Source organism: Rhipicephalus microplus, chromosome 7 (genome assembly GCF_043290135.1).
Source record: "Rhipicephalus microplus isolate Deutch F79 chromosome 7, USDA_Rmic, whole genome shotgun sequence".
Taxonomy (NCBI): domain Eukaryota; kingdom Metazoa; phylum Arthropoda; class Arachnida; order Ixodida; family Ixodidae; genus Rhipicephalus; species Rhipicephalus microplus.
In genome coordinates, this window is record NC_134706.1 from 109,667,972 (window position 1) to 109,740,060 (window position 72,089).

Genomic DNA, 72,089 nt, shown 5'->3' on the forward strand with positions numbered 1-72,089 from the left:
CCGCAATTTTTAGCGCTGGGAGCACCAGCAGTGGCGCTACCTCGCGGTCACCTCCAGATCACGCCACAGCTGACCACTTCTCCACAGAAAAGAGTGACGTCAGGCTGAGTTGCACCGAAAACATTTCGTCTGCTAGGCGGACACATTCAGTCATGCCTTGTCACCTGCATTGCTGTCATCGCCGTACAAAGTGCCGACTCAGATTCAATAAGATAGTCTGGAGCTTGGAATCACCGCGATTCGCGACGTCGCGAAATATTTTTGCTTCAGTCGACCTTTTGCAGAACAGTGATTCCGAAACGGACGCCGTTCCAAGCAGGACTGCAGAGGTGCCCGAGGATGCACGTTTCAGCCATGTTTGCTTGGGTGTCTCAGCTAGCTATATTGGTGTGTTTTGGCGTGCAAAGCATTCAGGTATACGCAGAGGGGTCAATGCAATATAGCTATCACGAATGAGCATCAGCGAAGAAGTAGAACACGTTTCCTGCTTGTCAGGTTCTGTTTTGTGCCTCCAGATGGCCCCACCTATCCAGCCTCTCGCGGTTGACATGCTATTATCACTTTTACGTAGACGCAAAGACAACAGATGAACTAAAATTCAACGATACCTGCATGTTACTTGTTAGCGATGATGTCTGACTACACGCTCTTCCGCTTTTCATAGCTTGTGGTCGTGTTGATGTGCAACACATACATGGTATTAAAAGACACCCTTGATCATTGCGCTCTTTCCGTGCTTCGAACTAGACGACTGCAACTCGCCTGCAACTCACAACAATTCCCCGACATGCTGTTCGACAAAATCAGATGCGATGAGCCATGGTCGGGCTAGACTGCACCTGCGCACGCCAGCCCGGCCCTAGCCCGGCCGTGGACGAGCGAGTTCGTTTCTGCACTTTGGCGCCAGTCGGCACCACGGTAAGAAGATTTGGATCGTACACGTCGTCGCTACTACGGCATTGTCACTCAGGATGATATTTGTGAAACGTATCACACGGAACACGTAGCACTAGTGTCGATGTCGCAGGGCAGTATATTTTTCGTTTTTTCTCCTTAGCTTTTCAACGCAGTTTGACATCGAATTAAAATAACTTCCAGGCGACGCATGCCGTTGAAATTTGGCCAAGAAGACATATGCATGCCAAGCGATCGAATGATGAGCACATCTCAATCTTGAAATTTGATGTCAGTGCTCCTTTAAGCCGGCCTAAAGTAACTTTGCCATCCAGTTTCATGAAACGGCGTGGCTCAGTTGTCGAACACTGGGCTGGCACGCAGTAGACCCTGGGCCCTGGGTCCTATTTATTGGAGTCTTATTTTATTATTTTGCGTGGTATGGTTACGGACACCAGCGGCGGTGTCGGACAACTGCGGTGCTGTGCGAGATAACAGTTTTCATTTAATAACAGCTTTCGATGTAAAAACTAGGGCGTTCTTTATGATATTGCATTTTACGAAGATCTTTAGAAGCTTTTTAAGCAGAACAAATGAACAACGTACGAAAAAATTACTTTTTTGAAACGTACTCATGCAAGTCAACATATCTGGAACCCAACGGTAGATTATTTATTTTTTATTATTTATGATGGTTACATGCCGAGATGAAGTGTATATTTATTTTTTGATAATTTAAATTCGAGTTGTGCAAACCTTTATGACGGTAGGAACTATGCGGACACCCTTGGCTGATTTTCGGAGTTGGCGCGGTCCTCTCAATCATACCACGAGCATGTATATGTGTGTGTATATATAGGAAATTTCCAAAGAAAAACTAACCGCAAGTGATCATCAACATCGTCAGCCTGACCACGCCCGCTGGAAGGTAAATGTTTCTCCCATTCTACGCCAAACAACTCGGTCTTGTGGTTTCAGTTGCAACGTTATACCTGCAAACTTTTTAATCTCATCGGCCCACCTAACTTCCTGTCTTCCTTTCGTGCGTTTGCCTTTTCTGGGAATCCGGTCAGTTACCCTTAATGACCAGCAATTATCCTGCATACGTGCTACGCTTCCAGCCCGTGTCCATATCTTCTTGATTTTAACTATCCTTAATCCCGCTTTGTTCAATGACCCACTCTGCTCTCTTTTTGTCTATTGGGGTACTGCTATCTTTTTTTTTTCATCGCCACGGCCGGGCCTGAAGAGCGGCCCGCACGCACTCAGAGGAGAAACGCGCGCGAGAGCCGCTCCTTCAGCACGGCCGTGCCATTACTCGCTACGTCGTCCTCGATTTAAGCTGAACACTCTTTGTAAGCCTCCAGGGTTCTGCTCTAAATTGATGAGTACTGGCAAGATGCAGCTTTTATATACCTTTCTCAAGCGTTAGTGGCAGATTTGGCAAGCATACAGCAAGCAATTGAGTATGCTCTCCGAATATGACCAACCCCATCCTTATTCTTCTAGTTATTTTACTCTCATGGTTTGGCTCAGTGGCTACTACCTCTCCTAAGTAGACATATACTTTTGCAACTTCCAGAGTATTTCCACCTATCACAAAGTGCTGTTTTCTGCCGAGACGGTTGCACATTTTTTTCACTTTTGAACATATTATTTCAAGATCTACTTTTCTGCTTTCCAGTCCAGTTCTGTAAACATGAGCTGTAATTGGGCCCCTGAGTTACTCATCAAGAGAATGTCATCAAGGGAATGTATTCAACGAATTGCATGTTGCTAAGATACTCTTCATTAACATTTATTCCTAACTCTTTGCAATACAAAGCCCTGAAAACTTCCTGAAGGGCATTGTGGAAATCGTGTCTCCCTGCCCCACACCCTGCTTGAATGGGATTCTGTCACTTTTTTGAGAAGTATAGTGGCTGTGGATCCACGGTCGATTTTTTGGATGAGCAATACACTGTATAATTTTATGCGTTTGCTTAGAAAAAAGTGTGTAACGACTTAGGCCACTTAGTACAGTATTATGGGAGAGTGGGAAGGCTCATCAATGCAAAGACATTGTGATAATATAAGATGCGCGGAAGGGAAACTGGAACTGAAAATGTCGTGCGGCGACACAATGGGTTTATTACTGGGCGTATGTGACGATTGGTGTGAACGAGGACGACACCGACCGCTCGTGAAGCGCAGCCTCGAGAATCAGAGAGACCCGTGGCTTCTGCGGTGCTCGGCGATCGGGCTTCGAGGTCAACCAGCGTTCGTGGCCGAGCAGGAGTTCGGCTGGGTGATTGACCCAGGGACCAGGCATCGCGTGGTTGTTCTCACTGCTGTTCCTGAGGCTGGGAGCTGACAAATGAGGTCAACCAACTTTTCAGCTTTGCCCCTTCATAGCGAAACGTGCAGAAAAGCACAAGCCTTGGGAACCGAGGGAGCTTTCTTCAAAGAAGGACGCGTGTTTTTGCACTCCCGTCTTTGCCCTATTCTCACTCGGCGCTTTTTGCGCCGCGAAGCCCTTGTAAAGGCTAGAATTGGCGCCTCACAGAAGCAATCGAAAAAAAAGGCAGATACCACGTACAGTGGGAATCGATGATATGTGAAGCTTGAATGAGGAGGGCTGATCTGTCACTCAAAAATTGGCACAATGTTACGACGCAGAGGTAAATGATGACATGACTTCCGTGCCATGATTATCATGTTTGGATGTGTCGTCTACCTTCGTCATCTATTTACGTCGCGTGATACCAAATTTAGTATATGTGGAGTTAGCGAAATGGCCGCGAGCACTCTATGATCGTGGCATGTTGTCATTTTCTTCAATGACACGCTTGTCAGCATTATCATGTTTTCACCAGTCATGTACTTTCGTCATCCATTGACGTCACGTAACACAAAATATGGTATGTTTGGAACTAGGAAAACGGCCGCGATCGCACCATAAAAGGCCCATTATAATCCTATGTAGCGTTGACACACGTGCACGCTGGGCACCGCGACGCTTCGTTAGTAAATGCGAGCACTCTATATTCTGAATCCAGGCGCAACCAGCATCCGTCGGCGCGGCCTGAGGGCAACCGGAGCGCAATGCGACATGCTGCATTTCGCACCGATGCATTACCCAGACAACATTGCGTCTCCCTCTTTTCGTGACGTAGGGACACCGGACGCACTCAAACGTGCATGCCTCAAAGCAACGCAGCGCGGCGTGCGCCTGCGAGTATATGGCAGGAACAGTTCCTGGCGTAGAAACGCCAGCGTGACGCGACTAAATGCGCGCACCGCGTAGCGTTGAAATGTATTGGTGCCTTGACTGCGGTATGTAGTCATGTTCTCACATGACACTCATCTCTTGATTATCATGTTTGCACCAGTCACATAACTTCGTCATCCATTGACCCCTCGTAATACAAAATTTGGCATACGTGTACCTAGCGAAACGGCCGCGAGTGCATCATGAGTGTGGCATGTAGTAATGTTGTTACATGGTACGAATGTCATGATTATCATGTTTGGATGTGTCATTTACGTATGTCGTCCGTTCGCGTCGCGTAATGCCGAGTTTGGTACATATGAAGCCAGCGAAACGGCCTCGAGCGCATTATGATCATAGCGTGTAGTCATGTTGTTACATGACACGCATATCATGTTTATCATGTTCGCACCAGTATCATACCTTCGTCATCCATTTACGTCCAGTAACAGTAAATTTGTATAAGTGAAGCCGCGAAACGGCCGCCAGCGCATCATGAGCGTGGGATGTAGTCATTTTGCTAAATGACACGCATCTCATGATTATCATGTTTGCCCCGGTAACATACTTTCGTCATGCATTCCCGTAGCATATTACCAAATTCGGTATACGTGACGCTAGCGAAACAGCCGCGAGCGCATCATGGGTGTGGCATGTAGTCGTGTTACATGACAAGAATGTCACGATTTTCATGTTAGGGTCGGTTGCTTGTGTTCGGCATGCAATCATGTCATACCATACCAGTTTTGCAACGTGCGATGCGAACGAAACCACCACAAAAGGTGCAGCACTATGAAATGTAAATCATGACATTCATGACATGTATGTCATGATTTTCATGTTATGACTAGTGAAATGTGTTCTCAACAGAGTCATGTTATGCCATACCAAGTTTGGTATTGACACCATTATCGAAATGGCCAGGAGAGTTAAAAGTCGTAGGCGGCTAGATAGATAGATATATCGATAGATAGATAGATAGATAGACAGATATATAGATACGCTCAAGGTTGCCGAAGTTCGCTAAGAAATGCTTCGCTATAAAAAAACAAAACTGACGATGCCGGTGCCGTCATGGTATCCTCGGCATCAACATCGGTAGCAACCAGCAGGAGCAGGAATAATACAAGCCTGCACGCTCTGAAAAGAAAACTCAGCCCGAAGAGCTTAGCAGACACAATACTGCCACCCCCACGCTGAATTCTAGCGATGCAAAGGTGCCAACCTTAGCTTACTCTTGTCCTGCCACGGCCGTGGCTATCCTCCTAGCAGCACCAGTACCTCCTCTCCGCTCCTTACCATTGCGACCTGCCGACCCACCCCACCGCCGATACGACCGCCCTACTCCCGGTCGGGACGATCTGCGAGACGAAGGTTCGGGCCAAACAACTGGACATGGACTCCTTCGTTGGCGAGGTTTTAGGGGCGAAGCTCCCTAAAGCGGCACCCAATCGTTTCTCATCGTCGTCGTAGTGCGTGACCAGTCTTACGCTTTGACCTGCAAGGTAGTGCCGGTGGGAAATTTCTTCTGTGCCTTGTTGAACAATAAAAAGATTCGCAGCGTGCGCGTTAACTAAAAGCCGCATTCTCATGTCTCTCATCCACAATTAGCTGCCGTTGGCATGTACATTGAGCACTATCTGACAAATAAGGGTTGCTAGGTTATACTCGCTGGTTGTAACCTCCTTGGTTTTAGAAAGGTTTAGCGAGCGTTGGGCCACAGTGCCATGAATGTATTGAACTAGTATATAACATGAACTCGAGGTGGTGAAAGATGAGAAGTAGATATGAAGCTCAAGCCCTAAAAAATTGTGCGTGTGCCACCTCTCGTTTAGTCTTTGGAATCTCCACTGGATGGTGGTGACATATGAATATATGATGAAATATATGATGTGAATATATGATGAAAAGATGCGACATGGTGGTAGTAGGAGTGTTGACTAGATGGACAAACGGACACACACACACAGATGCTAGGACGGACCCATGGATGGCTGCACGCACGAATGGATGCATTGACGGACGCAGGGGCGGTTGCATGGATGAACGCAAGAACGGACGCACGGATGGACGTGTGGACGAATGAACAGACGCACGCACAAACGGTCACACAGACGGACGCATGGACGGACGGAAGCATGAACGAATGGACGGACGGTTCGCCCCTCTCTACACCATTCAACCCGTAGATATGCTGCCATTTTTGTTGTGGACTCATAGATCGCCATCGAGTACATCGCCGACAACATTGCGTCATCTGTGCCACTTGTGTCCGGTTTCCGCAGAGGCACCTGGCCCAACATCACTTTCGCGGGGACCACCGTCCCCACGATATACTCCTTTATAAGCAAAGGCGCCCTTTTCGCACTCGCCATCCCGGCTGCGACATTACATTCCAGCACCGTTCCAGACAGGTGACTGCCGCGCCATGGCGAGCCATGGCGCGAACTAATAAGAGTAGCCTCCCCGCTAGGTGCTTTTCTCACGATCACGCGTAGCCTAGGTGCCCAATTGCGCGAACAACCCTAGGCATTTTAGTCCCTAGCGGTGCGCCCGCGCTGGCTGGAGCGGTGCGGGTATGTGATGGCGCCGCTGGCTGTGTTATGTGTGTGTCAGCGCTTTCTCTATTTCGGTGTTGTGCGGCGGTTTGTATTATTGAGATATTATTCTTTGCGAATATGGTGAAGCTTGAGTGCTGACTGTTCTGTGTAGAGGTTAGTTCTAAATGCGCGGTGCGCTCTGACGCGCTTTAGTGAACGCTGTCACACGGCTACTTGCTGCATGTGGTCGCGCTGCACTGTATTTGATCGGGACCGTGTAGCGGTGACAAATACCGGTTTTCCTCGAGAAATTTTGATCGCGCACAACAACTTTGCCGCGGCTGCACTGTACAGCATCGAGTTTGGCGCAGATGCCCCTACCAAGATCACAAGTGTCTGTGTGACCCCGGCGGTATGAATATCGCATTATTCCACTACTCGCACGTGTAGTCCAAGTAGCATAGAGAGAAAAAAAAAAGCTGTGACTGCGATATCAAATGTCTTTGATCACACGTGAATGCTTATACCAAGTTAAACCGTTCAGTTCTGTACACTTTTGTGGTCTCTACTTCTTTGGCTGCTGCTTACATGACAATGCAAGAAAAAAGCAGTGTACGAATTACATGAAAATTACGCAGAAACAGTGCATCATACTCAGGCAAGTCTCTAGAAAATGTAAAACGTCTGCAAAGAAGCCCATGTACATGTTCAGTCTTGCAAACAAGCTTATTGGTCATGCTTTAGGGAAATTTTGTTGTTAGGGTTCTGCTGACATGAGCCGCAGTGGGCGACCGCATTATACATATATTGTATAATTGGAGTGTCAAGTTGTCACCTGTAAATTGCGATCTGCATAAAAAGCGAGTGATTTGCCTTCAGCGCAACTTTGACAAGATCACTTTTTGCTTAACACCTAAATCTAAACCTCGTCGTACATTGAAGGTGTCATCATCATCAGCCTGACTACGCCCACTGCAGAGAAAAGGCATCTCCCATGATCTGCCAATCCACCCGGTCTTGTGCTTTTCGTTGCCATGGTATATGTGCAAACTTTTTAATCTCATGGACCCACCTAACTTTCTGTCTCCCCTTCGTGTGTTTGCCTTCGCTGGGAATCCAGTCAATTAATCTTATTGACCAGCGGTTATCCTGCCTACGTGCAATGTGCCCGGCCCCTGTTCATTTCTTATTCTTGATTACAATTTTGATATCCTGAACCCTGGTTTGTTCGCTGACCCACTCTGCGCTCTTCTTGTCTTTTAAAGTTACACCTATCATTTTCCTTTCCTTCGCTCACTGGGTCATCCTCAATTATAAGCTCAGCCTGTGTTGTTCTGGGTTTTCGGTTTCGGAATGACATGTGAGGATGCCAGGGGGCGCCGCTCTGGCATTCGGGATTTCAAGGCGACTGTAAAATAAAACGAGTGTGTTGGAATGCAAAACTTTTATACAAATAGCTTTTTTCCGGTGAAGGTGGAGCCCTCAGTCCCGGGCCCCTGTGGCCTTTGCCATCTTGCAAGCTCTGTCGATCAGCTGAAGCTGTTCTTCAGGCTTAGAGCAGGACAGCGCAGCCTCCCACTTCTCCGGTGTTGGTGTACAGTTTCTTGGCACTACCTTTGTGTGTTGGCAGGCCCATGTCAAGTGGTAAAGTGTGGGGTGTTCTCTGCATAGCGGGCATTTGTTGGTGTATATTCCCGGATAGATTTTACTCAGAAGACTGAGATTGGGGTACGTATTAGTCTGCAGCTGTCTCCAGGCAACCGACTGCTCTATGTTGAGCTCTTTGTGGGGAGGGGGGTATATCCTCCTCAGGGCTCTCTGGTGCTCTAAAATTGCTCCATAGCGTCTAGTAACTGTGGCTGGTTCCTCGTCGTTGTGCGCCCCCCTCTCGGCGTATTCTCGGGCAATGGCGTCAAGTGTGTTGGGTAACCGTGGAGTGCGGCTGTTGTTCTTCTCTTCGTCGTTTCGCGCTTACCCGCATGTTCGGGCTGGTCGGCGTCCCTACCGGCCGCGTACGTCTCTGTCGGCCGTCTTCTTCTTCTGTTTCGTCGGGACCAGCCAGCCCCCAACACAGCAATGGCGACGAGGACCTGTAAGAAGGCATTTCGTTCTCCGTGTTCGTCTTTTTCTTGCTTCTAATAGACCTACCCGGCTAACCCTAGACGCTCTTTCTTCCCAGCAAGGTGGCTACTGCGTGCTGCGTCGCTTCATTCCTTCTTCGTTCAGCTACGCCGCCTTTGTCGTCTTCTTCAAACAGTGTACTGGCGTCATTTTCTTCTCGTCTGCACATCTACATTCTTCTTGCTTGAAATGGCGTCTCCTATTCCACCTCCCCTATTTCTTCATTCGCCCGGAGACCCGCCACTTCCGTGGGCGGACTGGAAATTGGTGTTTCAGGCCTACGCAGACGCGGCCGTGGAAGACGCCAGCAAGCCCGAGCGTCGTAAGGCTCTGCTGCTCAACGCGTGGGGCCCTGGCGGGTTAAAGCTCTTCTATACTTCGGAAGCCACCAACGCGTCGCTGACACCAGCGTCGGGCGATGCCTTCAAGGATGCTGTTGCTCTTTTGGAGGAGCATTTTAAAGATGTCTCGTGCGATTATCTCGCACGCGTAAAATTCTAAGAAAGGCGACAATTGCCTGGTGAGCCAGTCGCCGAGTTCATTACTTCTGTTCGACCGCTCGCCGCGTCGTGCGGCTTTGGCGAGCTCGAGGACGATATGATCCGTTATCAGCTTTTCACCGGGGTAGCATCGCGAAACGTCCGCTGCCGCATGCTTCAAAAAGGCTCCTCGATTTCATTATCCGAAGCCCTCTCGATTGCGCGAGAGGACGAGCTTATTCGCTCCCAGTTGTAGCAATTCGCTCCGCATTCAGTGCAGCAACTTTCTGCTGCGGGGGGCCAAGGCGGCGGCTCTTTGTTTCACGGGACGCGTCCACATGGCGGCCCTTCACCTTCGTCTTGGCGCGGCGGCCAACATGGACGCCCGCCTGCACAGTCCTTCCGTGGCGGCCAACATGGCGGCCTCTCTGCGACGCGGGGGTGCAGAAGCCGGCAATATGGCGACCCCATTCCGCCAAATTCTGGTTTTCAGGAACAGCACCGAGCTCCTAACTCGCGTTCGCAGTATTCTTCATCAAGCGCAACCGCGCATTGCTTTCGTTGCGGATCGGCTCTGCATTTAGCCAATTTCGTGCACTGTCCCGCGAGAAACCGCACTTGTCTTGCTTGCGGAAAAATCAGACATTTTCAGTCCGTATGCAATTCCCGTCCAGCAAATATTCCTAAACCAGTTTCTTCGTCCGCTCCTTCGAGCACTGCACAGACCAATACGGTCACTGTTTTAAATGTGGATGGCCTCCACACTACGTCCGAGCCCAGCATCGTAGCTTCAGTGGGCCATGTGCCCTTGTCATTTCTCGTGGACACTGGTGCCTCAGTCTATTTAATCAGTGCCGCTGACTTTTATAGTCATTTTTCCAACATTCGGCTTTTGCCTTCACACGTCGTTCTACAAACATATTCCAAGGAAACGATTGATAATTTAGGTCAATTTACAGCTCAGGTCTCTTATCGCAGTCGCACTGCTTCAATTACTTTTTATGTAACTGCCAATGGCAGCTCGCTTTTGGGACGTGATGCCATCAGGGCTTTGTCCATCAACATCGTCGGTGCGTCTATGACGTGTGCTCAAGTCGACGTCTAGGCTGATCTCCCGGCCAACGCGCCTTCTGAATTCCACCACCTGTTCACCCGTTAACTGGGTTGTGTGCGCGGTTTTGTGCATAAAGTGATGCGTCGACCAGGTGTGTGCCCTGTGCGTGACAAGCTGCGCCGCATTCCTTTTCTTCTCCGTGAGCAAGTCTCTGCGAAACTGTCTCGCCTTCAAGCCAGCGGAATCATCGAGCCTGTCTCTGCTTCCGACTGGGTTTCTCCACTGGTCGTTGTCAAGAAAAAAGATGGATCCCTTCGACTATGCGTCGACTTACGAGAACCGAACAAGGCGATCGTCGTAGACGGGTTTCCACTTCCTCACATTGAAGAACTGCTTCATCAGCTCTCTGCAGCGGTATGTTTCTCCAAGCTGGACCTCGCGTCCACTTATCACCAAGTTGAACTTTCTGAGTGCAGTAGAGACATAACCACATTTGTATCGCACGAAGGCTTGTTTCGGTTTCGCCGCCTGTGTTTCGGGCTTGAAACTGCCCCTGCAGTGTTTCAGAAAATGATGTCAATTATTCTTAAGGGTTGTAATGACGCCCTTTGTTACTTGGATGGCATTTTGGTGTGGGGACGTACTCGCGAAGAGCACGATGCTAACTTGCATACTGTTCTCAACCGCATCAGTGAATGTGGCGTGAAACTTAATAACAAGTGCATTTTTTCTGTGAATGAGTTACAATTTCTAGAACATAATGTCAGTTCCCGCGGCTTGACACCTGTTGAATTTAAAGTTCAGGCCATTGTCAATGCCCCACGGCCTACTGATGCCAAATCCTTGCAATCTTTTTTAGGTCTTGTTGGTTATTATGCTAAGTTTGTTCCTCACTATGCTGATGTTGTTGAACCACTGCGTACTCTACTTTGTCAAGCACAGCCTTTTAACTGGTCAGCTGAAGCTGAGCAGAGCTTTATTCGAGTTAAGTCAATACTGGCCCCAAAGCCAGCTGTTAGTATTTTCAATGAGAAGCTTGCCCCGCCACGGTGGTCTAGTGGCTAAGGTACTCGGCTGCTGACTCGCAGGTCGCGGGATCGAATCCCGGCTGTGGCGGCTGCATTTCCGATGGAGGCGGAAATGTTGTAGGCCCGTGTACTCAGATTTGGGTGCACGTTAAAGAACCCCAGGTGGAAATTTCCGGAGCCCTCCACTACGGCCGGTCCTCTCGCCCCTCCTATTCAATGTGGCAATGATGAGACTCCCCGCTCAGCTGGCGAAAGTCGAAGGCATACAGCATGCGCTGTACGCCGACGACATCACCATATGGGCGTCACACGGCTCGGCAGGAGACATGGAGGCAAGCCTGCAGCAAGCGGCGGACATCGTGGATGACTATGCCCGTCGCTGCGGCCTTCAGTGGTCCCCGTCCAAATCATAATTCGTGCACATACGCCCCTCACCAAAGTGCACCGCAAAGATCGACCTCTCCCTTCACAGTGGACCAATACCCGAACGCGATGAGATTAGAGTACTGGGGCTTTTTATACACAAAAATCGCAGAGCAGACACAACATTGGCCAAATTGCGTAAGGTGGGGGACCAGGTGGGCCGGATGGTCCGCCGGGTTTCCAACAAGCGCGGGGGGTTACGATGCAAAGATGCCTTGCGGCTGACGCATGCATTCGTAACCAGCCGAGTCCTGTACTCGGCTCCATACCTCCACCTACGGAAATCCGACGAGAATGCACTCGAAGTCATTCTCCGCAAAATATACAAGCGCGCCCTCGACCTTCCTGTCAGCACCTCTAACCAGCGCCTTTTGGGCTTGGGAATGGTGAACACCTTCAAGGAGCTGAGAAAGGCGCACTTGACAAACCATTATACTAGACTCTCTAAAACACCGTCGGGTCGCCTCCTCCTTGCCCGGCTACACATCAATCACTCAATACACACGGAAGAGCGCGTACGTATTCCAGAAGTTTGGCGATACTCCTTGCACGTGCGCCCTCTTCCGGCTAACATGACCCAAGACGACTACACTGGCCGACGCCTCGCGCGGGCGGAAGCCTTGGCTCGACACTACGGCCACAAATTCGGGGTATTCTACGTGGACGCCTCCGGCCCGCACCACGGTGGTTGGTATACGGCTGCGGTCGTCCACCAAAACACCGTTGTAAACGGACTCACATTCAGTGCACATAACATTTCGCACGCGGAGGAGATCGCCATCGCACTAGCCGCCGCAGATCAGGACTCGAGGGTCATCATCACCGACTCAAGGGGTGCCTGTCGCAATATTGAACAGAGATACATTCCGTACCGTGCCCATAAAATATTGCAGAACAGCAGCTACCTAGGTGCCCCCGCGCACCGAACGATCATATGGGCTCCGGCTCACACGGGCCTCGATGGTAATGAGACGGCCGATGCCGCTGCCCGCGCGCTCACTCTCCGGGCACCATCCTCGTCCCCTACCGATCCGGAACTCGAACCCAATCCTGCCTACACCTTTAAGGAGATCACACAATTTTATCAATCCGGCCATAACGTTTATCCAAAACCCTGTAAGGGCCTCACGAAGGCGGAGGAGCGAATCCTCCTTCGCCTTTACACTAAAACTCTATTGTGCCCGGCGATCATAAAACACTTTGACCCCGCATGGACGGGGAAGTGCCCGCATTGTGAGGAAAATTCCTCTGACATTTTCCACATGGTATGGGCATGCCAAAAAACCCCAAACGTTACCCCACTACCCAACCCTTCGCGGGAGGACTGGGAGGCAGCCCTGCTCGGCTGCTCTGACCTGACGGCCCAACGGGCCCTGGTCGAGCGTGCCCGGGCCGCGGCCAACGCCAATGGGCTCCCGTAAAAGAGAGCCCACCTAGTGTTTGCACGGGGCGGCCCCTTAAGGACCGTTCTCACCCTCCCTGTAAATAACATCTGTAAATAAATGTTTTTCAGTCAGTCAGTCGCTCTCAAATTCATATGGTGGTTTTGGGACGTTAAACCTCACAAATCAATCAATCAATGAGAAGCTTCCCATCGTCATCACGACGGATGCGTCCGAGTTTGGACTGAGAGCAGTGTTTCAACAACTCAGAGGTGATCAGCTGATCACTATCGCTTTTGCATCTCGTACATTGACCCCTGCTGAACGAAGATATTCAGTAGGAGAGCGTGAAGCTCTCGCGTGTCTTTTTGCATGTGAGAAATGGCATGTTTACTTGTGGGGCCGGCACTTCACATTACGTACAGATCATCAAGCACTAGTTGCTCTTCTTTCTGCAGGATCCGAAGGCCACCGCCCCATTCGCATTTCCCGTTGGTGTGCCAAACTCTTGTATTATAATTTCAGTGTTCAATATTGTAAGGGTTCTAATAACGTGGTTGCTGATGCATTGTCGCGCCTTCCTCTTCAGATACCGGTTACTGAAGAGGGGGATGAGGAAGTTGTTTCATTAGTTACTTCCTGCATTACTGAAGCTGAGCTTCAGGCAGCTACAGCTGCAGATTCCACTTTGTCTCAAGTTCTCAAATATTTACGTGAATAATGGCCTTTCAAATGTGCTCTTGCTTCTGAATTCTTGCGTTACTTCGCAGTTTGACAGGAACTGTCTTGTGTCGAGGACTTGCTTTTCCGCGATGAACGCGTGATTCCCCCTGTTTCTTTCCGTAACAAGCTAATACAGCTTGCCTATGAGGCCCATCCAGGCATTGTACGCACCAAACAATCTCCGAGACAGATACTTTTGGCCAGCCTTAGGCAAGCAGGTCGAGTATGCAGTCTACAACTGCCATATATGTCAGGCAGCTGACAAGTCTGCTAAACCTACATTTTCTCCGTTGCAGCCAGTCCAGTGGCCTGATCGGCCTTGGCAGAAACTCGGCATGAACATCATCGGTCCTTTGCATAATGTTCCGCAAAATGCCCGGTTCATTGTTTCTCTCATCGACTACCATTCCAAATGGCCAGAGCTTTGTTTCACGCATATGATTACTTCTGGGGTCATCATTGAGTTTCTGTCTTGAATCTTCAGCCGGAAAGGTTTTCCTGATATTATAGTTACGAACAATGGTCCACAGTTTTAGTCCCCACATTTCGAGGCTTTTCTTTCACAACGAGGAATTCAGCACTTGAGGTCATCAGTTTTCTACCCCCAATCAAATGGGCAAATCGAGTGCTTTAATCGCGTTCTGAAGGAACATATCCAGATCGCCCAATTAGAGCACCGTCCCCTCAAGCAAGTCTTGACTGAATGTTTGGCTTCGTACAGGTTCACACCCCAAGGCCCCACTGGAGTGCCTCCTGCTCAACTTCTCCATGGTAGGCAACCGCGAGTTGCTCTCGACATAGTCTCTTTGCCTCGTAACATAGCAGTGTCTTCTCCTGATCAAATCCGTGCCAGGGTTTTTTCTCATCAACAAGCAATGAAAAAGTATGTCGACACCCGTCGAGGTGCAAAGCAGTCCAAAGTTCGCACTGGCGATCTAGTCAAGGTTCGTGTGCCAGGCAAGCGCCCCAATATCGGGGTCCGTACAAAGTCTTGGGCCAGTTTAGCCCCACTCCTTTTCGCTTAAGTGATGGTAACATCTGGAATGCTTCGCGCCTTGTTATTTTTCATACGGATTCGCCTTCAACACATAAAAGTCTTCCCCATCACGTTCCGTCCGCAGCTTTCAACTATACATCAGAATATTGCATGTGGCCTCCATGTACAGGCATTTCTTCAAGGGGGAGGAGTTACCAGTCGGTGTCGCTGGTTCAAGTACACCAAGTCATACGGTTCACTTCGAACCTTCAAATACGGCTGAGTCTGTTGAACCAAACTCCGGTCCGCAAAATTTTTCCGAAGCTCATGCTGCGAGCTCTGATGAGATTAGTGGCAGATTACCATTCATGTAAGGTTAGTGGCAGATTATCATTCATGATTAGGGAATGCTTGCTGAATGTGATCAACCCCATCTTTATTCTTCTAGTTACTTCACTTTCGTGGTTCGGCTTCGCGGCTCCTACCTGTCCTAAGTAGACATATTCCTTTACAACTGCCAGCGTCTCTCCACCTATCGTAAAAGTGAAAGTGCTGTTTTCTGCCGAGACTGTAGCACATTACTTCAGTTTTGTGGACATTCATTTTCAGACCTACTTTCCTGCTTTCCATGTTCAGTTCTGTAATCGTGAGCTGTAATTCATCTCCTAAGTTACTCATCGAGGCAATGTCATCAGCGAATCGCAGGTTACTGAGATACTTTCCATTAACTCTTATTCCTAACTCTTCCCAAGCAAGGGTCCTGAAAACTTCCTGTAAGCACGAGATAAATAGCACTGGAAAGATTTTATCTATCTGCGTTACACTCTTCTTTATTGGAATTCTGCTGCTTTATTCATGATGGCTGTGCATCCACTGTAGATTTCTTCCGGTATGTTTATGTAGCGTTCTTCGATGCCCTAATTCAGTAGTGCCTGCATTACTGCTGATGTCTTAACTGAGTCAAACACCTTCCCGTACTCTATGAAGGCCATGTATAGGTGTTGATTGTATGTGAAGGTGTTGTTTGATATGTTTATGGCAGACGATAACGTTAACATTATGGTACATTCCACAGTGCGGTTAAGTGCGGCGTATTTCAATCGGTGCATCTTCTTTTTATGATCTAGCAGTAATTTATTTTGGGCAAAAAGTATCAGTTATGGTCTTGTTGCTTTTTCCCACTTCATAATGAAAGTTATTTAATAAAAGACCACATCTCATACATTAATAAAAGGACCAGGGCAGTGGAGGCCCTTGACACTTTGATGATGCACTACTATATTGCAATTTTCGACTGCAACTCAAAGACCACTGCTTGGCAGATTTAATGCATAATAAAATCTATTGTTGTAACATTTGTCTGTGTCAACTTTGAGTTGCGAAAACATGCTCAGATGGTCGACAACAGCTGGTTCATTAGTATTTAAAAAGCATACAAATAGTACTCCATGCCTAGCACAGCGTAAAAGTATTTGTCTAAAATATGTGGTCAATAGGTACGAAACAACAGCTGCGGCACTCTAAGCAAGTTATTTTCAGTTAAATAAAACCTGAAAGCACACTATCACAGCCCTATTGGGAGTCTGTCACCATGTACAGATCTTTTGTAAAAAAAGCCTTTGCTAGTCTTTGGCAATGGAGTTTTAACGCCCTTCGCTAACACCAAGGAAAGTCAACTGCTTTTCTAGGTCTTAAGCTCTTTTGCTGGTCTCCCAACAACGTTATACTAAGCTCACTTTTTCCTCTTTATATAGCTTCTTTCCTATCCTTTTATAACAAACTGCTAATACCTGAACTATAAATGTCTAGAAATTCAAATACTTCTGAAGTCAAGATTGTCACAAATTATTCAGATTTTCTTTAGCGTGTCAGGATGATGTCATAACACATTGAACTTCACTGTAATGAATGGAGTATTTTTGCTCTGATTTAACAGGGGCTGTTTTAATTGCTATGCATTTGCACAGATTGTCAAACACATCACAAATGATCTAATAACAAATGCCTCAACTTAGTAAACTGAAAACTTGTATATTTCAAATGTGGTGTTTTATTGTATCTCATGAAGAGGGTAACATCATTCAGTAAAAGCATTTCTGGGGATCTCCATAGTCATAGATATAATTGAATTTATGTAATTAATTTTGAGGTTCCACATTGTTGCATGTACATGTAGTATTACCATATTTATCTTCTTCTTTATGCCTCTGCATTTCATTATAGAAATTTGAACAAAGTGTCGGAAGTGTCGTATTATTATTGCCTGTCTTTGTCATATTTCACTCTGACTTAGCATAGTATTTGATGCTAGATGCCAAAAAAGAGAATAACATGTCGCTTCTCTCATTCACCACGAAGAGGTTTCTTTTTAAGCTATTGTTCAAGGCAGTGATGTTATTCAGCATTCTGCTGTAAAGCCCATGAGCAATACTGTTTGTTTGTACAGGACGCTATACCATCGGTCGTATTTACATGCTTTTTCGGTCTATGCATGTAGGTTTAAAAATCGTCAGTGTAAATGCGGCTGTCTTTATTTAAATATGAAATAGTGCATTAAAAGAAAGAAAGTCTGTATCTCTAATCTGACCCTAAGGTGAAGAAAAATGGTACCGTACAGTAAGGGGGGGATCCTGCGAATCATTTTAGGGGGAGGGGGTTGCTTAACGTAACACAGGAGAGAGGGCCATGGTCATTACTTTTTGTTTTTTACTAGCCTAAAAACCCTATCATAGCATAAATACTATTAATGTGTGCTTAAAGGAATCCCAGTCATTTGTTCTAATTGGTGATAACAGGTGGATGGCAAGCACTGAAGACAAGGGGAGGAGATACTGACAGGCTTTGGGGTGGGGGGCGACCGCCTCTAGCGCCCCCCTTCTGGATCCGCCACTGCGTGCAGTTCTGCACAAGATCACAAGATTGATTCCGAACCTCAGGAGTCTCATTATAATAGTTGTGATATGTACTCCTGCCGTAGTTCTATGCACTCGGCGAGATTATGCGGTCAAAATAATTAAGCTTTAACTTGAAACAGTGCATCTCATAACCAGATTTTAGTTTTGCGACATGAAACCGTCGAACTTGGTTTTAATAATGCTTCTCTAAACTAGCACAGATATACAGTGCTTGCGAAATTCCGCTCCCAGTTTTTTTCGTGTGAATGTGTGGTTCATCACAGAGTTTATGGCACTATTTAGCTGCGCGATTTTTCAAGGCCTTCCTTATTTCGATTACCTTTTTTTTCACATTTGTTGAAACCAGAAGACAAGTTCACCAGGGAACAATTATTGCATGGGAGGATGTTTGAAACAGCTGGTTATGTGTTCAAGTTGGCCCATACACACACCTTGTGCAAATCAACAAAATTTTTCATCTTCATTAGGCAAACTAATTCTATAGAATTGTGCAGCAGTCATGCAGCTATACTGTCACAGAAATACTTTTTCAGGAAAAATAGAAATGTTTAATAAAAGTTACTGACAAGAAAATGTAAAGTTAGGCATCTCATAATCATAAGGTGGTTTGCAGATGTTAAACCCCACATATCACCGAAAATGATAAGGTAACCTTGCCTGAAAAAGTTGCTTGTTATTTACAACACACCTCAAGGATCAATATGAATTCTCTTCAATTAGAGAAAAGTGCAAATCTAGAAGAAAGTGCATCTAAAATCAAATGAGGGAGCAGATAAACATTAAAGCCACTGAGCACTTTTACTAAATATCCTATCCAAGATTGCAACAAAATAAGCTCCTGCAAACATATGTGCTAGTAATAACAACAGAATGCTCAACTTGAGGTTTTGGACGCAGGAAAAATAAAGAAGTTATGAAAACGACCACATGTTGGATGATGAAGCCAGGACAATGCTTTATTTGCAAATTTGAAAATGCCTACCTTATGTTTTGTTTCAATAATGTTAGTGACTTAGCTCGTTGTGCACTTGGATGGAGTGCAGATTCATTTCCACCACTGTAACTTATCCCCATTGAGGTCCTTGGCAGGAAGTACACCTGCCTGTAACAGACATGGCATATTAGCCAACTTCCTCTTTTATTTTCCTCTACAATTCAAGCAGCAGCCTATCTTTCCACTTCTAAATATAGGTGGCGGTAAGTAAGCTGTGCATGCATGAACTTCACTGCATAACTCAGGCTGAAATTCAAAGCATAAACTCTCATAAGAAACTGTATTAAGTATCCACTTTGTTCAGACTGCAGATATTCAGGCAAAATTGGTTGAAACACAAAAATATGAAAACAGCTGTGCATTTTTACTGTAAAGTATTGCACAGTTAAAATAGTGTGAAGAGAACACTTGCAGCTATATAGAGCAGCCGAATTGGTGGCAAGCGTTCCTTCGTTGTACGGGTAGTCTCATATTCAATGGGCCTCTTGTGCAGCCCTGGCAATGGTATGAAAAAAGCACATGCTAGTGTCTCCATTCCAACTTCAATCGCGTGTGGGCACTGTAAAATACAGAGAAAACGCCCCCTCCCCTCCCGCAATTATATTTAAACCTGTTCTCCACTACGGAAGGCCGCAGCAGCAGTTCTTTGGAACCAAAGTTCGGAGAGTCCTTATATATGCGCAAGATTTTTTAAACACTTTTACAATGTGATGCCTCGAGGATGCATTCTGAGTTGTCACAAATTGTCTGAACATTTGTAGAACATCTTTCCCGCCTTGTCATAACACCTGAAATTTCACACAAGGATTCTCCTCGGGTCTGTGAAACATTAAATGCGTGTGCATTCAATACAACATTTCATTAGAAACACAGGCGTGCATTTTTCTTGAAAGCCCTTTTATATTGAATAAGTGTCCGAGACCAAGAAAGGGCTCCCTTCCAGATCAGTTTTCAGCGCCGAGGGAGTGATTTCTCAGGATTTTACTGTAGAATGAAGTTGTAGGTAGTGCTTGGACCAGTGTGAATCTCTCATTTTAAAGTACTAAGAACTTGGAAACTTGTACCCCTACGCAAACAGGAGATACACAGCATACGAAATACGTTTGCACTGTTTCAAGGTTTAGTTCACCATGGTGAAACTCGCATGTCCATCAAACAAGTTGTGTGAATGAGGGCAATCTTCAGCCATGTGTAGCCTTTGAGCTTGTGGGGACAGACTTTCCTCGTCATACCAGCATAGTCAGCATGGCTATACGCTGTCATCCTTTATGAAAGGGAAAACGTGAGCACGTGGCCTGCGCTCAGCAGCGACTGGCTACAGTACCATCAACCTACAGCTGAAGAAAGCGTGCCTGCTTCTGTTTTTATCAGCGTCTATCCAACGGCCATAATTAATTCTTTTGTTTGTCAATAGATCCCTTCAAAAGGCGATGTGCGTTGTTTAGCGGTTGTTCCAATTCAGTTAGTAAATAATGATAAGAGAGTACCGACACAAAAACTAGACGTGTCACTTCTTTTGTAGCAATGAGTGGCTAATGACCCAGTTATCTTGACTGCAAAATTTTTTTAACGTAGCGCACAACAGTTAAATTGTTTAAAGACATTTTCATAGGGCTCTGCTCGGGCGTATGAACTTCGCCTCACAAGGTACCACAGTGCTGCAGACTTGTGAGACAGCATATTTTTTTTTGCTTGTTTGAGAAAAGCAGTGCATGGGCTCATTTAAATGTACATGTAATGTGTGACTGTTTGCAAAATTGTCCACTGTGTCATGCTTCCTATCTTTCATCCTCCTAGGATGATACGTATTGAGATGTGATACACCTAACAATACAACTACACTGACTTTCATTTGTCTTTGGGCCAGGTGAGCTACTCTAAATCATTCTTGTTAATTTTTTTTCTTCGGGGGTTGAAGGGAGACTAAAGAGCGAAATAATTTTTAGCATACTATTGAAGTATGATTTCGCAACACCACTCTTACCACGACACGACGCTTGGCAAGTGCGAAACTGGGCAAAGAAAATGTCTCACCAAACACAATGACTTCATTATTTTGATGGCGGTTGCTGGGTTTTACCCAGCTTATAATCGATAAAAATGAAGGAAATTGTCATCTGTGGGTGTCATAGACGAAGGATACGAAGTTTCAGAAAATATCACAGGGCGAATGGCAAAGTTATGAAAAATACATTTAAAAACTTTTGACGTCACGAAGACATTTCCGCACAACTTTCAATAGTGAAACTTCAACCTTAATTTTCTCCGCTCATATTGAACTTAGGATAGTGAAACATATGACATTGACATTAGAGCTCTCAGAGTGCAACTTGTCAATCTAAACAAGGTCACTGTTTCTCTTTAGTATTCTTGTAATGCTTTCATAAAATACAAACAAGAAGCTTGTCAACCAAGTGCAAAGCTGCACAGCAAACTGTTGTTGGGAGTACGGAGTTGGTACATTGTGATTTCACCCATGCCGCATTGCTGCAGTGAAGGGAACCAAACTTCTCGAGACTACAGCAGTAGAGGCCTTTAAATCTCTCCAGAGTTTCCTTCCACAGTTTCAACGAATGGGTTCAATGGTGTAAAACATGACATTTATTCCACTTGTTCTTTACAACTCTATCATAAACAGATACTAACACGTGCATTTTTCGGTTTAAATGTAGTTTTTTGATCTTTCAGTGGATAAGTTGTCTTGAGGTAACACTGATGTTATTGAAAATAGAATCATTTTGAAGAATACATTCAATAGCTTTGCCGCTAGCCTCCTTTCTGACATGGATTCATGACAATCGCAAGAATTGGCAATTGTAAGAAGTTTCACCCTAGTAGTAAATTTACCATCTGCCACCCTTTCACCAAAATAACTTCTTAGATATGACGGTATCTATTGAAACATTCTTTATTGTGAGGTATGAAAAAATATACAAATCCTCTGCCCACACCATAAACATATAGCAGGCAATGCCAGTCATAAAGGGAAAATGAACAGGGCAGATGCAAGTGAAATTTTGAGGGGGAAGGGTGTGCAGGAGAAGTGGACTCCACCCCAAGTCGAACTGGACAAAAAGAAAAAAAAACAAGAGATCTTGGTTTGGTTTACAACGTTGTTCTGCTGCTAACATGTTTGGTGAAATTTAATCTTCAGTGGTGAATTCTAGTGATGCGCATCTTAATGGGGCTGTCTTGGAGTTCTTTCTTTTACAGAGAAATCAGAGGCTACGCTCTACACAATGCCAACAAATAGCCAACTATAATACATTGACTACACAAGCCATCATCTATGACACGGCAAAGAAGAAATATTCATCAGACAGGCAAAGCGTTTAAGTAGCGTGTGTAGCGACAACGATCACTATGCTCATCAATTAAGCAAGCCAAAGAAGACATTTGGCGAAATGACCAGCACAACAGTCTGAAAAAAATCCAAAATGAAGCTTGAAAATGAGGAAATCATCACTAGCTGAACATTTTCTATAGCACCGCCTAACCAGCCGCTAGCCTTTGCAATCAAATACGTTTTCCCGACTTGCAGAACTGGGTGAACGGCGTCTCGGAGCGCTGCGTGAATAGGCTAGGCTCGGTGACCTGTAGCGAGCAGGCGACGACGAGCGAGACTCTTGCGACCGATGTCCGATACTGCGACGATTCGAGATGAAACTCTCAATTTCCAGTGGTCGCTCGCCAGGTCGTGGATGAGGGGCATTAGGCGAAAATCCATGGAGAACCACCCGACGGTATGGACATGTTCGGTAGACATGTCCGGCTACCCCGCAGTGGAAACAAAGGGGCCTGTGGTCGGGTGTACGCCAGATGTCACTCTTTCTCGGTCTTTCTTCGGCGATCAACGGTGAGCTGCGAGGACGGAAGCCTACCTCCATTTGCTGAGCGTGTCGCTAATTGGTGTAAAATACGCTGGTTGAACTGCACTATGGAGGACGTCGCACTGCTTCCGCGTAGCTCATCTTTACGCAGTGCCTCTGTTGCGGCGCCTCGGACGGTTGGGGAGCGTGAACGGCTTGCCATAGCTCGGCGCGTACCATCTCGGCAATAGAGAGCTGCTGTACAGGTGAAGCAGTCGCCTGCATCTTTTGTAGCCCTTCCTTATTGAGAGCTCTGATAAGCTCTCGCAACGCGCTGATGTCATTGCCGAGAGTGACAGAAGTGACCTCACTCGGGGTACACCACGGTTATACTGCCTGGCACGCTGTTGAAGGACCTTCTCCATGGCAGTGGCTTTTTCATGGAATTCCGCTAGTGTCGCAGGCGGATTTTGAATCAGGCCAAAAATCTCTTCTTTAACACCACGCAATTGGTGGCGAACTTTCTTGGATTCGGACATGGAGGGCTCCGCACGCCTGAAAAGTCTATCCATGTCCTGTATGTAAGTCATCGCCCTTTCGTTAGGGCCTTGAGTCCGTGCCTCTATAGCACGCTCCGCTGTTTCTTTCCTGTCCTCTCGGGCCTTGAGAAACTGCCGGTGAAACTCATCCCATGACGTAAGCGCTGCTTAATGGTTCTCAAACCACGTTTTCGCGGAGTCCTCCAGGAAGCAGTACACATAGCGTAGCTTACGCTCTGGAGTCCAATCGTTGATGACGGCGACCCGGTCGAAATGCTCGAGCCAGTCGTCGGCGTCTTCAAAAGCAGCTCCATGAAATGCCTTCGGCGTCTTGGGCTGGTTGATAACCAGGTGCACTGGTGCTGGCGTGGTGACGTTAGGTGGTGTTTGATTCATAGTCCTCTGACGTTTAGGCAGCAAACCGTGCTGTGGCTCGAGTCCCTGGAGACGACGGCTGGAACGTACGTGCACAGGGGTAAGTTCGGCTGAGATACTCGACGGGCTTGCGTCAGGGGTGCTCTCAGGGGACCGTATCATCTACCGTGCCCCGGTACCCCGCACTTCCACTAGAAAATGTCACAAAGACACAGGTATGCAGGTGCAAAATAGGGCGTTTACTTTCGTAACCCAAGAGCCAGAAACGCGAGCACCAGAGCACGCGCACACAGAACTACTTCGTTGTCCTCCTCAGAGACTGGCTGCTATAGTTGCGAGCCTACCTTGCATCACGGTCTCTTGGTATTGTATGGACATGTGAGTGGCATTGTGGTCTATTAGACCTCTATGCCTATTAGTGTAATGGTATTTTGGTGTATTGGTCGTATATCTGCTTATTGGCATTCTGTTTGTGTATTAGTACTGTATCACTGTATTGGAACTCTACTGGCCTATTTCTCATCTGAGATCTCTTGGGTTTAAAATTAAAATAATTGGCATTTCAAGAATGCAACATAGCAGTATTCTATGAAACGAAAAAGATGCCCTTCGAAGTGAGGCATGTGTGACGAGTTTTATTAGTCGATAACGACAACGGCAAGACAGCGTGAAGAACCGTCCAGCAGAGGTCAGCACAGCAGCGAGCCGAAGTACGAGCCGAGAAAGCCAGGCGTTTGCGATGCTGCTCGCCGCAGGCACATCTTCTTCGTCACAATCGCCCCTGCTGAAAAATGAGCCATCCTGGCAAGAAGTTTCAGGCAGAGGCTCATGGTATTGTTTCAGTCGGGAAACATGGACGATGTCACGTGCGCGCCGCCGCATGTCATCCGATCTGGAAACTGGCTCAATTAGGAAATTAACCGAAGAGGTTTTCTCAAAAACGGTGTAAGGCCTCTCGCACCGGGGGACAAGTTTCGAGGACAGTCCCGGTTTTTAGTGTGGGATTGTGAGCCACACAAGAGACCCTGGGGCATAGCTGGGATCTGAAAGGGTGGTGCTATGGTGTTCTTTCTTGCGTTGCTGCTCTTTTGAGGTGAACGCACGGGTGAGCTGGCGGCACTCTTCGGCTTGTCGAGAAGCATCGGAGACAGGTGGGCACTCGGAAGCGTCAGGCCGGTAGGGTAGTAGGGTGTCGATTGTATGGAAACGCTCGCGTCCATAAAGAAGAAAGAAAAGTGAGAATCCCGTGGTGGTTTGAACTGCGGTGTTATATGCGAATGTGACGTATGGGAGAACACGATCCCAGTTGCTATGATCAGATACCACGTACATTGAGAGCATATCATCCAGCGTGCGGTTGAACCGTTCCGTTAGCCCATCAGTCTGCGGGTGGTATGCTGTCGTTTTCCGATGAATGACGTGGCATTTCGAAAGCAGAGTTTCGACGACCTCGGAGAGGAAAGCGCGGCTTCTGTCACTAAGGAGCTCTCGAGATGGACCTTGTTGAAGGATAAAGCGACGTAAAATGAAAGAGGCGACATCCTGAGCTATAGCGCTCGGCAAAGCGGCTATTTCGGCGGATCGTGTCAGGTGGTCAACTGCCACTATAATCCACCGATTACCATTTGATGTCAATGGAAGGGGGCCGTAGAGGTCAACGCCGACACGATCCAATGGCTTAGCAGGGCATGGAAGTGGCTGCAATGCGCCAGTCGCTCGTGACGCTGTTGATTTGCGTCGCTGGCAGTCAGGACAGCACTGCACAAATTCGCGTACAAAATTATACATGCCGCGCCAGTAATAGCGATGGCGAAGGCGTTCATATGTTTCGAACACCCCGGCGTGGCCACATTGCAGATCGTCGTGAAGAGAGGCACATACTTGTGATCGTAAAGTGCGTGGAATGACCAGTAGCCACCGGCGGCCATCGGGAGCGTAGTTGCGTCGATGAAGGAGTTGATCGCGGATGGCGAAATGGAAAGCTTGACGTCGGAGGGATCGAGATACTGGAAGGTTGGGCTTCCGGATAGATATTCGATAAGAGATGCGATCCATGGGTCACGACGTTGTTCGGTGGCAATCGAGTCGAGATTTAGCAATGTCAAGGTCTCGAGGCGAGTGTTTCCGCACGTCGGATCTGGTGATAAAGGTGAGCGGGACAGGGCATCAGCGTCAGAGTGTTTGCGTCCGCAGCGGTATACGACGCGAATGTCGTACTCCTGGATGCGGAGTGCCCTTCGCGCAAGGCGGCCAGAAGGGTCTTTCAAAGTGGAGAGCCAGCAAAGCACGTGGTGATCAGTTACTGGAGCGAACGGGTGGCCGTATAAGTATGGGCGGAATTTTCCAAGCGCTCACTCCAGAGCCAAACACTCTTTTTCTGTCACGCTGTAATTAGTTTCGGCTTTCGTGAGAGTGCGGCTAGCGTAGGCTACAACGTATTCTGAATAGCCGGGCTTTCGTTGAGCGAGGACAGCGCCTAGCCCGACGCCGCTGGCGTCGGTGTGCACTTCGGTAGGAGCCGTCGGGTCGAAGTGGCAAAGAATAGGTGGGGAGGTGAGCAGACGGCGTAGAGTAGTGAAGGCAATGTCACATGTAGGGGACCAGGAGGAGAGGTTCACGTCACCGCGAAGAAGCTGGGTTAAGGGTGACATGATAGATGCAAAATTGCGAACAAAGCGCCGGAAATACGAGCATAGGCCTACAAAACTTCGAAGTTATTTCATGGTCGTCGGCTTACGAAATTCTGCGACTGCTCGAAGTTTTGCCGGGTCAGTTAATACGCCGTGTTTAGACACGATGTGGTCTAGTATGACGAGCTCGCGTGCAGTGAAGCGGCATTTTTTCAGGTTAAGCTGCAGGCCAGCGTTGGTCAGGCAAGTCAAAACGTGCCTGAGGCGAAGGAGGTGCGTAGGAAAATCATGGGAGAAAACCACGACATCATCGAGGTAACAGAGGCACATATTCCACTTGAGGCCATGTAGCGTATTATCCATAAGACGTTCAAACATGGCAGGCGCGTTACAAAGCCCAAAGGGCATAACGTTAAACTCGTATAGTCCGTCTGGTGTAATAAATGCCGTTTTGGGGCGATCGGCTTCAGCCATTGGGAATTGCAAATAGCCAGACCGCAAATCAAGCGACAAGAAAAATTCCGCTCCGTGAAGGGTGTCGATGGCGTCATCAATGCGCGGCAAAGGATAGACGTCCTTGCGGGTTATCTTGTTCAAACGATAATAGTCCACGCAAAATCGGATAGATCTGTCTTTCTTACGCACGAGGACGACAGGAGATGCCCAGGAACTGTGAGATGGTCAAAACGTCTCTACGAAGCATATCTTTGACTTGATCATTGATGACGCGGCGCTCTTCAGCGGAGACACGGTATGGTCTTTGACGCAGTGGTTGGTGTAGGGCGGTGTCAACATGTTGTTTGACTTGTGACGTGCGGCCCAGTTGAGGCTGCGACACATCGAAAGAACTCCCGAACTCTTGCAGAAGATCCAGCAGGTCGGCATGTTCGGTGGGAGTGAGAGTGTCGGCAATGGCACTAGAAAACGTATCCTTGGACGACTCCTCGAGTGCCGACAGTGATTTTGGGTGGTCGCAGTAGTCATCCGGGACATCAACCATGCCGAAGGGTCGAGATCCTGCAAGCGGCCGAAACATTCCCCCGCAAGCAAAGTGACAGGTGTGGAAAGCGGATTGCTTACGAACATATTGCTTCTTCCGGTGGAAAGATCAATTGTTGCGAAAGGCAGCGGCAAAGCTCGACGATTCTTGAAGATATCGGAAGGCATAAAAAGGCATGTAGCGTCAGTGTGGGCGTTGCATGAAACGGGAACAAGGGCAAAATTTCCAGGTGGAATATCAGTATCTTCACGAACGAGCAACTTCGCCGGCTGATGAAGAGCGTTAAGTAATGGGACATCACACAAGGGTGAAAACACAACTTCGGCGCGAGTGCAGTCGATGACGGCATTATGGCGGTATAGGAAGTCCCACCCGAGGATGACGTCATGCGAACAGACAGCGAGAACAATGAATTCCACGATGTAAAGATTGCCTTTGATGGACACTCTTGCAGTGCATGCTGCGAGAGGCGTTACTTTCTGTGCGCTTGCGGTGTGAAGCGACAGTCCCGGAAGCGGTGTCGTGACTATGCGCAATAAACGGCAGAGATTAGCGGCAATAACAGAAACAGCAGCGCCGGTGTGCACAAGGGCGAAAGTACAATAACCTTCAACAGTTACTGCGACCACGTTAGCAGGAGAGGGGCGAGGGCTTAGACAGTTCGAAAACGGCGCAGTTCTTGCCTCTTGAACTGCGGTACTTAGTTTTCCTGTTCGGAAGGTCCGGGCCGGCGACGCATGGGGGAGGGCGATCGCCAACGAGGAGACGGTGCGCGCTGCGGCTGAAAGTCAAGGTGGTCAGTAGGGGCATAGCGAGATGACGACACCGGTCCGTATTGGTCGAAGGATTGGCTGCCGGGTTGCGACGACCGGGCATTGTTGCCGAACGTCTGAGGTCAACGGCGGCAGTAGCGGGCAATGTGTCCGAGAGTGAAGCAGGCGTAGGAAATCGGTCGGTTATCGGGCGTCCTCCATGGATTGGCGACTGGTGGTGCCGCCCAAGGTGTAATATAAGCAGCCGGGTGTGCGCGCTGTGAGCGCGTGGTGTAGGGCGGTTGCGGAAGCCTACGCACAGCGTCTGCATTTGTGAGCGGTGCGGCTACGGGCTGCATCTCTTGCGAACAGGCGACAGGAGGAGCCACAGGCTGCGATGCATACGTTAGGGGTGGGGCCACAGGCTGAATCGCTGGTGGATAGGCGACAGGGGCACCTACCGTCTGTGCGACACGCGGGCAGTGGACACGGCTAGATAGAGGCGGCTCGTAGTGCGCAAGGGGAACAGCTTGTGCAACCTCTTCTGATATAGCAGTGCCAAGCGGGGCGGGTAGGCAGGTGGTGGTCTCGTGAGCAAAAGGCACTAGAGAAAGTTGGCGGGTGACTTCCTCACGGACGAAAGCTCGGACTTGCTGAAGCAATGGTGAATTGTCAGGCATGGTGTCGAAACTGGACATCGACTCACCAACACGCTGAGGTTGTCGAGTCAGAGAGCGTTGCTTCTTCAACTCGTCAGAGCTCTGACATAAGCTGACGACTTCAGAAACTGTGCTCGGATTTCTAGCCAAGAGCATTTGAAATGCCCCATCGTCGATGCCCTTAAGGATGTGTTTGACCTTGTCGGACTCGGGAATGGTGCCATTCGCGCGTCGACAAAGGTCGACGACATCCTCAATATAGCTGGTGAAATTTTCGCCAGTCTGCTGAGAGCGGATGCGCAAGCGCTGTTCTGCCCGCTGCTTGCGGACAGCCGGCTGACGAAACACTTCAGCACATGACGTCTTGAAGACGCTCCATGTGGGGATGTTGTGTTTGTGGTTGTTAAACCACAATTCTGCGACGCCGGTGAGATAAAATATGACATGGCCAAGCTTGTCGGCTTCATCCTAGTTGTTATTGGCGCTCACCAGCTCGTAGTGCTCAAGCCAGTCTTCCACGTCGGTTCATCCGCACCGCTGAAGACCTTCGGGTCCCGTAGCCTAGGATGGCCGGGGCAGTTGAACTGGGGCGACGATGCCGATGGGTTGGCGTTGTCAGTCATGACGGGCGGTAGCGTGCGGCTTCGCAGTTCCAGGATGTAGCGACGGGGATGAACAGCACTCTCCACCAAATGTGACGAGGTTTATTAGTCGATAACGACAACGGCAAAACAGCGTCAAGAACCGTCCAGCAGAGATCAGCACAGCAGCGAGCCGAAGCACGAGCCGAGAGAGCCGGGCGTTAGCGATACTATTCGCCACAGGCACATCTTCTTCTTCACACATGTAACATATTTATAATTACTGAGAGATCATTTCATCAGGTCGGCAATCTTCCCCGAAACAAGCTTTCCAAGCATGCTGTTCTTCCTCGACGAATGTGCGCCACTGCACCACTTCTCCAGGTAGTGCCAGAAAAGAGAAAAATAAACATTTATTTCGAAACAGTGTTCCAAGCGATGCCCTGTATCGCCATAAGGTGGGAGTGTTCCCAAGTGCAGGAATTGTCTGACGTCGACTGTTCTCTTGGTCCTGGTCACGAATTGTCACTGGTCTTCTAGGGCTTCGAGGACGACCTTGACCTCCCACGTTTTTATCAGGTGGTCGTACTTCGTTCAGCTGCTTGTAACGGGAATCAAGTGCCTGAGAAGAAAAACAAATAATAAATACGAGGAAGTGGGAAGGGAAATTTTGGAAGTGCTGCTGCAAAAGAAAAATGAAGCATCAGAATAAAAAAATCATGCCATATGCACAGAACAAAATATGATATGTCGGTGAAGCTGGGGGAGGGGTTGGAGATTATTGGTAAACTGTAACTCTCCTGTGAAAAGTCAGCCAATCACACTATTAGAAAGACGTAAGACTGTGCCTATATTACACAAATCAACTTTTACTTTGTTCTTGTTCATTTATTCTTTTCATTTCTTATTTGTCATGCGGGTGGATTGCGAGGTCCCGTCATTACTATGGCATTATGGCCCGTGAAATTAAGCAAGAGAGGTTCTTAGGCTGACTGCAGTAAGAACTTTGCAAACACTAAGTTTATGCACGTCCCTCGGATCGTGGTAGGCTGGATATGGATACATCAGAGTGCATATTGATAAGCATGTGCTGCACGATGCAGTCATTGGCAATCTTGTCTGTCTGTCTGGCTGTCTGTCTGTCTGTCTGTCTGTTTGTCTGTCCGTCTATCTCTCTCTCGCTCACCCACTCACACTAGCGTTACCTGCTGAGTGAGTCATACAACTAGGTGTTTAAGAACTGGTCACAAAAATACATTCATGAATAGATCCCTGGCTTTAAGAGCTCCGCCCCTAAAAGGGCAGAAAGATCATATTTTGGATCAGCATAACGGACATTCTGGTGAAATGGAAGTAGGTAACATTTACTAAGGACGAACATTTCGTCACATCTGTACAGCGGAGTAGATTCTGCTGGTGTCAGAGAAACAAAACCCGAGTCATTCTCAAGAGTAGAAGCTTGGCTAGAAGGTGTGTAGTGATATTGACGAGCTTAGTCAGCGCACGAACTTAAAAAACTCCCAAGCATTTCCCCGAGGGTGAACATGATTAAGTGCGAATATATGGGGTGATGCTATGAGGGGTATTTAATTATTCGCGCTATTATATTTATTAATCACACTATGGTGCCTTTATGATGCAATGGTTCTTGGGAATCGCAATTTCATCACACGGGGGAGTTTACGTTAACTCACTGGCGAATGCCAACGGATTTTAACTTTACTCCCCCTCACCACCCGCTCTCGAAGGGAGACTGAGAGAGAAGGCGGGCGCGCGAGAGAGAGGGGTGCGCGCGCAGCTGCAGCGAGTGAGGAGAGCGGAGGAGCGAGCGAAGGGGGAGGGGGTATAAGGCGCGTTGCTGACACCGATATCAGCGTCGCGTCAATGGCTTATTCGGTAGAGCGTCGCGCTGCGGCCCGCCAAGTCCTCTTTCTTTTAAAGATAGAGAGAAGACTGCGGACGCCACCGACGGCGGTGGAAGGTTTGGGGTCGCTTATAGAGTCTATTCACACTTAAAAAGTAGGATAGGGTAAACAGAAAGTGTGCTGTAACAAAAACAGCATTCTTTCTATCCAGCCTGTCCTTTTACATGCGGAGCAGTTTATAGCCTCACCTACTCGAAAATCCGGCGTCGGTGGTGTCGTCTACACCCCAAATGCGCATGGTCGAGTCTAGTGCCAACTGTGCCCCCCCCCTTCCTCTCCAATCTCTCTCGCCTCGCAAGGCCGACGCAGGCAGCGTTTGGCAGTAAAACCCATAGAGTTCCCCAATATACACAAGAGGGAACTCTGGCAATAGTATCTATGGGAGGTGCCACGCATGGCACTTCAGCGAGCATGGAAATAGTGGGTAGTACACATATTTATCTAATCTTCGTACTTCTGGCCTGCTTCTGGCTCCGTGGGTGTCCGTGTCGCTTGGAGCTGTCTTCTCTCGAAACAAAAATCAGGAAATGTTCAGCGGTTGGGCTTCACTACCTTATTCTTTTAGGCTTACGATTTGGAATCGGGTCACGAAGTTCAAAAAAGGTTCATTTTTACCCTCAAAACGAAACCGAAACCAACAATAAACGAAGGCGCAAGTACGATTTGCCGCCCGCAAGTACGACGATTAGGCAAATCCGTGTGCTACTCATCATTCTCATCGTCGGTGAGCGATTGCAGCACCTAAGTGCTCTCTAGTTAATTTTAGAAAGCTCTATGGTAAAACCCGTAGAGTTTCTCACAATCATACCTAAAGGGAAATCTAGCGCTAGTGAGCTGCTGGATGCAAGGGAATGACGGGATACGTGAGCTTCAAACTTTACTCGAATTCGTATACTTTGAAGACGCGTCTGGTTTCACGTTAAAATGATTGATTTCTTATTGAAAGAGCACTTAGTAAGATATTTATTTTGTAAGTGCACACAAACATGCTGTATTTAACACTAGAACCTTCCACGTTGATGTACAATTTTACTAAGCGTAAGAAGTAACCAATGGACGCTAAACTTGGCAGGTACACGACAAAGCGAGCGTTCTTTCCGCGAGGTTTATGTCGTATTTCTTTCCTTCACCTTTTAGCTGTGCCGTCGAGGTGAGTGGACTTTATTTTAGAATATAATCCGCTTATAAACGTTTTGTTTTAGAGAAGCTTTATTTACGCAGTCGTATTCGCTTTTGAGCCGAAGCCTCGCTCAACGCCAGCTTACACAAGCCCCGTCATTCTCAGCGCTTGTTGAGGGTTGATGCAAACGATGACATGGCTGATTGAACGGCAAACAACTGATTTATTAACGATTCAAAGAGACTACATAGTTATAATAGGAGACATGAATGCGCACATAGAAGATATAGATGGGTATACCGATCCGACAGGCAAAATGATCATGGATATGTGTGAAAGGCTTGATTTTATCATTTGCCACAGTACCGAGAAGTGTGAAGGGCACATAACATGGGAGGTAGGAAGGCTTCAGTCGACGATAGATTATGCACTGATGTCACATAGGATGTATGATAAGCTCAGGGGAAGGCACATAGATGAAGGTGGCTCCAGAAGTCTGGGTAGCGATCACAAACGTATCAAGCTAAGTTTTGGAAGAGCAGTGAAAGTGGGAAGGAGACAAGATGAGCAACTACAGGAAAACTTTTATGCAGAAAGGCAAATTGAAATAGCCACTAAACAAATTGAGAAAGTAATCATGGAGGATAATAAGACAGTGTGGACATACACGAATATAATTAGACTCTTTGAGCTAGAGCTTGCTAAGACGCGTGACAAGCCATCCTGGAAAAGAAGACACAAACCCAAAAGTTGGTGGGATGAGGAAGTTAAGAGAGCCATAGCAAAACGTCAGGAAGCCTCTAGGGAACACAGACATGCTAAGCAGTGGGGTGAACCGACAGATGATGTTGAAAGTAAATGGGAAACCTTTCAAGGCTGTAGAAGGGATGCATCCCTTCTGATCAATGAAAAGATTAGAAGAAAGGGAGCTCAGTGGCTGGCAGAAGTACATAAAAAAGATAGAAAGGCAGCTGCGAAATTTTGGAACCATCTAAACTCCCTAAGAAATGAGACGAGCCTAGAGCAGAGTTTCATAACTACAGCCCAAGGTGCTAGGCTAGAAGATACGAAGCTATTGAATATATAAGAACAAGGGTGACAGAAAAATTTCAACAAAGAAGTACTTCATGCACCACAATAGACAAGGACGAATCAAGTGGTGCAATGGCTCCATTTTCACAACGAGAGTGGGAAAGGGCTGAGAAAAGGGTTCCTAGTAGTGCATCAACAGGCCCAGATGGCATTCCAATCAGGCTGATAAAGAAATTAGGTCCGAAGTCTAAGCAGGCTTTGAGAGAGGCAGTGAGCAAAATAATAATCGATGGCGAACTTCCCGATGGATGGAAACTTAGCAGGATGAGCATGATATATAAAGGAAAGGGGGAGAAAGCTGACATAAACAACTACCGTCCCATAACAGTGGCATCAGTGGTCTACAGGCTGGCGATGCAGATTTTAAAGGAAAGACTGCAGGCATGGATAGAAGATGAGGGGGTGCTGGGGGAACTGCAGAATGGGTTTCGGAAACACAGGAGGTTGGAAGACAATCTGTTCTCACTGACGCAGTGCATCGAAATAGCAGAAAAGGAACACAGGCCCCTGCGGCTAGCATTTTTGGATATCAAGGGAGCGCACGATATCGTGGTTCAAGAGGAATTGTGGGGAATACTGGACACACTAGGCATGGAACATGTAGTCACTAATCTTTTAAAGCGTATCTCTAAAGGTAACAAGGTAGTTATAAAGTGGGAAAAACAGGTATCCAAGCCTGCAAAGGTAAAACGGAGCTTAGGCAGGGGTGCCTCCTGTCACCCTTATTATTCATGATGTACCTACAAAGATTACAGGCAAAATTAGAGGAAAGTGGACTGGGCTTCAACCTCTCTTGAGTCAAACAAGGAAAACTTATTGATCAAGCACTACCAGCATTAATGTACGCAGATGATATAGTGCTAATGGCCAACAACAAGGAAGATTTGCAGAGATTGATGGACATCTGCGGTAATGAGGGAGATGGGTTAGAATATAGATTCAGTAAGGAAAAATCAGCAGTCATGATTTTCAATGACAACGAAGGTAGTGAACTTAGAATACAGGAGTTCACGCTAGAGAAAACAGATAAATACAGATATCTGGGCGTATGGATAAGCAATGGGACCGAGTATCTGAGGGAACACGAAATATACGTGACGTCTAAAGGTAACAGGAATGCAGCAGTCATGAAAAATAGGGCACTGTGGAATTACAATAGGTATGATGTTGTGAGAGGAATATGGAAAGGGGTCATGGTTACTGGGCGGACGTTCGGCAGTGCGGTCTTGTGCATGAGTTCAGAAGTTCAAGCAAGATTAGACATTAAGCAACGTGGAATAGATAGGCTTGCTTTAGGAGCTCACGGGAATACACCAAATCAGGGAGTACAAGGTGATATGGGATGGACGTCATTTGAGGGCAGGGAAGCTAGCAGCAAGATAAAATTTGAGAAGTCACTGAGAGAAATGGGGGAGGAGCGTCGTGCTAGGAAGGTTTTCAGCTACTTGTACATGAAGAATGTCGATACAAAATGGAGGAGGCGAACCAGGAAATTTACTGGTAAATACTTAGAAAACAGCACGTGGCCAAACCAAAAAGACCTATGGGTTAAGAAGAAAGTGTAGGAAACGGAGACTTAACATGTGGAGAATTGGCATGATTAAGAAGTCCGCACTAGAGATCTATCGAACTTTTAAGCAAGAAATTGCCAAAGAAAGGATCTATGATAATACTCGGGGTATTTCTCTACTGTTTGAGGCCAGGACGGGAGTACTGCGAACGAAGACATATCAGGCCAAATACGAAGTGGTAGACACAGTATGCAGTGCGTGTGGAGAGGAAGAAGAAACTGCCGAACACTTGATAATGTTCTGTAAAGGGCTTCACCCTATAGTTCAGGATGATGGCACAGAGTCTTTCAAAGCACTGGGGTTTAGGGACAGGGAGGGCCAAATAGACTTTAAGCGGGTAGACTTAACTGAAGGAGGTTATCTAGAAGGAGGTTATCTGATTGGTGGCTAAAGTCAAGGCACGAGTGAAAATTAAGCCCTTCACTGCAAAGTGCTCGTCCAAATTTACTATTTAAAGGAAAAAAAAAAGATAAATCTAGTGGTTAGTTTACTAAGTATCACGGCTAGGTGGCGTTAGCCGCCGCCCGATCTGAAGGGTAAAGCCACATACATCCATCCATCCATTCGGATGTAATTGCCTAACACAACCAGACTCCTAAGTAATGCGTCCTCGCATTATTAATCCGTGACGAAATGTTGAAGCCAACGTGGTGGTTTTCTCAGTCTGCGCCGGTCATCAGTAGCTAACGGTGCTTGAGTGGATTGCGCAGAGTCATCGTGCAGTTGTGCAGTTGTGTCTTGTGTTTTCTCAAGAAAGCACTTTAACTGCGTTGCGCTGGCCAGCCTTGTTTCTGTGCGATTGTTCTTCCTTCTGGTGATCGTAAAGTTTCCTTGTCGCGGTCAGTAATCGTGTATGGTCTGTCGTACCAAGGATCAAACTTCCCGGCTTTGGATGATGTCTCGTACCAGACTTGATCACCTACTTCTTAGGGTGCTCGCGGACGCTTTCGGTCGTGTTTAGTTTTCATACCGTTTAGGTAGGCTGTTATGTTGTCAAATGCTTCTTGCCGGACCATCTCGATGTGTTGTTGGGGCTCATGGATGTCTACCTTCAGCTGGTTGTCAATTATCCTTCGGGGTGTGTAATTAAACAACAGTTCGAATGGTGAAATCTTGAGTCCAGCTTGAGACTGTGCGTTGACTTCGTAGGTGGTTTTTGCAAGGTATTCACTCCAGTGGTCGACGTCTCCATTGACATTCTTGCGTAAAGGTGGGAGAATTCGACCGTTGGCTCTCTCAAGTCCGTTTGCCCATGGGGTGTAGGGCACTGTGAGCGTGTGTTCGATGTGATGATGACGTAGATAGTCATTCGTTTTCTTCGATGTGAACGCGCTGTCATTGTCACTGATTAGGTTTTTGGAACTCCGAATTTAGTGACAATCTTTTCTTCAATGAATTGGATCACATGTGATGCACACTTGCTCGGCACTGCCCGTGTGACAATGAACCTCATAGCTGCGTCTACAGCTGTTATGGCATATTTGTTCTCGTCAGCTGTGTTGATTGGCCCCAAATGGTCAATGCCCACTGTGTGGAAGGGTGTTTGTGGCGCCTCCCTTGGGTTGAGTGTTCCTGGTTGCACACCCGTTGCGTGGTTGTGCTGCTGACACACCCGGCACTATCTCACATATTGTGCGATGCCCTGGTCCATATTCTGCCAGTAGTAACGTTTGGATAGTTTGGACTTCGTTCGCAGGGCGTCTCCGTGACCAGCATGATCGTGGTGACTTTGCATTAAAGCAGAATATAGCGATTTGGTCATGACAACCCGTTGTAATGTCTTCCCATGTTGGGTTATACTGTGCATGAGCATGCCATTAACAATCTGGTAGCTTTTGCCAGCTTGGCTTTGGTTTCCCGTTTCAGTAACAGCTTCGATGTCTTTGATAATAGTGACCAGTTTTGCATCTTTGTGCTGGACTTCACACAGACGTGAATCATTTGCCCTCAGCACAAACACTGCGTTCACCATTCTCGATAGTGTGTCTGCCACGGTGTTTGTCTTGCCGGATGTGTGACGCACAGTGAGATGGTATGTGGACAGGTCTAGGACAATGCGTCCAAATCGCCTGTTATGAGCTCGAAATGTTCTAGTCCTTGCAGGTAACAGTGGAAACGTTCGGTTATGGCCCAGTGAGCTGCGATTGCCTGAAGTTCCGTCGAATGCTTGTGGCTGTTGCTGTCGGAGACATTTTTGCTTGCATATTCCACTACTTGTGTGGTGTCACCGTGTGTCTGCGTAAGGACTGCTCCGAGCGCTGTGTGGGAGGCGTCGACATGTACTTGTGTCGGCAGGTTTGGGTTGAACGTCACCAAGATAGGTGACTTTGTCAGTCGTTCCTTCAGCGTGTGCATGGCACCTTGACATTCAGGCGTCCACTGAACGATGGCATCTTTTTTCGTGAGAAGTGTCAGTGGCCGAGCAATTTTTGCGAAGTCTTTTATGTACTTGCGGTAATGGGATGCGAGTCCAAGGAATGACCTTGCTTCGCTTTATGTTTTCGGCGCCGTGTAGTTCTCTATCACTGCAATGCGTTGAGGGTCGATCGTCACTCCTTCTTGTGATATGAGAAATCCAAGGAATGGTATCTGCTTTTCTGCAAGCATACACTTGCCGTATACCACACGCAGTCCTAAGTCATGAAGAGCCTTCAGTACCTTGTCAAGCACTTCAATGTGTTCCTCAATAGTGTCAGTGAAGATACACACGTCATCGATGTACACATGACCACTGTCGACGAGTTCTTGAAGACCTTCACTCATGACGCTCTGCATTGTTGCGGGTGCTGTGTATAGGCCAAAAAGCAGTCGTAGTGGTTCGAAGTGTTCATGTTTTGTCACGAAAGCAGCTTTAGAAATGTGTTCTTCGCGTAGTGGTATGTTCAAGAAGGCTTTGTTGACATCCAGCTTTGACGGATATTGTGATCCGGCCACTTTCCGAATGAGTGTGTTGACTTTTGGCATCGAGTAGGCTCACTTGACCGTCTTCGCGTTCAAAAATCGATAGTCCACACACAATCGTTTCGGTGTAGTCTCATGATGTGGTTGGTCGACAACGATTACAGGGGAGTCGTCGGCGGACATTGAAGGGCGGATAATACCTCTTCTGATCCACTCTTGTGTTTCTTCCCGGATGAATCTACTGTTGGCATCGCTTGTGCTGTAGGGCTGCATCCTGACCGGCTTTTGGTCAGTGAGCTCAATAGCATGTTTGACGTGTGTGCACAGACCCGAGTCAATGTCAGTGTGGGTGAAGACATTAACGTTTTTCAGCAGAGACGATTTCAACATCTTTGTTTGACTCTCTGTGAAATATTCGGGAACAGGTTTACATTGAATCAACTGGGCGATTTCTTCCGCTGATAGCAGTTGGGGCACTTCACGTGTCACTGTTGTCTTCGCGTCAATGGCTCCACACACTTCGATGACGTCTGTTGAGTGGACGTCTTGTCGGCTGGACATTTCTTTGGAATATTTGATGCCTTCGCTCTTTACGGGGTTTTCCGTGCTCAGTTCTGTCACGAAATTTGAGAGAGACGGTTGTGCGTCCGAGTCACTTCAGGTTGATATACCGACATTTTTTTTCAGTTTCTGTATGAACTCGATCCTGTGAATGCCATTATCATAGCGTTCAATATAGTCAAACGGAATGGCCTGTCTCCAGTTAAGGCCTACCATGACTTCGTATGGAAGATTCATGATCACTTTAGTTTCTACTGTAGCACAGGATTCACCGATGGAGATCCCCACTTGAGTCACACAGGTTGGCTTGCACGAGTTGCCAAATGGACCACTCAATACACAGTCCACGTCAGCAGCAACCTCCAAATTGTGCTTTTGTGCAAACTGCTCGTCGAAGAGTGTTACTGCAGAGCCTGTGTCCCAAAGTTCTTGTAATGTGAAGTCATTTACACTGGCCTGTAGTAGTATTATCCTTCGCCCACTCGTTTCTGTGATGGCGACCCTATTGATGCCTTGTGGTGAGCGTTTCGCTTAGCGACGTCGCACAGCTGCTGCTTTTTCATCTCCTGTGCGTGTGTCTGGATCAGGGCAGTCGGTTGCTCTATGTTCTTTCCTTTTGCAATGTGCGCACGTGTCGGCCGGCAAGCGTGCATACTTTGGTGTCATTATGGTAGATGGTTCAGCTGCATTTCTCTTGCTGAGCTTTGACGATGTGCTGACCGCCAGAGGTTTTTTTTGTTGCTGATTCCAACATCCCGTCTATCCAGCTGTTGGGCGTAGTGCAAGAACTCGGGGATAGTTCCGCGTCACAGGTCGTGAAAAGCTGCTAACATGTGTTTTACGCTTGTTGACCATACTCCCTGTATGAGCCAGTCGACCACATCGTCGTCGGACAGTTTATACGAGGCTCGTCTGATGCGTTGGAGGCGTGCTTTCATATAGTCTGTCATATTTTCGTTCTCTCGTTGAGCTCTTGCGTCGACGTAGGCGACCCATTGACAGAACAGGAGAGGCTTGCCAAATTCAGGTTTTAATGCGGTCACCCATGATGTCCAGTCGGCCTGCAAGTGCCTGGTAGTTTGGTGCCAAGCGGCTCCGCGGCCCCTAAGTCGCAAGATTCCTGCGTTGATTGTTTCTTCCTCAGTCCATGCGCGCCGCTCGCGCATGGATTCTACGGCAGTCTTCCACTGAGCGAAGTTGTCTGACTCAGTTCCCGAATAGGTCGGCAGCGTTCCCGTGAGATCTGGTGTCGTAGTTATTTGCAGCTGAGCACTGGTGGCGTTGTCGTTCGATGTGCCTGGCGGTGTTCCCTACTGCCTTTCGAGAAGTCACGTCATCATTTGCAACGCAGTGTTGAGCATCGCGAGCTCTGTTGTTCCGTTTGCGTTTTCGTTCGGCGTAGTTCGGTTTTCGATGGCGTCCGTGCGTGTTAAATGAGTCGAAGAGATGCTGTCTTCGAAAATACCTTGAGGCGTCGTAAGCTTCAGCTCAATCGTGCCAAAGGCCACCTCGTCCGCGATCAGTGTGGAGGTTTTCACTTCGGTGTGGCCGGTCTTCATACTGATCGTTGTCGCTGGCTGCACTTGCTGTTGCTAAGCCTCGGTACATACAGCGTTATCTTCTCGCTTCGTCTTCTGTTCTACGTCGGCCATAGGTTCGTTGTTAAGTCCTCGTCGCCATGTCAACGGTTGATGCATACGATGACACGACTGATTGAACGACAAACAACTGATTTATTAACGATTCAAAGAGATTACATAACCGATACCTTGTGAAGCGCTTCGCGCTCGCCAACCATCTTCCCGTCCCCCTTGCAGCCACTCTCTTAACCGCTAGTAGTTTCACAACATCACGATAGGTAGCACCAGTTGTCCGTAGTGGATGTAGTTGCCTAACACGCTCCAACATCGCCCCTTAAGAAATTCGCATAGACGATGACTCCACACTTACCTCTATCGGTATTTGTGAGAAACTCTATGGCAAAACAGACTGCTCGCACTTCACAACCGTTCACTGTGCACCCCGAGGAAGCAGCGTTGCTCAAACTGCCCGTGTCAAAGTCGCTGAAATTGGCCGTTAGTGGCACGAAGAAAATAGACGCGTGCACGCCCCCCTCCTCCCTGTATCACGGCCACAATCCGTTCTGTGATGCAGGGCGTGAGACGCTAGCATCGCGTTCTATTTTTACCGACCCCGTCTCGGTGTTGCCTTTTTCATCCGCTAGGCTATGTGTTCTGGCGCTGCAGTCAGATCATAAAACACGACTGCACGGTGCGCGTTTGGAATTCAGTCAAGGGCGTCTTTACGGCTTCCGCTTGACTTGACGCTTTGCTTGTATGAGTAGATGCGATGGAAACAACAGTACCCCCAACCAGTAATGGGGCGCAACGCAACATCAGCGTTCCACCACTCTTTGTAGGCAACAGTTCTCTTTCATTCAATAAATAATAAAGACGAAATAACAAATAAACAATCTCGAACCACACCCAATTACGCAACACTCACGTGATACCCCCACCACTCTGCAACGCATTTATTCAAGTTCCCACCATTAGAAGATGCGGGTGGCTTTTGAGGGGCGAAGCTTGTAGAAGTCCGCGTTGTAGTATTAGTAGTCGTTGTCTTAGCAGTAGGTAGCCACCTCTCGTTTAGTTTTTTGAATGCCCATTAAGTGGCAGTACTTCTACGTGATGAAGATATGATGAAAAGATGCGCGATGACAGTACTTGGAGTGTTCACTAGATGGACGCATGGACAGACAGACAGACAAGCAGACGGACGGTTGGACGGACAAACAGACAGACAGTTGCACAGGCAGACGCACGGATGGACGAATGAACGAACGCAGGGACGGATGCACGGACACTTGGACGGACAGATGGACGCACGGTCGGATGGCCGGACGGATGCATGGAGGGCCATCATTCAGTTGCGTACTTGCGAACCGGCAAAACGCCATCAGTTTCAGTGAGTGCTTGAAGTTCTTTGTGCGAAATTGTTGGCTCATTCAGCTGGTCAGTGACAGCCACCGTTTCCGCGAGGTCATCTGTTCCGGCTTCCGGCTCCTGCGATGTTTGGGGTGAGCGCTTTAGAGCATTGGAGATAAACGAAAGTTTGCCAGGTTTAGAAATAAACTTGTATTTGTACGCTCCCAGCGATGACGCCCATCACTGAATGCGGGTGGCAGCCATAACAGAAGTTTGGATGTGCGGTCTCAGTAACCCCAACAATGAACGGTTATCCAATACCAGTGTGAACTACCGTCCCAAGACCAAATCGCCGAAGTGTGCCACGCCAAACAATAGGGTTAAAGCTTCTCACTTGTCAAAATGCCAAAATGGTTGATTGGCCGAGTTGGAGATTAGTGACGGTTTGAAATAAGAGCGCGATAAGTAGACAGGACAGCTTGGTTTCGGAGCAGTTCCGTTTGGCGGAGGTGATAGTTCATGAACTGAACCCAATTAATCTGTCTTCGCTGTTTATGCGGGGAAAAATGGTAGCACCGACGCGGTAATGGGGACGGCGTCACATTTCAACAGCAACTCCCGGTGAGGATCAAAGTACAGTGGTGGTAAAAATATTGCGGACCCAGGGAACATGGGTCAAACACCGATGAGCCTTATGACGGCTGTCTGCAAAGCTCGAGAACGCGCTCTGCGCTCAATCACCTGTTTATACCTACCAGCCCACTCGTTCGCTCTCTTGAACAGAGCGCGCAACACAACGCCAGAAACAGCGCAAGCTGTCACTTTCTGCTGTCTCAGCGGAAACAGCGAGGGATGATGTGACGAAAATACGTGTAATTTGTAGTGGCAGTGCTCGGTGCGTGCCGCAATCTGCGCCTAAGTCCCGGACGCTCCGCTGTGTCGAGAACGTGTATACGGCGTCAGTTTTTCGGAAATCGACCTATGTGATAAATTCGAGCTCTGACAGCCGGAGTGACTCCTTGCGCTTCTTCTCCGGTGCACACGCTGTTGAAGGGAGTGAACGAGCAGGCTGGTAGGCACGAAGGAAGGAAAGATTTTTTCTTTCTCCGTGCTGGTAGGTAAAAAAAGAGGACGTGCGTTCGAATTGCGCACTTTTGAGCTTCACAGGCAGCCGCCAGAAGGCGCAGTGGTGGTGTTTGACGCGTGCTTCTGTGGTCTGCGAAATTTTAACCGGCACTGTACGTTAGTACTGGCGCAAAACTCTTTTTGCCTTCTTAAATGCCTCATTTTATTTAGTGTGCAAAGCACATTTTTTTTGCCTTTTTTCAATTAGTTTTTACATAGGTGCGAACACAGTGCAAAGATTTGCCAGAAATTTTTTGTAACAAGAGACCATTCCTAAAAAGGATCGCAGCTCAGTGATATTTCATGACGTCGGGGCTGGTCTCACTGCGTCGACGTTCTTTTCAAGAGTGTGCAGTCCCTCGGCATCGATACGGCGTCCAAGATGCGTCAATGATGATTCACAAAACCCGCACTTGTTCACACGAGGCCTGATGCCGATCTCGCGGAATCTCTGCGACACTGCTCGCAGATTAACATCTTCATTGTTGCTGCTCTCGGATATCAGCACATCAATCAGATATGCCCGAGTCCCTTTTAACCCCTACAGCACCAACTAAATTTTGCGCTCGAATATCGGAGGAGCAGGCGCGATGCCAAACTGTAATGTGTCTTAACAGAACAGCCCGTTTGACGTGTTTATCACTGCCAATTTACGCGATCCTTCATCTATTTCAACCTGGTTGTGTGCGTCGCGAAAGTCTAATATACTGACCTTTTCCCTCCGCATGAGTTTGCAAAATGTATATGGCGAAAAACGGGTACTCCTATATTTCAAACACTGGGTTTTAAGACATCTTTAAGGCATATGTACACCGTTCAGTTGTTCTTTTAAACAAGAACAATGGGCGTAGCCCATTCGGGATGAGCGACTGTAGAAAGCATGCCTGCGGTGACTTATAAGTAAAGCTCCTTTGACACTTTATCGTGGAGTGCGAAAGAAATTTTCCTTGCCTTGAACAACTTGGGGCTCGATCTGTTCTTGATGTGCAGTCGGGCTGGCGGTCGTTTGATGGGACCAGTGCCCTCAGTGATAAGGTCAGCGTTTTGATGAAACAGATTAAGAACGACCTGCTGGGCTTCACTTAGATTTGAAGGCTGCGAATACAGATTAAGAAGCTGGATGTGTTCATCTGTCAATTTTTTCAGCAGATCCCAACCGCAAAGTCTGGGGCCATTGCAGTATAACGTAGTCAAACTGCACTGCACTATTTAATGTACGTACCTTCATAGGAAACCAGCGTCGTTAATGCGCCAAGAAGCGGACGTTTTTCCAGATAGCAATAGAGCTGTAGTTGTGACTTCTGTAGGTGCGGCCATTGATTACAGCACGTCTCGTACACGCTCTTAGGAATGGCGCAACCAGGAGAGAACGCATATCGATGTCCATCGTTATTTCAATGCCATTCCACGTGAATACATTCCTGAAAGAAGGTATGAGTTAGCAATGAGTGGCCAAAGACCAAATTTGCGACGCGCTCGGTTGTTTGTGTCTTCATTATCGGCTGCTTCTGCTATCGTTGCTACCTGTCTGTTTGTTTGGTCCATCACCGCACGCATTCTGGCTAAGTGCCCTCGCCATGTACATTTCAAGCACCTGCGCTTGATGAGCTCACAAGCGCTGGTTTTGTGACCATGCTTTTCAGAACATCGTTATACACCCAGCATTGTTATACACCCAGCAATTTTGCAAACCGCATTCAGCGCTTTTTGCGGCAAAGGCAAGAGGCTCCGCTTCTTGAAGATTACGCTTGTTCTTTGCTATAGCACTTGTTTTTCGCAAATTCTTGCACCTGACTCTGCACACAATACGATCCCCTGTCATCTGTCTAGCATCACTGAAAAACTGCGATTCTGGGCTCTCTGTCGAATTGCCACAATAAATTAATCTACAGACACCTATTATTGTTGGGAGCGATGAAAGATTGTGAAGCTTTAAACAATTTTATTCGTCACTGGGTCGTAGTAGCTGTTTGACATCTGCGCAACAACTGCATAGGCCAGAGCACTAGGTTTCCGTGGCGCTACCTTTCCGTTCAAGATTTCAATTGTGTTCGTTCCAAGCGCAGCTAGCAGCAGGGCTCTTTTCTTAGTATCATCCCTTCACATCGTTCGCTTTGAAGTAAGCCTCTACCTTTACTGAGTACACTGGCCACTTATCTTTTGCAACATCGTATACCGGTAGCGGGTGTGCCAAGGCTGGTAGGTTCATTCTGTGGGCTGTCGCGTATAAGCATTATGAACTTCTTGCGGCAGTAGAATCCTCGTCGCCACAGTTACGTGCTTTCGTCCATAGGCCGGTAGCGGTAATATAAAAACCAGTCGATATGACGGGACACGAGAATTTATTTACAGCTCAGTAATATATATGCAAGCAAAAGGGGAGAAAGAAAAAAATAGCTACAATGACGTATGCACCGATCAACGTCATCTTGCTCGATTTGTTATCTGCAGCGAAGTAATCACTGGAATGTTGGATAATCATGGTCCAATGTCGATTAAAGCTGAACATCTTGATTGTGGAGTGGTTAGGATTCCTGTTCACTTGCAATCGTGGTTTAACGAAGCACTGACCCAGAGAGCATAATTCTATCTATCTATCTATCTATCTATCTATCTATCTATCTATCTATCTATCTATCTATCTATCTATCTATCTATCTATCTATCTATCTATCTATCTATCTATCTATCTATCTATCTATCTATCTATCTATCTATCTATCTATCTCTCTCTCTCTCTATATATATATATATATAGAGAGAGAGAGAGAGAGAGAGTGACATTGTGTGTGTGCTTTCTCAGAAGCTGTAGACACGATACCACTCGCATAGCGCAGTGAACCCTGAAGCTTCTTCTAATTAATTTTTGCTTCTTTTTGTAGTACTTTTTTTCTCTTAAGCGTTTTTTCCCTCTAGTTTTTTTTCAACAAAATGTACCCTCACTCCTGATGAAGACCAGACTCTGGCCGAAACTGTCGAAATAAACGTTTCCGTTGTTACCGTTCTCACGCAAAATATACTTGACTATATGCAACGCTACAACCACTTCCGCCATCATGTGTTCACACACACACACACACACACACACACAGACACACACATATATATATATATGTATATATATATATATAAATATATATATATATATATATATATATATATATATATATATATATATATATATATATATATATATATATATATATTTATATATATATATGACATCTAGCAGACAATAATGCCAAGGATGGTATGGGAGAAGTTATTAGAACCAATTTAACGTGCTTGTAATAAACTTAATAAAATTTTAAACGTGGGAGTGTCAGTCAGCGCCCTCTGTAGCCAAGTGGCGAGTGTGAAACACTCTTTTATGAGCCTGTGTGGGGTGTTCCACAGTCACTTCTTTACTCCTACATTTAAATCCACATGTAAACTCCAAAAAGTGAATGGGGGATGGCCGCCATGATAGCTCAATGGTTGGAGCATCGAACGCGTTATTCGAAGGTCGTAGGCTCGATTCCTGCCCATGGAGGGTTATTTTTTCACTCACTTTTCTTTCTTCTTATTTACATTACATGGGCTCGAATACCTTTCCCTATACAATCCTTGGAATTATTGTCTGTTAGATAACATTATTATTCTGTCTAAACACGGAAAAACGAGCCCTTATATTTACACTTCTTTGCATATATATATATAGATATATGCAAAACGAGCACTCAAGAAGGGCGCGCTGCCAACTTCTCGCGACAAAACGCCGTTGTGACGCCGCGAGGTCAACGATAAAAAAAAGAAAACAATCATCCAAAGACTCCCCGGGCGCGCGACTCTCTCCCTCGGAAGCGTAGGTTCGCCAACGAAACTACTCGCGTCAGCGGCCGAGCAAGCACTGGAATTTTCTTGATGGGAAGGGGCGTGGTGATGCCGGGTTGCGTCATCCGTCGCAGAAGGCCTTCGAACCGTCTCGCCCTCTCCCCAGCCTTCGCTGCGTACCGCACCGAAGAAATGATGAGAACTTTCTTTATTCTCGCGCGGAAGGTATTTCACCGAGCAGCGGAAATGGGAGATGAGGAGAAGACGGAAGTTAGCGCCAGAGCACGTAGGGATTCCGCCATGGAGTCGGCGAAGGTTTTGTCTGTAGGGACAAAGCAGGAGAAGAAGAGGATTACCACCTGAGGGATGAAGGCTCGAGCTACAGGCAAGAGCGTGTGTTTACCGCTATCAAGCGACGACGCGTGGCAACAGCTGCATGTGTGAAGCCGACGTGTTTCCGGCGAAGAAGTTTGAAGCTTGGAGAGTCGCCTATTGAAGACGCGAGGTTTCCTTGAAAAGTAACTTCGGGGGCAGCGGAACGCGAGGTTTCCTGGAAGAGAAACTTCGGGGACAGCGTAACGACAACAACGCGGGACTTTGAGTGTGTGATTCTCGGAAAAGTATCATCCAGACTTTTGATTCAAGAACTTTGGACTGAATAGGTTTTCTATCTCTTTAGTCTTTAAGTGTCTTAGTTGTTCAATGCATGCGACTGCATTGTAGTGCGTATTGTTGTCTGTGTCTCATGCTTCGAGTGTGGCTGATTGTACTGTGTAGTACGTTGTTTGATTGGGGACATATTGTACTGAACTATATTGTAGTGTGCATGCTTGTGTATTGTTTTGATCTGCCATTATTGAGAATATAATTTTATTTTGTTTATCAACTCTCGGCTCTGACTTGTTCTTTGGGCCACAGCCGGCGTCCGCTGGCGCGCCAAATAGGACCACTTCAAAATTGTCCACGATTTCGTGGTGCGGTTCGGGGGGCCGATACTTCGGCCCTTGGAATTAGCTCGGCGATTGCCTCCCTAATTAACGGGACCTGTGTGTGACAAATAATCTGGCGTCTGCGACACAGGACCTTTTGGTGCACAGTGTGTCCAAAGGAGTGAGAAAGAGCCTCGAGTTGTTGATAGTGCTATCGGAACGATTTTGTGTGTTGTTCAGTGTTCTCGTTAACAAGTGCAGGGGAGTGTTCCGATAGACTGATTTAGGCAGACTCTTTTTACACGCGGCAAGACTTTATCTGCGAGACACCATGGATCTCGAAAAGTTAGTTGCTCTTGGTGAGAAGATGGGTCTTTCTGGCACCGAACTACGGAAATGGGTAAGCCAGATTGAGAAAGAGGCGGTGGAGAGAGAGAGGTTGGCAGCTGAGAGAGCCAAGGAAGAAAAAGCAGCTGAGTTGGAACGAGAGAGGTTGGCAGCTGAGAGGGCCAAAGAAGAAAAGGCAGCTGAGATGGAAAAAGAAAGGTTGGTGGTCGAAAGAGCCAAAGCGGAAAAAGAAGGTGAGTTGGAGAGAGAAAGGCTGGCCACTGAAAGGGCGGAGGAAGAAAGAGAGCAAAAATTGAAGTTGGAGCTGGAGAGAGAAAAGTTTGCAGCTGAAAGTGCGAGAGAAGAAAGAGAGCAGCAATTGAAGTTTGAGCTGGAGAGAGAAAGACTGGCAGCTGAGAGGGCGAAAGAAGAAAGAGAGGAAAGGGAACGGCAGCGACAGCACGAGATGGAACTCGAGCGGCTCCGTTTGCAACAGCAAAATGAAACTCCGGTTCAAGCTAGAGTTGAAAGCAGCGAACGGGAGGACCACGGCTTCCGCTTGAACCCAAGCAGGATGCTCGTAGCGTTTGATGAAAGGAAAGACGACCTTGACGCGTACCTTCACCGATTTGAGACGATTGGAAGGAGCCAGAATTGGCCGGAACATCAATGGGCAACTGCTTTGAGTACTTGCTTGAGTGGTGAAGCGCTCAGTTTGTACGGCAGGCTGACGCCGACCGATGCAGCCAACTATGCAAAGGTGAAAGCTGCTTTGCTGAAGCAATTTAGATTTACTGTGGTAGGTTTCCGGGACAGATTTGAGACGGGAAAGCCAGCTGATGGTGAGACGGTTACGCAGTACGCCGCCCGACTTAGCCATTATTTCGATAGATGGACTGAACTTTCAGGGACAGCGCAGGATTACGATGAGCTTAGAGAGCTTCTAATTAGAGAGCGATTTCTCACTAGTTGCCACCCAAGCCTGTCGCTGTACTTGAAAAAGAGGAAGGCTGAGTCACTTGAAGGCATGCTTGAATTGGCTTATCAATTCTTGGAAGCGCAAGGTGGAACTAATTTGGCCAAGATCAAGAAGGAGTGTCCCGAGGATTCGAAAATTTCGGCACCCGAACAAAAGAAGCGTGCACCGGAGAGTGTACTGCGATGTTTTCTGTGTAACCGAGTGGGTCATCGCGCGAGCAACTGTCGTACTAACTTTACGAGCCCTACGGTAGTAAAATGTTTCAAGTGTGGTCAGACTGGGCACAAAGCAGACGCATGTCGTAATGGAGCGAGTCAAACTCACCAGGTATCCAGTGTGCTAGCAGCACCGAAATCCGATGGTGAAGCCGTCACCAACGGATTCGTAGAGTTGAAAAATGGGGAGAAACTTCCTATTGAGGGTGCTGTAATGACAAAACAGCCAACCGGTGTTACGAAGGGAATTCCAACGCTACCTGAAAAAGTTGCGGGTTAGAAGGTTACGGTGTTAAGAGATACCGGTAGCTCCACTGTTATCGTGCGGAGAAATGTGGTACGAGAAAGTGAGTTAACAAGGAAAACAAAACCAGTTTACCTGATTGACAGTACGGTTCGGATGCTTCCCGAAGCAGAGATTGAGGTTGAAACCCCGTACTTCAGTGGGAAGGTTACCGCTCTATGCATGACGACCCCCCTGTACGACCTCGTCATCAGAAACGTCGACGGGGCGCGAGGGCCGAATGATCGAGAACGATTGGGAGAAGACCCGAAAATGGAGCCCCCGCCGATACAGGGGCCACGAGATACAGCGGAGAAAAATCCCGTGAAGGATCTCACTCGAGCCCAAGGTGAAGCCTGGGCGCAAGAGACAGTGAATGAGAACATTCGTATTAAATGAGTTCACGTGCTGGGCGGCGGGACTTACGTTGGCACGACCTCAACCAACCGACAGTGTAAAAGTGACAGAGTCGGCCAGCCAGGCCCAATGCCGTGACATGAACAAGCTGGTAAATAAACAGACAGGACCCGTTGAACGTTATGACCCATTAACGGTGTCGGAAGTGACAACGATGGCTGAGACGCCGCCTCAGATACCGTCGTTGGAAAGGGCTCGCCAGAACAGAAGAAGGAAAAACAAGAAGAGATCGAGCGAGCACCGCAAGAAAGGGCGCAAGCGCCGTTCGAAATGCACAGGATAAGTGTTGAGGTGGAATCGGAATGTGTTTGGCAGGGCTGAGTGCCATATGTTGTGTTAATGTTCTTGTTATCCTGTGTCACAACTGTATGTCGAGCGAGTCAAAAGGTTTGTTACGGTGATTTGATGTATAGTATTGTAAATTGTTGTAATGAGAGAACTTTGTACATTTGTATTGTTTGGAATATGTGATGGAGTGCTGTACTCATGCACCTGCGGTTATATTTCATGTGTTGTGAGATTGAATTACAATGTAAAATTGTACTGAGTGATCTATTGTGAATGTGACGTGTCATGAGCGACGGACTATGTTACAGTCTCTGAGAATGTGGGGACTGTTCGCGCTCGTTTGTGTGGTTTTGAATATTATGAGATAATATTCTTAAAGTGGGGGCAGTGTCACAAAACGACCGCTCAAAAAGGGGGCGCCACCAACTTCTCGCGACGAAACGCCGGAGTGACGCCGCGAGGTCAACGATGAAAAAAAAGAAAACAAACATTCAGACTCCCCGGGCGCGCGACTCTCTCCCTCGGAAGCGTAGGTTTGCCGACGAAACCTCCTCGCATCGGCGGCCTAGCAAGCACTGAAATTTTCCAGATGGAAAGGGGCGTGGACGGCCTTCGTCGCGGACGGCCTTCGAACCGTCTCGCCCTCTCCCCAGCCTTCGCTGCGTATCGCGCCAAAGAAATGATGAGAACTTTCTGGAATCTCGCGCGGAAGGTATTTAACCGAGCAGCGGAGATGGGAGATGAAGAGAAGACGGAAGTTAGCGCCAGAGCACGTAAGGATTCCGCCGTGGAGTCGGCGAAGGTTTCGTCCGTAGGGTTAAAGCAGGAGAAGAAGAGAATTTCCACCTGAGGAGTGAAGGCTCGAGCTACAGACAAGAACGTGTGTCTACTGCTATCGAGCGAAGACGCGTGGCAACAGCTGCGTGTGTGAAGCCGACGTGTTTCCGGCGAAGAAGTTTGAAGCTTGGAGAGTGGCCAATTGAAAATGCGAGGTTTCCTGGAAGAGAAACTTCGGGGGCAGCGGAACGACAACAACGCTGGACTTTGAGTGAGTGATTCTCGGAAGAGTATCATCCAGACTTTTGATTCAAGAACTTTGGACTGAATAGGTTTTCTATCTCTTTAGTCTTTAGGTGTCTTGGTTGTTCAATGCACGCGACTGCATTGTAGTGCGTATTATTGTCTGTGTCCGTTGTTTCGAGTGTGGCTGATTGTACTGTGTACTACGTAGTTTGATTGGTGACATATTGTACTCAACTATGGTGGAGTGTGCATACTTGTGTATTGTTTTGATCTGCCATTATTGAGAATGTAATTTTGTTTTGTTTATCAACTCTTGGCTTTGACTTGTTCTTTGGGCCACAGCCGGCCTCCGCTGGCACGCCAAATAGGACCACTTCTAAATTGTCCACGCTTTTATGGTGCGGTTCTGGGGGCCGATACTTCGGCCCTTGGAATTAGCCCGGCAATTGCATCCCTAATTAACAGGACCTGTGACATATATATATATGAAGACATACACGACATTAACGAAATGTCCGGGGCAAACATAGCATAGAACCTATTTAAAATCAAGTTTAAAATGTAATTCCGTTTTCACATTCCGTTTTTGATTAGACCACTTCTGGAGCAAATCATTGGCATCATCAGAGTTCAGTCCAAATACCCAGTATTAATGGAGTTACGAGTACTAAAAATTGGCAGATCCCACGTACGGCGGGAATCGATGATATGAGAAGCACGAATGAGAAAAGTTGATATGTCACTTTGAAATTAGCACAACGTTACGAGGTGAAGGTAAATGATGCCGTACACGACTTCCCTGTCATGATTATCATGTTTGGACGTATCGTTTACCTTCGTCATCTACTCATGTCCAGTGATACCAAATTTAGTATATGTGGAGCTAGCGAAACAGCCGTGAGCACACTATGAGTGTGGTATGTTGTCATGTTCTTACATGACACGCGTGTCAGGATTATCATGTTGCACCAGTTATATATTTCGTCATCCATTGACGTCACGTAGCACCACATTTGGTATATGTGGAACTAGCAAAACGGCCGCGGGCGTATCATGAAGGGCCCCCTATACTCCAATGTAGCGTTGACGCGCGCGCACGCTGGGCACAGCAATGCAACGTTAGCAAAACGCGAGCACTCTTTAGTCTGGCGACAGGCGCGACCAGGGTCCATCGGCGCGGCCTGACGGCAACCGGTGCAAAGTGCGACATGGTGCATTACGCGCCGATGCGTTACCCAGACATCACAGCATCTTCCTCTTTTCGTAACGGAGGGATGCCGGACACGCTGAAACGCGCATGCGTCAAAGCAACACAGCGCGGCGTGCGCCTGCGAGTATATGGCAGGAACGGCTCCTGGCGTAGCAACGCCAATGTGACGCGACGAAATGAACGCCATCGAGCACGCTTACCGCGTCCCGTCGAAATGTATTGGCGCCTTGACTGTGGCTTGTAGTCATGTTCTCACATGACACGCCACTCAGGATAATCATGTTTTACCAGTCACATACCTTCGTCATCTATTGGCGTCACGTAGCAATACGCTTTCTCAGTATCTATATGTGTATTAAGTAAAAGTGGGTAACTATCATGAGTAATTTGTACACTACTATGAAAGGGCAGAAAGCCACCCCAGCCAAAGGTGAACGAAAGAGATATGTTCACGACCGTACTGGAGGCAGAGGGTGTTTAGAAAAAGTCCACGGTTTCGGGTACGAGGCACTCTAATACCATGGGAGAGCATAAAGCTATCTCGCGGGCCTCACATTTATTAAGGCCGTGGCGACAAACAGGCTTCTGGGAGAGGGGGGGTTAGAATAAAATGGTAGCATATCCACGGAGTGAATTATGGAGCGTCTTGCGAAGAATTCATCCGTCCATTCGTTCTTGCTTCCGTCTTTCCATGCGTCCGTCAGTGTGACCGTTCATGCGTCCATCAGCCCGTCCGTGCGTGCGTCCTTTCGTGCGTCCGTCCCTGCGTTCGTCCATGCAGCCGCCCCTGCGTCCGCTCACTCGTCCATCCATGCATCTGTCTATGTGTCCGTTCGTGCATGTATTCAACACGCCAAGTACCACCATCTCGCATCTTTTCATCATATATTCCCCATATAGAAGCACCGCCATCCAGCGGGCATTCCAAGGACTAACAAGAGGTGGCACACGTACACTTTCTTACGGTTTGCGCTTCGGGTCCACTTCCCACCTTTAACCAGCTCTAGTTCTTGGTATATACTTGTTCACTGTATTTATGGCACTGCAGCCGAACGCTCGCTAAACCTTTCGAAAACCAATGAGGTTACGCCCAGCGAGTATGACGTAGCAAACGGTTTCAGTCATATAGTGCTCAATGTACATGCCACTGGCTGCTAATGGGAAATGAGAGGAAGAGAATTCAGCTTTTACTTTCTTACGGCTTGCGCTTCGTATCTACTTCCCATTTTTAACTACCTCGAGTTCATTCATGGTATATACAAGTTCATTGTATTCAAGGCACTGCGGCTCAACGCTCGCTAAACCTTTCTAAAGCTAAGGAGGTTACACCCAGCGAGTATAACGTAGCGACCCTTTGTTGTCAGATAGTGCTCAATGTAAATGCCAATGGCTGGTAATGGTGATCGCAGCTTGCGCGTTAGCTAAAAAGACGATTGCTCCTGTCTCTTATTCCCCATTAGCAGCCATTGACATGTACATTAAGCACTATATTTTATTGTTCAAATACGCACAGAAGAAGTCTCTCACCGGCACCACCTTGGAGGTCAAGATGTTATACTTGTTACAGACTACGAAGGACGAATGGCTGCCGCTGTATGAAGCTTCGCCCCTAAAAAGTGGGTAACGATTTAGAGCAATCGGTACTCCAATATGGGAGAGCTTAAAGCCGTCCCCTTTCAATGGCGAGGGGAACTTTCAAGCACCGCATGGTCATACTAGTTGGCTACATGTCGAGTGACAAGTGTCGATACGAACCCTTAGTTAGTTCGCTGGGTTTTCTTTCAAAAGCATGAACATTCTTGTAAATAGGTTCCGGCATTCTGACATCATACACAACCAGTCGCCATAATATCGCCAGTAAAAATGAACTTTTAGGTGCCATACTCATTTATATGAACAGTACTTGCGGTGTGATTGGGAATCATCTTGCGCGACTTTGGTTCACAGGACAAGAGCAGAGCAGGGGGGCCGGCCAGCGTTTCCACGATGAGAGGTTTGGAGAAGGAGCCCAAAAATGTAGGTTCCTCCGATACCTAACGTAACCGCTCTCGCCAAACACACATAGGAATTTACAAAGCGTCTTTGAAAGTTTTTACGCCGTGCTTTCAATAGGGTTGCGCTCAAACATCAATACCGGACCTCGAGTTCTATATAGCAAAACCGATTTATCACTCTCAAAGTTGAAAACAGAAAAAAGTGCTCAAAAATTGTCTAACGAGGGCTCTCCCTGGAGTCAATGCTTTGACTAGTGCACCTGCATTCTTCGATGACTAAACTACCCTAATTAACATTGTGTTTATGCACACTTTCAGACTTCTACGCAAATTGTCATCTCCTGAAGTCGCTTAGCGTGAACTGAAGTCGCACATTGCGCGGGACACTTTCATTCGTCCCTGTTTACGCGTAAACACCGCAACCGGAATCGAATTTGAGACTTATGGATCAGCAGGTAATCACCGTAACTTCTCACTCCAACACGTTTTCGTTTTCGTCCTTCGTTTACAAGATAGAATGAAAAAAAAAACGATAAACTACTGAATGACTGTGGCGCTTGAGTCAGAGAATTATCGCTCTGTAATTCAAATGTGCTTTCGTATAGGATTATGGTCCCTTTTTCATGGTGGATTGATTGTATTACCGCCTGATGTCAGTTTTAAAAATGCTAGGTATAGATAATCTTCATCTTTAGAGCATTTCGGTCCATGCCGCGGTTTTTACCTGCAATATAATAGGAAAATACTCGCCAAAATGGCTGATTGAGTGAGTTCGGGATTCATAATTGCTTGAAATACAATCGCGTACAATGGTGCAATAGCAAATAAATGTTTCTTTATTTATCCTTGTCGTTCACGCGCTTGTATTTCAAGCAGTCAGAGAAAACGTTGCTAAAAAGGCGGACCTGAGCAATGACGCTTTGCGGTGCATGTGGAATGCACGTCTCGATACTAGTAAACGCACTCGTGACGGCCCCCGGCAAGGTCTGACTACAACAGCAATACCATAGCACTACGTTTATGCCTGAAGGTTAATGACCCTGTAGGGCGTGGCAGTTGTTTTGATAACAGTAGCTTTGACGTACTGCTTTTGAGAGAGCAGCACGTAGTGTGCCTGACGAGTAGGGCGAGACGTCGAAAAAACAAAAACATGGCTGGTTGCTTTTCCCAGAAATCGGTACAACACGAAAGTGCAATATGTCTTCAAGGAGGCAGTTGAATGTTCATTTTGCAGTGTTTCGTCCCAAAGGCGAATGAATGAGTTCTGCAGCAACGAATTGCAAAGTCACCGGAAAAATCGAGAAGCAGCTCGAAACTTGCATTGTGCACCTCAAGCAGAAAAGGGAGCAGTACTTCAGGAAGAAATGAAATATTTACCCTCTACTCACAAGGTGGCCCGGAAAGGGAGTCGAATGGCGACCACCCTGTGATGCAATGATGAAAGCACATTTCGCTCTCGAGCAACCGCTTGTCTGTGATCACCTGGCCGAGACTTGGCTGGTTGAAAGGGGAACGTCGAGTTGTTGAGGTGACTTTTCTCGGTGACTCGCCTCTGAGCATGCATGGGCTGTGACATATAGTGGGCGACACGTGACCCTGCCGTAGAAAGTCCTGCTGGCCGAGTAGCTCTACTACGGAGCGCTCGTTGGCGTTCACGACGCAATCGAGCGAGAGCTCGACTGCATGCCTGAAATATCACAGAGCCACGTGCACAAGTCTGGGCAGCCACAATAGAATCTCAATGGCCAGGCAATGCTCGATGTACAGAAGCTCATTTGCGACTCAACAGGGGCTTGAGGAAGTTTTACAACGAGGTGAAGTTTTGATGCTTCAATGACTGAATCACTAAGTCCTTGCTCACGTTCAGGGGAAAGGTGCAGGCGAATATGTCGTCATCTGTCGAGTACAAGGAGTGGATGTTGTCTAAAAAACCGTTAGAATAAAGGATGGCAGGAAATTGACATTCCTTATATTCGGCAAGTAAAGCATCTCGCGCGCAGTCTCAGTGTCGACTGGCGTTGACGAAGAAAAACATGTGACTGTTGGCAGCACCCATGCATTTTAGGCTTTTGCTGCCCATAACGTGGAGTTGCAGGAACTTCACCATTCAGGTTGGTTTTATCAAAGAGTACTTGACGATTGATATTCTGTGAAGTCTTCGTGATGTTACAGGTCACCAAAACATGGTGACGTGCATTGAGAATGATATAGCCCCGCAGCAGTGGTCTAGTGGTTAAGGTACTCTGCTGCTGACCCGCGGGTCGCGGGATCGAATCCCAGCTGCGGCGGCTACATTTCCGATGGGGCGAAAATGTTGTAGGTCCATGTGCTCAGATTTGGGTGCACGTTAAATAACTCCAGGTGGTCGAAATTTCCGGAACCCTCCACTACGGCGTCTCTCATATCGTAGTTTCATATCGTAGTTTTGGGACGTTAAGCCCCACAAATCAATCAATCAATGATAGCGTTATACGGCACATCGTCACGTAAGGATAATTACGTGCGTCCCTGACACTGACGATAACGCTACCGCCACAGGTAGTCACGTTTTTCGTTTGGGGGCGCATCTCCCGAATAGAAAAAAATTGGCCCCGTATCTGAATGTTTCTGCAAATGTCGTCGAAAGACAATAGTCTTGCGCGTGGAGAGAGTGAACAAGACATTTATTTGATGCTCTGCGCAAAAAAATCGGTGAGTCGTATTCTAGAGGGGCTGTAATAGAGTGCCTAGAGCGTGCAGCGGAGGCGAACGAGCGCATCAAGTCACGTCACACGTGAGACATGAGCGCCGTATGGCAGATTTCTTAGGCTCTGAGACGGGTGTGCGCGCCCATCTCAGAGGTGATAAGGTCTAAACGCAAGGCGACGGGTAGGTGCCACCAAGGTGTCGTCTAACAAAGCGTTGGAATCACTCACCTTTTTGTGCAAGCGTTGCATGGTCTGCGCGGTGTGATAAGCGCTACGGTCCTCAAAGTTACTTATGTATGCCTTTTCTAGTAGAAGACGCACATGCACAATACATAAGTGCTGTTAGGGTTCTCCAGTTATGCGCAATAACTCCTTTTTAATTGACAATCCCAAAAGCATGAACGCTCTAACTTGAGCAGCATAGGTGGGCGCTGCGGATGGGGTAGGGATTTCAAATACCCGATGCCGTTGAGAATGGACAAACAGGCAATAGTACTGACGGACAGACGGACAGACCAAATTTTTGGATCGAAGGTCCCCAAGAAAGACTATCGTCTTCAAAAATTTATTCTCCTGCAGAAGATAATAAATGCGAAGTATTGCTTAGCGATCTTCAGTGAATTTGTGCGTATCTATCTATCTATCTATCTATCTATCTATCTATCTATCTATCTATCTATCTATCTATCTATCTATCTATCTATCTATCTATCTATCTATCTATCTATCTATCTATCTATCTATCTTTTGGACAGATAGATAGATAGATAGACGATATGACGTGTAGCTCTCCTGGCCGTTTTGATAATGGTATCGATACCAAATTTGGTATGGCATAACATGACTGTATGAAGAACATACTTGGCTAGTCATAAGATGAAAATCATGACACGGATGTCATGAACGTCATGATTTACATTTCATAGTCATGCAGCTTTTGCGGTGGTTTTGTTCACATGGCATGTTGAAAAACTGGTATTGTATGACACGATTGCACGGCGAACAAAAGCGACAGACCCTAACATGAAAATCATGACATGCGTGTCATGTAACAACATGACTACATGCCAAGGTCATGATGCGCTCTTGGGCGTTTCGCTAGCTTCACTTATACCAAATTTGGCATTTCGGGACGTGAATGAAGGACGAAGGTATGTGACTGGTGCAAACAAGATAAACATGAGAAGCGTGTCATGTGACAACATGACTGCATGCTACGCTTATGACGCGCTCGCGGCCGTTTCGATGGCTTCACATGCACCAAACCCAGTATTACGTGACGTGAATGGACGACATAGGTAAATGACGCATACACACATAATAATCACGACATGCGTGTCATGTAACAACATAACTACATGCCACACTCATGATGCGCTCATGGCAATTTCGCTAGCTTCACATATGCCAAATTTGGTATTACGTGACGTCAATGGAAAACGAAGGTATGTGACTGCTGCAAACATGATAATCACGAGATGTGTGTCAGTCATGTGAGAGAATGACTACATGCCACAGTCTAGGCGCCAATACATTTCGACGTGACGCGGTGCGCGTGCCCACCGGCGTTCATTTCGTCGGGTAACGCCGCGTTGCCACGCCAGGCCCTGGCCATGGCATATAATCACAGGCACGTGCCGCGCTGCGTTGCTTTGACGCATGCGCGTTTCGGTGCGTCCGGTGTTTCTCCGTCACGATAACAGGGAGACGTAGTGCTCTCTGGGTAACGCATCGGCGGGAAATGCAGCATTTCGCATTTCGCGCCAGCTGCCATCGGGCCGCGCTGACGGACGCTGGTCGCGCCTGATGTTAGACTATAGAGTGCTCGCGTTTCGCTAACGTAGTGTGACTGTGCCCAGTGTGCGCGCCCGTCAACGCAACAATGGAATATATTGGGCACTTCGCGATGCGCTCACGGCCATTTTGCTAGCTCCACATATACCAAATTTGGTGTTATGAGACGTCACTGAATGACGAAAGTATATGACTGGTGCAAACATGATAATCCTGACACGCGTGTCATGTGAGAACATGACAACATACCACGCTCTTAGCGTGCTCGCGGTCGTTTTGCTAGCTCCACATATACTAAATTTGGTATCACGTGACGTGAGTACACGACGAAGGTAATCTACACATGCAAATATGATAATTATGACATGAAATTCCATTCGATTTGTGGGGTTTAACGTCTCAAAACCACCTTACGATAATGAGATACGCCGTAGTGGAGGGCTCCGGAAATTTTGACCATCTGGGGTTCTTTAACGTGCACCCAAATCTGAGCACACGGGCCTACAACATTTCCGCCTCCATAGGAAATGCAGCCGCAGCAGCCGGGATTCAAACCCGCGTCCTGCGGGTCAGCAGCCGAGTACCTTAGCCACTAGACCACCGCGGCGGGGCATCATGACACGGAAGTCATGTACGGCATCATTTAACTCCACCTCGTAACGTTGTGCTAATTTTAAAGTGAAATATCAACCTTTTTTTTCCCGCTTCGCATATTATCGATTCGCACTGTACGTGGGATCTGCCATTTCATTGTCACGGAGTCGTGATGTTGACAAGGACCGCAGTCAGCGTATCTAAGACGAAACACTTCTTTGGCGGGCCTTGTGGCCGGTAAACGCAAGGTATAACTGCAGCAAGAAATTTTCACTGTACGCTGAAATTGGCGAATTGAGTGTTGGCCGTCGATAAGTTGATTAAACACGCTAGAATTTATACATCACGTACCGAACTTTCCAGCATTGTCACTGCTAGTGGTGCAAGCTCTGAAGTAAGCTTTGCGGTTCGCGTCCTGCGTACAATCTTAACAGTACAATCTATTACAGGATTAGCTGATAGGGGTCTTGGAGTGCAGCAGCACTTCGCTTCGGCTCCGTACCGCGACAGCGAAAATTGCCAATCGCTGGTATCTCGAGTGCTCTCAACAACACGAACGCCTTCATACAGGTGAGCGCTCTCCACTAACCCCTCTTGAGGTTTCGGCGAGCCCCAGGAGGGCCACCAGGCCCAAAAACCAGGCCCCGTCGCGCCACCGCCGTGCTAGGCCTTGCGACGCGTCGCGCCGCAGCCTCCTCACCTTAGGCCAGCATGGAGGTTCGAGTACAAGGCACGGACATGGACCCAAGCCAGTATGACCCTCGGGACTAGACCCAAATCCTCAGAGCCCACGGAAACCTCCGGGAATTACGAAACGCGACCAACGGTACGAACGCCGATCCTTCTGTGCGAGAGACGCCGAGCCAGTCGCGCGAGACTCCGCAGACCGCCACAACTCCCGGGCTACAGAGCTCTTCGACGCAGCTGCGCGTTCTCCATACAACCGCCCAAAAGATCAAGCAACTACCGCCCCGTCCACTCGACGGATTTAAAGTGGTGTTCCGCTCCCAGGGAGGCCTTGGCCTTACGACGCTCCAGCCTCGCTACCTCCTCACCGCTCTCACGCAGGCCGCTGCGCTGACCGACCCATCTACGCTGACCCTCCGGATTCACCCTGTCAATAACACTTGCACAGTGTCTGCGTTGAATGAAAAGGACGCGCTCAAGCTTGTGCAACTACAGCACATCACCTACGACAAGCATGAGCATGCCATGACGGCATACATCGCACCCCCTGATGGCCCAGTCAGGGGTGTTATTACAAACACCTACTGGAAGGAATCACCACAAGAACTACTCGCGGACTTGATCTCCCGCAACCCACACGAAACTATAGTACACGCTCGACGAATGGGACTCACGCGATCGATTCTCATTACCTTTGGACAAGCCACCGTCCCACGAAAGATTGTTTATGGTGGAGGACTGCATCTGTGCACGCCCTATACACCAAGGGTCGAGACGTGCAGTAACTGCCGGACCATAGGCCACCGCACGGATGTATGCATACAACCTAGGACGCACAGGTGCCCCAGATGTGGCCAATTACACCCGAAGGAGGCAAATCCAACGTGTACTACAGTCTGCATCATCTGCGAAGGCCCACATCTGTCGGGGACCCGGGAGTGTAAGCACCGGCACCTACCTAAAGTAACCAGGCCCAAGTCACCACGTGAACCACGATCACATGAAGGAGTAGACCACTCACTACGCGGTGCAAGCACCGAACGCTCTGAGCCACATGCCGGCCAACGAAAAGGGCAGTCGAAGAGTTCCGACCAACCTACATGGGCGGACAAGCTGAAGACGCCCAATGGGACCAGACCACCGGCAACCAACACTCCGCCTGCCCCGGACCCCCGTGACCAGGAGCTCCGGGCCCTGCGTGTGGAGGTAAGCCGTCTCACGACCCTTCTAACACAAAGCCCTACTCCCCCCTCACCTCCTTCGCAACAGCCGTCCCCAGAACAAGTCACCCCACCCACTGCGCAGTCACCCAACAGCCCCGCCACACACTCCTCACCCCCCCTTAAAAAGAAACGCAGTTCATACTCAGTCGACGATTATTAGGCTGACCTAAGAAACTTGGAAGCCAAATTTGACGCCAAATCGGTAGCGTTGGAGGCGCGCATCGAAGCTAAATTTTCAACGATAGTCGAGCAGCTGTCTACTCGTTTTGAGCAACAGATGGATGCACTATTCACACGCCTAACCCAAACTCTAGAAACTAGGTTTATGCAATTTGAGACCCGCCTTCAGAGGCTCGAAACTATACAGCTCATCACATGAGGGGTCTTCTACCTACATCTCACACACACCTGCTCCTTCTATTTCAATTCCACTACAGCAACAACAACCAATCCTAGCTCCGCCCACACTCCAAAATGGCGGGTCGTGATACTTCTACCCACCTATCACTAATCTAATGGAACTGCCGCGGCTTTCGGGGCAAGCGCGCACCGCTGCAGCTCTTAATACCTGCCCTCCCTGCCATACCCAAACTTCTTTTGTTACAGGACACGCAACACCAAGCCAAACTTCCAAGTTACCATGCAGTACACTCAGACCCCACTGACACTCCCCGAGTGTCCACACTTATTCATCGCACCCTTACCTACCAAGAACACACAATCACCTCCTCCACTCCGTGCGTCCTCATAGAACTCATCCCCATGAAACTTAACACACCTCCGATTTTTATAGCCAATATCTACCACACCCCACGCCAGGCCATGGCCACTCTCGATGCGCTATTGCAGAGAATTCACCGCATCGCGGGCCGAAACCCCCTACTCATAGGCGGCGATTTTAACTCTCAGCATACGGACTGGGGTTATCGGTACACCACAGCACGGGGTCGCAGGCTTTGGACTACCATTCAAGACTTGCGCCTCACTACACATAACAACTTTCTCACACCAACCCGAATCGGCAATAGCGTAACAAGGGACACTAGTCCAGACCTCACACTCAGCCGTTCTCTCAAAGATATCTCATGGTCTCGTACACAACACACATTTGGAAGCGACCATTATATTATCGCCATACAAATACCTCACACACCACACAGACCTCGACTCCTCACCCACAATCTGATTCACTGGGACGCTATCCGATACGCTCGTCGGGAACTCCCCAATACCCCGATACAAGACATTGATCATTGGGTCTCATCTCTCCTAGATTATATAACCGCACACACACAAAAGATTACCACACCACCCAACACCCCTCCATTGGACACTCGCTTAGCCCACCTCTGGGAGGCGCACCACAGCATACTGGAGAGATGGAAACGACAGAAACATAACAGAACGTTAAAACGCCGACTGGCTACGCTACAGACACAAATAACTGCGCACGCCGAGGAGTTGTGTCGTTCCAACTGGGGTCAGGTGTGCAATAGCATAGCTGGCAACCTCTCTACCAAGAACGCATGGCACCTCGTATGGCACCTTATCGACCCTACACACTCACGCACAACGTCAAACATCACATTACACGCCTACTTCACAACTCCACGCTTTCCCCTGACACCCTTCTGGACCAACTACGCACAACACACTCGGCACCCGGCACCTCCTCCCCTCTCCCGCCCTACACGGGAGCCCCAAATGAAGCCCTGGACAACGACATATCGGAGCAAGAGGTCCGTATGGCCCTCCAGAACATCCGAACAAGCTCTGCACCGGGGAAAGACGGGATAACTAACTCCATGCTTCGTAATCTGGATGATCAATCGATTGCACAGATTACAGATTACTTTAATAAATGCTGGAAGGAAGGCACCATGCCGCAATCCTGGCGTGTATTCATCCCTAAACCTGACAAACCCCTTACCATATCAAACCTCCACCCCATTTCACTCACATCGTGTCTCGGGAAGCTTCTCGAGCACGTTGCTTTGAACAGACTGACTCAACACATGCGCGACCACAACCTATACCCGCACAGCATGGTGGGCTTCCGCCCGTGTCTCTCCGCCCAAGATGCCATGCTTATACTGACGCACGGCATTCTTGATCCTCTCATCCCCACTCATACTAAAGCCGTCTTGGCCCTGGACTTAACCAAGGCCTTTGATCGAGTAGAACACCGAGCAATCATGGCGGCTCTCTCCCCCCTCAATGTGGGCGTTCGTATGTACGCCTACATACAAGCCTTCCTATCAGGACGCACGGCCGAGGTTCATATGGGCCCCCATGCGTCCCCTCCATATACCCTCAGTGGTGTAGGCACTCCGCAAGGTTCGGTCCTTTCCCCTTTTCTCTTCAATGCCACACTCATTCCCTTAGGCCGTGCTCTTCACAATATCCCTCACCTTCACCACACCCTCTATGCAGACGACATCACACTGTGAACCACCCACGGTAGTGATGGCGACATAGAGGAAACCTTAAAAACCGCCGCAAACATTACACAACAACACGCACAAAGCATTGGTCTCTCCGGTTCCTCGGAAAAATCTGAGCTGCTTCTCATACGCCCTTCACCACGTACTCTTCCCACTGCCCCCATCACCGTTACTCTGGACGGGCGCCCTATCCCAGAGGTCGACACAGTCCGAATCTTGGGCCTTCACATCCAAAATAACGGCCGTAACACTTTCACTATCCGGAAACTCAAGCGGGTGACGGATGCGCTCTCGCACCTCGTCCGCAGAGTTTCTGGAAAACACTATGGCATGAAGGAACACGATTTGTGTCGTCTCAATCATGCCTTCATACTGAGCCGCTTCCTTTATACAATCCCGTACCTCCGACTCCGACAAGAAGAAATAGCCACCCTGGATGCTATGCTTCGTAAAGCCTACAAGGTGGCCTTACACCTCCCCGCTAACACATAGACCACTAAACTTCTTCAGCTTGGGCTCCATAACACCACACACGAACTCGTTGAGGCCCACAGACGAGCGCAATACACTCGTTTAGCTCAGACTTTCACCGGACGCTACATACTTAACACCCTCAATATTCACATACCAGCAGCCGACCACACACTTCTACCAATCCCCCGACCCATACACACACAGACAATAGTTAAACCTTTCCCAAGAAACACCCACGTTACCTACCATTCGGCCCGCCGCAAGGCCCGTGCAAAAGCTCTCCACAAATACTACGGTTCTGAAGAGGACGCCGTATGGGTGGATGTAGCTTGCACGGGCGACGACGCGGCAGTTGCAGTCGTTGATCGCACACTCCAACCCATTGCGACTCTCCACCTTCCTACTGCATCCACCCCGGAATCCTCGGAAGAAGCGGCGATCGCGCTTGCCCTCGCACACACTGATGCCCGGTACGTCCTTTCCGACTCGAAAACCGCGATCCTAAATTTCGCGCGAGGACGAGTCCACGAGAGCGCGTTCAGAATTCTCAGCTCGCCCACCAAAAACCCGGCCCGCCATGTGGAGCTGATCTGGGTGCCTGCGCACTCTGGAAATCCCGGCAACGAAGCCGCCAATGACCACGCCCGAGGTCTCATCAACCGGGCGGTAGCGGAATCGGAGTCGGGCTCTTCCAGGGAGCGCATGCATTCTTTCAACGAGATGACCCAGTCATATCGCGCCGAACGCCAGCTATACCCACCACCCTACCGATCCCTCAAAAATTTTCACCAAATATTATGGCGTCGCCTTCAGACCCGCACCCTTCCCTCCCCCTATTTTCTTTCCCGCATTTACCCGGGAGCGTATGCCCCGTCCTGTGCTCAATGCACTCACCCCCATGCTACCCTTACCCACATTCTCATGGAATGCCCGGCGGACCCTCCCCCGCGGGGCCCGGAGCCACTGACCACATGGGAGGAATGGGAGACCTTGCTGCGCTCGACGGACCCGGCCAAGCAGAAAATCGCCACTGACCGGGCCGCCCACGTCATGGAACTGCATGAACTCATGAACGCATAGCGCAGTGGGGTCGTGCGGGGACCCTGGGACGTAAGTGCCCAAATCCCTTGGTCTAATAAAGTTTTACCTCCTCCTCCTCTATTACAAACTCGAAGCATTCCAACACTAAGATATGAGCCTCCCAACCTCGGCCATGGGGCGTTGCAGCACGCGCGTTTCGCCGCGCTTCTAGCAAATGCCGGTTGCTCGGTTCCCCGCTCCCGCCTTCTGCCTTCGCTGTCTCAGCTCGTTCACGCCCTCTGCCCACGATGTTATATAGTCGCACTCTACGTGCACCATCAGCCGTGACTCGGTCTGAATGTTTTGAAGACGATAGTCTTTCTTGGGGACCTTCAACGCAAAAAGTTTGGTCTGCCTGTACATTTGTCTGTTTGTCCACTCTTAACAGCATGGGATACTTGAAATAGCCCACCCCATTCACAGTGACCACCAATGTTGCTCAAGCTTCAGCATTCGTACTTGTGCAATTGCCGATTAAAAAGCGATTATTGCTCATGTCTGGGGCACCACAACAACACGCATATATTATGCATGTGTGTCTTCTAGAAAATGCATACATAGGTAATTTTAAGGACCGTAGCACTTATCACGCTGCGCTGACCATGCAACGCTTGCACGAACAGGCGAGTGTTTTCAACGCTCTGCTGAAACAAGACGGTGGTGGCACCTACCCGTCGCCTTGCGTTCTACACCTTATTCCCTCTGAGAGGGGCGCGTACATCTGTCTCAGAGCCATGCGCTCCATTTTCCAAGAAAACGCGCTCATGTCTCACGTGTGACGTGAATTGATTCGCTCATTCGCCTCCACTGCGCGCTCGAGGCACTCTAACGCAGAGCCTCCAGAATACCATTCACCGATTTGCTTGCGCAGAACATCAAATAAATGTTTTGTTCACTCTCTCCACACACACGACGATCATATTTCGACGACATTTGCAGATTACATGCAGATACAGACCCAATTTTTAAAATCCTTTAATCTTTAAAAAGATTATAAAAATGGCAGCATATTCACGGAGTGAACGATGAGAGTGGGGCGAAGCATTTGTCCGTCCATTCGTTCTTGCTTCCGTCCGTCCATGCATCCGTCTGTGTGACCATCCATGCGTCCATCCACCCGTCCGTGCGTGCGTCTGTTCGTGCGTCCATCCCTGCGTTCGTCCATGCATCCACCCCTGCGTCCGTTTATGCGTTCATCCATGCATCTCTCTGTGTGTCCGTTCGTCCATCTATTCAACACTACAAGTACCACCATCTTGCATCTTTATATCACGTCAATGGTGGCGTTCATGGAGGCACAAGCGGCGAGCTAGATGTAAAGGGGGGAAACGAGGTGCGTTACCCCAACGGAACGCGCTGTTGAGTTCCACGACTTCGGGAAAGCGGCTTTGCCCGATAGGTCAAAGTCGAAAGGGCAGTGGCTAAATACCGCGTAGGGGAGAACACAAAATGAAACTGGCGCAGGTTTCACCCCTGCTTCTGGCGTCCCTTTCACATTCCTTAGGAAAGCCGGCCGAAGTGCAGAATGAGGCGTGAGAACAGGACACAGCCAAGCATTCATGCGTTTTGTAGCCTCTGGCGTGTTGGAAAACCGCCAGGACCACGACCCCATCGTGTGCGATTCAGGCGGAACTAGTGTAGCTTCAGTAATTGTTGCACGCGCATGCTAAGTATGGTTATTCAGTACAACATTGGAGATTCATGTTTGAGTCGTTTTAATTTTGTATAGGTTTCAAGATTTCATGTAAAGTTTACGGAAGGAAAGCTGCTGAACTAAAGGCTGAAAATTGAAGTTAGTTTAATCATGAGAGCGAAAATTTGCATTAGGTAAAAAGCGAGAAAATTTGTTATTTTTCTCGTTTTTTCAAAGGTTTAGTGTAATATCGTATGCCTTCACTGTCATGGGGATGTGGCGTGAATGAGCATTTATGGGAAGATGTTAACATTGGACGAATAATTTGTAAATTGATTAGGCAAGGCGTGACCTGTTATAAGGCAGATTTTGTGCGCTTTCGTTGTTTAACTTTTGAAGAATGATTGATCAATTGATCATATGAGCCGATCATTGAGCTTTCCCTAATCGTTGAGGTAGACCGTTAGGTCACAGTGTAGGTTAAGGTTTTGGGAAGCTGGTGAGCCTAATGTCTTAGAGTATTACACGGTTGTTGGCGACCGTAGACAAAGACGGACGTTAAGACAATTGTAGCGCTCGCGGAATTCGAGTTTATTCAGCGTTCGCGCACTTGACCGATGCTTTCCGCTGGACAAAACCGATGAAAGTAGTTAGTGATTAAAAGGAGGAGGCAGCCTTCTTAAGTGAAGAGGCAATACTGATCGTCATCCAGTTTTGAGAGCTTCTGTTTACTACCGAGAATTGACGGTTCAGTGTTACGCGAGAGATCAAGGCCTAGGTGCCGTTCTATGTCGGGATGACAGTGGCAACCAGTATGACGCGCTTTAGTTGTGCCATAAATCGGGCTCTCGTGAGATAACGCTCTGCGCTTAAGGAAAGGAGTGCGCTTGCCTTGTGTAGGCTATTCCTCAGTGGCAGAGTTATCTAGGAGGTACTAAATTTAAAGTAGAGACAGACCATTGTCCCCTTGACTGCTAACCGTGACATCGAAGAACAATCGCCTTCTGAGGTGGAGCTTGGTTCTTCAAAAATATTATGTTGACATAAGGTATAAGAAGGGCAAATCGAATAGAAACGCTGACGCGTTCAGCCACTCTTTCTGGGCATTCTGGGTGTGCTCTTGATGTATCAAAAGTAATATTTTAATTTTTTTGTGCATCTTATTACGTGAATGTGTAAGGTAGCACGTTTGGTTTCTCAGCATAAGTAAGTCCTGAGAGTTCTGAGTGTGAGCTTTTTGTTTAAAGCTAGTAAATAAAATTGGTTTGCCATCCCTCTCTTGGCTTGGTTTGTTCGAAGGGGGCCGAGTGCTTGCTGTTGCATGTGTTCGAATTTCAGAAACGCTGTCGAAGATTTCGGCAATTACCCAGACCATGCGAGAAGCGAAGGCGAGTTCCTGGCGTTCAACTACGGACCCTTTCGTCGTCTCTGCGAGCAGCAGCGGTGTCTGCTGCCCTCCGTGACTCATCTAGCGAGAGGGAAGCTGTTATGACCGTCGTCAGTAGGCGCCAGGCTGTCGCTGAGAAACGTAGCCGGGCAGCGCTCCCATGCCTGGAACCCCAGTTTTCTTGGAACCAGCGTCCCGTGGCGGAAAGTGACAAAGTGATTAGAAGACGGTACGTGAGCCAATGTCCCCACAAGCAATTCCTCCGGGCCCGCTTGTTTAGCGAGACGGAGAAAAAGACCGACCACACAGGTCGTGTCTCCGTGATTCAAGTGTCTACTCCTTAGCCGCCCTTCCAGGGAAAGACGGAAGAAGTAATTCAACCGCCAAATTGTTCCGGGAGAAAACCCCATTTCCCCTATCCTCAGATCATTGCGTCAAGAGGGGCAATAACTATTGGGCGGACCATATGCTACTGAATTATGCCCTGTGGGCGGTGTCTTGTGTGTGTGTGATTGACGTTCCAATCGAAGAGGAGGAGCCCGACAGGGTTTAAAACGACGCTGCAGAGTGCAGGACGCCGCTCTGAGCCATTTAACGGTTCAACCACCATATTCGTGAATTGTGAACTCCTAACCTCATGCTGTAAATATTTGTAAATAGTGCCATAAACCTGTTTGTTTTTCGCATCCCCATTTTGTCAGCGTTCGTTTCGTCCACCCGAAGTTACACCACGCTACCACAAGGCACCGGGTAGACCCCGGTTCCACCACAACTGGTGAACAGCGCCGAGATCCGCAACAGCATGTACATTGAGCACTATATTTTATTGTTCAACAACGCACAGAAGAAATCTCTCACCGGCACCACCTTGGCATTCAAAATGTTATACTTGTTACACACTACAATGGCTACGAGGGACGAACGGGTGCCGCTATACAGAGCTTCGCCCCTAAAAAGTTTTCACGGTGTGAATATTATCAGAATTGTGAGCGGTTCATTGACAACCTTTGCGGGACCAAACAAGACAAAACACGATGTCTTTGAGCGAGTGGTCTGTGAATATCGATGTTGAACAGCTCCTTTTCCATACCATTAAAAGTGAGGTGACTGCACGAATTCTACATGTATGTTACCGGTAAAACGCGCATTTGTTTCGGCATTTGTGTCTTCTCGGAGCTCTCGGTAAACTACCACCACGCTTTCGCGTGCTCGGATTTTTATTGCTTGAATGCGAAGTGTGCCACGTGCTTTTCAATTTATTAGGAGGCAAGTGTGAAGAGATCAAACTTACGTCTAATCTGTTCAGTTCCTGGCACCGTTTAAAGACGGTGTGTTCAGTTTCATAAGAGTTTCAATTTTTCCGAGGTTTTTATCGGATGATAACAACGTCGTACCGTGATTTCAATGACACCTTTGATTACTTGCAGTTTCTTTGAAAGAATAATGATGCGCACAAAAAAATTGCTATGTTCTCTTCGACCATTCATGTTTCTTGCAGCGCATGTTTCACTTCGGATAATATTCACGCCTTATCACGCAGCGTGTTAATTGATTTGTATGTCGTTTCGGTTGTTTTGATAGCTCGCTCGGTCATCGTTATATCACACAATACTCACTATAGACCAATTTCACCGGGCTTACGTCACGGAAACTTGGTGGTGCTGTCTTGGTAGGCAAAAGAAGCTCGGCCTACCACAGTTTCTGCTGGGTTTTCAATAGTACATGTGGTGTTCTCACTCAAGCAACGAGGAAAAAAAAATTGGTATGTCGTCTACCTGCGTCGCGGTTGGATGTGAGTCGTGTCTCACAACTTAGTTTTGTTTGTTAGCCCACATCGCAGCCCTTAGCGCTTATGGCAGAAGTTACGTGTGGACGTCGCTATAATTTTACCCATAATGTCGACATCGGCCTACCCGTGTTTACAAACATGAAATGGGTCTATAGGACCGAGCATGTTTTTCAGTTAAGACGAGACTTGCCCCTATTAACTGTGTCCAATTTCGCGAAGCTAACGAAAACTTTTTATTTGCCTTGGTTCTTTTTCCGACTCCTTTTCGTAGTCGCAGCTGTATATCGCTCGTGGCTCGGGCGCATGCAAGGACATAATATCTTACGTACATAATACTTTACGGACATATTATTTTAGAAGACACGCCGTGGTTTGAGACTCCAGATTGGTTCCGGCCTCCTGAGAATTTTTTTAACGTGAACGTAAATCTTTTTGAAGTGTATAGGGTGCGACGACTACATACAAAGGGTGCACACTTCTGTTTACGTTGAGCGTCATACCACCGTAGGCTTGAAATATGCTACACCAACGCGCCGTGTCTTTTATTCTTGCACCAAAATCTGAGCGCAGTGTTACTGCGTTTCGCTCTCGAAAAAATGCAGCAGGCGTATGCGGGAATCGAACTCGTGACTTCGATCCTAGCATCACAACACCTCATCATACTAACTTATTGGTGAGAGTTGCTTGCAAGACATCTATACGTATGAATGCTTAGCGCGAACCCGCAGCACAAATCTGTTTACACTGAGCGGAGACAAGGAGTCTACAGCCATCAGCTGAGTAAAACACTTGCAGGGCTCCCAATACGGTATATTAACAAGAAACTAGAATACTCCACCACTTTCGCACTCCCAATGGTTGTCTCGGAAAGCTAGAGCCCAATCGTGAAATGTGCAGTGGTTGTCTTGCAGTTTTTTTTTAGTTTATAAAAGACGCTTTCTTTTATGATGAGTGTGACCGTTGCGTTTATATGAGGTATATAATAGTTTGTAGTACTGCGCAGGACCAAAAATTTTTCAAAGTAATGAAACCGCGTAGTGTCGACGAACTGCCATAATGCACTCTTGACGCCTTTCCCTCTCGCACTGCTTGCATTGGAAAAGGTAGACACTGAAGAGCGATTTCCAGGTCTTTGTCATTTTCAAACTTTTGTAGCTGCTCACAATGCAGCAGTGGTGCGTGCCTGCGTTCCAGAATGACGAAGGGGTGCTGCAATTGGCGTGCAACATGCGAGATAAGAGCCCAGAGGAACACGTTTTCTGTGCAGGAAATGGGAAAGCCGAACATGCGTGGCCCATAATAATGAATGGAGCTTTGCCCTCTCTCCACTAGGGCGGCGAACGGCGCTGTGCAAACTTGAGCCTGCCTTCCCTATTGGCTGCGGTGAGCATTCCTGACACTCGACGAGGGTGAAAACAGCATAAAGCAAACTGGCATCAACAAATGTTCGTGTCATCATGGCGATACTCCTTCCTCTCATCGGCCATTCAGATTGACCGGCATTAAGCCGATCGCTCATACCATTTGTGTGGCCACTGACGTACTCAGCAAACATGGTGAATAAATGCCAGCTTGGTGCAGGCTCATACCTCGAGATTAAGTACATACTGCAGCTTGAGGGGGGAGCGTTTTTATTGCCTTAGCTTCCCTCATTATCGTAAAAACAGATTGATGGGACAAGTCTTCATATTTATCGTAAATCTTTCTGTTGGATTGAAGGTCATTCTAAAAAAAGAATGGCGTCAAGACTGCTATGAAAAGCGTGTTATCAAACCCTCCCTCTCCGCCTTGTCGTAACAAACATGAAAAAAAAGTACGCCGTAAAAAAAGAAGGTTACGTTGGAGGGAAGCATCACCTTTAGAGCGCTGTCTTTCACCGTGGTCGTGGCCTAGTGAAGAGGGTGCCTGTCTCGGCCACGGGAGGTAGGTGGTTCGAATCCTGCCGCCGGACACCCTCCGGTTAAAAGGGAAAGGCGTCCCCCGACCCGGCACTCGGTTGTGTACGGGGTGTACCTTGCCTGAAGAGGGGTCCTCTGTGCTTCGCTCAATGCACTCCTCATATTCGAACACTAACCCTTCGGGGTGGATGAGTAATCGGTAAACTACCGAGTCCCGAATGCCTACCCGGTGGTACATGGCATACTGTACATATTATGAAATTCTATATCAGCCTATAAATGAGTGCAGGCCTATCGAAGGCAGCAGTGCGTATTGCATTACAACAGATGGCACTGCAGCAAACACCCCGGTGCTTCACAGATGGCGTTGCTCAGATCCCCCCTTTTTAGTGTTCTTTTCTCTTTCTTAAAATTGCAGCCGTCAAAAGATCTAGCAATGTCACCACACCGCGTATATTTTGCACTTGTTCATTTACATTTCACGTTTACTTTAACACGCAGTAGGAAGAAAACCCTGCCATCAAATACGCAGGATAATCGACTACAGAATTTACAGATTGCAATTAAAAAACTGT

The 72,089-nt window shown here is 47.9% G+C and overlaps 1 long non-coding RNA gene across 1 annotated transcript; it reads right to left on the minus strand.

The window, feature by feature from the left end:
* Positions 1–29,122: 29,122 nt before the first annotated feature.
* LOC142767593 (uncharacterized) lies at positions 29,123–40,395 on the minus strand. The gene is made up of 2 exons (XR_012885008.1): positions 40,245–40,395; positions 29,123–29,746 (listed from the first exon to the last, which is right to left on the minus strand). It is a non-coding gene; the product is annotated as an uncharacterized LOC142767593 (long non-coding RNA).
* Between the last annotated feature and the right edge of the window lie 31,694 nt (positions 40,396–72,089).